The sequence below is a fragment of the Xenopus laevis genome, chromosome 2L (genome assembly GCF_017654675.1).
Source record: "Xenopus laevis strain J_2021 chromosome 2L, Xenopus_laevis_v10.1, whole genome shotgun sequence".
NCBI classification, from domain to species: domain Eukaryota; kingdom Metazoa; phylum Chordata; class Amphibia; order Anura; family Pipidae; genus Xenopus; species Xenopus laevis.
This window is the reverse complement of record NC_054373.1, coordinates 115,136,579-115,201,198: the sequence shown is the minus strand read 5'-3', so window position 1 is coordinate 115,201,198 and position 64,620 is coordinate 115,136,579. Positions and strand designations below refer to the sequence as shown.

At 37.5% G+C, this 64,620-nt stretch overlaps 2 protein-coding genes across 3 annotated transcripts; both read right to left on the bottom strand.

Annotated features, from left to right (window-relative positions):
- Window positions 1-7,589: 7,589 nt before the first annotated feature.
- Window positions 7,590-23,502, bottom strand: LOC108707728 (interleukin-18 receptor 1). Of its 2 annotated transcripts, XM_018245716.2 has the most exons (10): window positions 23,285-23,502; window positions 17,942-18,176; window positions 17,567-17,732; window positions 15,740-15,887; window positions 15,155-15,220; window positions 13,994-14,180; window positions 11,840-11,979; window positions 10,715-10,876; window positions 9,123-9,278; window positions 7,590-8,025 (listed from the first exon to the last, which is right to left on the bottom strand). In XM_018245716.2, exons 1-10 carry the CDS (start codon window positions 23,349-23,351, stop codon window positions 7,658-7,660), a joined length of 1,695 nt encoding a protein of 564 aa, XP_018101205.1. In that variant the 5' UTR covers window positions 23,352-23,502; the 3' UTR covers window positions 7,590-7,657. The 2 variants fall into 2 exon arrangements, with proteins under 2 accessions (XP_018101205.1, XP_041438304.1); XM_041582370.1 differs by lacking the exon at window positions 15,155-15,220.
- A 6,090-nt stretch (window positions 23,503-29,592) lies between these two features.
- il18r1.1.L (interleukin 18 receptor 1, gene 1 L homeolog) lies at window positions 29,593-58,223 on the bottom strand. The gene is made up of 10 exons (XM_018247077.2): window positions 56,023-58,223; window positions 53,143-53,392; window positions 47,740-47,914; window positions 45,581-45,728; window positions 38,447-38,515; window positions 37,696-37,879; window positions 35,879-36,018; window positions 35,152-35,313; window positions 34,016-34,174; window positions 29,593-30,537 (listed from the first exon to the last, which is right to left on the bottom strand). Exons 1-10 carry the CDS (start codon window positions 56,078-56,080, stop codon window positions 30,206-30,208), a joined length of 1,677 nt encoding a protein of 558 aa, XP_018102566.1. The 5' UTR covers window positions 56,081-58,223; the 3' UTR covers window positions 29,593-30,205.
- Window positions 58,224-64,620: the final 6,397 nt, after the last annotated feature.

Below are 64,620 nucleotides of genomic sequence, written 5' to 3'. Positions count from 1 at the left end.
AGCTCAGGGATCCAGGTGTAGATTCTGAACTGTTACAGTTGGGTTTTCACGCCGGTGTGATGACATCATCACGCTTGCTGCGAAATTCAAACAGTATTTAAAAGGATTTCAGTGTTAAGCAAATTGCCCGTTGTTAGGTTTTATTTGTAGTTCCTAGGTACTTTATTCTACGTGATTCCTGTTTGATCCTTTTGGTTTTGACCCTTGCCTGGTTGTTTATTCTGAACTCTCCAATCTCAGCATTGCCTGCATGTTTATTCTGACCTCTCCAAGCTGACCCTTTCCTGTCTGACTATTCTACGCTCTCCAATCCTGATTCTAGCCTGTCTGATTATTCTTAAATCTGCTTGTTCTTGCCCAGACTGTCCGTCCACACTGCATTTTCTGGTCTGTCTTCCAATCTGAGTTGTCTTCCATCCAGTATCCTTGGTGAAACGATCGTGCCCTTTTGCTCGTCCAGAACCTTTAGCTTTGCTCCTCTCTTTGTAAGACCTGGCAGCATCCGATTAGCCAAGGGCTCCTCCCGAGGTGAAAGGCGGCTGTTAAAGGCAGAAGCAAGAGCCGAGACCAGGGAGCCAAGCACTGGTTCTGGATTTAGGGTGCCGAACGTGACATTGGCTCTCTGAAAACTCGGCTTTAAACTCGCATTATCAAACAAAAACCAGTGCAAACAACAAGAAACTATTGAGAATCCTGAAGGTGAAAAACATGTTACAATTGTTAAAGTAGAAGGAAAGTTGTTTAGCACTTGGGGGTGCCAAATGTTAGGCACCCCCAAGTGAATGTATATACTTACCTGAAACCCCGGGCCGGTGCTCCTATCAGCAGAAAACTGCACTGGCCCGGGGTTATACCAGTGAGAACCAAGGAGTGATCCACTTCCGTCTTCTTCTTTCTTCAAATTTAAATAACCCATAACATTTGGCACCCCCAAGTGCTAAATGATTTTCCTTCTCCTTTAAAGAGACCATCTGCCATTGACTTCTCTGTGACCTCAAAAGGCTTTTGATTGATTTTCAGATTTGAAGTTTTAGCAGCTTTGGGGTATAATAAATCTTAAAAAATTTGAAAAAGCTACATTTCAGAGGTTCGCTGGAAATGTTTCTGCCATAGGCAATTGTAAAACTAAACAGCAACCTTTGCTTACCTTACAGTTTTGCTAAGTGTTAACCACAGTGGGGAAGATGGAGAGATTACACAGCTCTGTAAGAGTCACAACTTATGTTAGTAACAGTTTGTAGGTATGCCACAAAAAGGGGCCAGTGTGAGTTGTGAGTATTCTATTGAATGACCTAGATTTAGAGTCAAGTAAATCGCTTGGGATTATTTTTGCCAAAATGGCAGACAAGCATTAGAAAAACTACATTACAGAGACACACTTCCAGAAAGGCCATTTTTATTATACTTAATGAGATTTGTGCATATCCCTATCATATATACAAAAGTGTATGAAAATTGCAGAGAACTGCTTCAATATAGTACAGGCTTCTGCAATATAATTGGCCTACAAAGGTGTAAATACAATTATATTCATATATTTATATACAACATACTTTATATGTGATCTGGAAAATACTTGGTATAGCTGTGTACAGCTTTCCAAAAGTCATACAAAATGTATAATGAATCAGATGAAACTTAGTATAGGACTGGCCAGACAGGAATGATGTAGTACTGCATTTTGGATATTCCACAGTAAGTTAAATTTCCGCATTACTCCGCCGGCAATTCGAAAATTCGCCAGTGAAAATTTGCCAGCGTCAATTTCCGATTTTCACCATTTTTTCATGAAAACGTTTGAATTTCACTATTTTTTCGTGAAAACTTCCAAATTTCACGATTTTTTCGTGAACTTTTTTTTCAGAAATCTCTATTTTTCAAATTTTACAGCAAACCTAAACAGGAGAAATTCGCCCATCACTAGCTGCCATAAAACAATCCTTGCAGCTAGAGTATAGTCATAGTAAGTTGGTAACATAATAAGTAATAAGTAAAAAAGACACGCGTTCAATCTTTTAAGTCTGGATATAACCTTCCCTGTTAGTTGACCAGAGGAAGGCAACAAGAAACATTTGATGCCTCTACAATTTGCCTCAAAAGTTCCTTCCTGACTCCAAGATGGTAATTGGACCAATCATAGTAACATAGTAAGTTAGGTTGAGAAAAGACACACGTCCATCAAGTTCACCCTTTTAACTTTTTTTTAACCTGCCTAACTGCCAGTTCTAGAGGAAGAAAAAAAACCCCATCTGAAGCCTCTCCAATTTGCCTCAGAGGGGGAAAAAATTCCTTCCTGACTCCTAATCAACTGGTACTATGAACTATCTCCCATAACCCTGTATTCTATCACTTGCTAAAAAGCCATCCAACCCGTTCTTAAAGCTATTTAATGTATTAGGCAGTACATCTGAATCAGGAAGAGAATTCCACATCTTCACTGCTCTCACTGTAAAAAAAAACCCCTTCCGAATATTTAGCCGGAACCTCTTTTCTTCTAAACAGAATGGGTGACCTTGTGTCAGCCGGAAAGAGCTACTGGTAAATAAAGCATTAGAGAGATTATTATATGATCCCCATATATATTTATACATAGTTATCATATCACCCCTTAATCACCTCTTCTCCCCAATTTGTCTTTCATTATAGCTAAGATCTTCCATACATTTTACCAGCTTAGTCACCCCTCTTTGTACCCTCTTTAATTCAATAATGTCCACCGGAGACCCAAACTATACAGCATAGTCTAAATGGGGCCTTACCAGTGCTCTATAAAGTGGAAGAATGACCCCCTCCTCCCTTGACTCTATGCCCCTTTTAATACAGCTCAAGACTATTTGCCCTTGATGCTGCTGACTGGCATTGCTTGCTACAGCCAAGTTTATCATCTATAAGGACTCCAAGGTCCTTTCCCTTAATGGATTTGCCTAGTGAAGTCCCATTAAGGGTATAAGTGCCTTGGATATTTTTAGATCCCAGGTGCATGACTTTACATTTATCAACATTGAATCTCATTTGCCACTTAGCTGCCCAGATTGCCAGTTTGTCGAAATCCTGTTGCAAGGATGCCACATCCTGGATGGAATTAATTGGGCTGGATAGTTTTGTGTCATCTGCAAACACTGATACATTACTTACAATACCCTCCCCTAAGTCATTAATAAACAAGTTAAATAAAAGTGGACCCAATAACAAGCCCTGAGGCTTAGGCAAAATCCAAATAGATCATATCTACTGCCCCCCCCCCCACTATCCAGAATCTTACTTACCTCATCATAAAAAACAATCAAATTTGTCTGAAATGACCTATCCTTCATAAAGCCATGTTGATTGCTGCTCATAATGCCAATCACTAGGACACTGATCCCTTAACAAGCATTCAAATAATTTACCCACCATAGATGTCAAATTTACTGGCCTGTAATTGCCAGATTGAGATCGTAATCCCTTTTTAAATATTAGAATGACATCAGCTTTTCTCCAGTCCATAGGTACCGTACCAGGTGAAATCGAATCTGAGAAAATCAGTAACAGGGTCTAAAACTGAACTAAGCTCTCTTAGAACCCGGGTGTATGCCATCTGGTCCTGAAACCTTGTTTACATTAATTTTTATTAAAGCTTTATGGATCAATCCCTGGATTAGCTTGTTCTATGAGCTATCTTTCATAACCCTGTATACTCTCATTTGCTAAAAAGCCATCCAACCCCTTCTTTAAACTATCTGATTTATAAGCCTGTATGACTGATTAAGGGAGAGAATTCCACATTTTCACAGCTCTCACTGTAAAAGATCCCTTCTGAATATTTAGATGGAACTTCCTTTCTTCTAATAGGAATGGGTGACCTCTTGTCACCTGAAGGACCTACTGGTAAATAAAGCATTAGAGAGATTATTGTATGATCCCCTTTTTATTTATACATAGTTATCATATCACCCCTTAAGCACCTCTTCTCCAGCATAAACAACCCAAACTTGGCCAGTCTTTCCTCATAGCTAAGATTTTCAATACCTTTACCAGCTTAGTTGCCCTTCTCTGTACCCTCTCTAATTCAATAATGTCCCTTTTTGAGCATTGAAGAACAAAATTGCACTGCATATTCTAGATGGGGCCTTACTAGTGCTCTGTACAGTGGAAGAAAGACCCCCTCCTCCTGTAAATCTATGCCCCTTGAAGCTGCTGACTGGCATTACTTACTACAGCCAAGTTTATTATCTACAAGGACTCCAAGGTCCTTTTTCATTATGGAATTTCATAGTGCAGTCCCATTAAAGGAATTGTTCAGTGTAAAAATAAAAACTAGGTAAAATGGATACTGTACGTTGGGCAAAATAAAAAATGTTTTTAATACAGTTAGTTAGCCAAAATTGTAATTTATAAAGACTGGAGTGACTGGATGTGTAATATAATGGTCAGAACACTACTTCCTGCTTTACAGCTCTCTTGGTTTCCACTGATTGGTTACTCTGTAGTAACCAATCAGTTGAGGGGGGCCATATGTTTCCCTCAGTTGAGGGGGGGGCAGCTGCATGCTGAGCTTCAATTGCAAACTCACTGAACAGTTATGACCCATGTGGCCCCTCTTCAAATCCCTGGATAACTCAGAGCTGCAAAGCCGGAAGTTGGGTAGCTGCTATTATGTTAGACATCCAGTCACTCCAGCCTTTATACATTACATTTTTGGCTAACTAACAAATTAGAAACATTTTTTTTTATTTTGCACAGCCTATCTATTTACCCAGTTTTTATTTTCACACTGAACTGTTCCTACATCCCAGGTCCATGACTTTACATTTATAAACATTGAATCTCATCTGCCACTTAGCTGTCCCCAGATTTCCAGACTGCTTTATTTGAATAAAGCCTGTAGGCAGTTTCCTATCCATGTGCAAACGGCTTCATTAAGCCCAAAAACCCAATAGACTTAGGGGCAGATTTACTAAAGGGAGAAGTAGCCATCGCTAGTGAAAATTCACCAGAAATCTCATCTGCAGGGACATTGCCAATTTACTAACATGCAAAAATGACAATTCTCTAGCGAGAGACCGTCTCTAGCGCAGTTTGGTGTCCTATCACCAGGCGCATTTTCACTCAGGTGAATGATCGTTACTCCGTAAATTCACTAAAGTACGAATTTTACAGAACATTACCTCTTTCAACCAGAGGTCAGGTGAACTGATAAGATGAAGCTACATCCTCCTCAATCTTATAGCAGTGACATCATCTCCAGTACACCAGAAAGTCATAAAAGTTGCAAAAACTCGTTTTTTTTATTTTTTAAAGCGGGATTGTCTTCAAAAGTCCTAACTATTAAAGATTTTTCAGTTAACATTTTTTTCCCAACCATTTGAGGGGCATGCCACATTTGTTTTAGGGGGGCTCATGTCTAGGGCATTAGAGGATCTCTTTTGTTTTTATTATAACTCCTTGTAATAATAAGTGGCCACTTCAAGCAATTTCCCCAACATCTCTAATAAAGAAGTATAAATACAACCTATATGTGCCCGCCCTATTTAAATTGACCACAGCGTAAGAGTACTAACCAAGTTTCGCTCGGCAGAATTAAACTCTAGAGAAAGATCGATATGAAATGGTCGCTCTGATGAATTAACGCTAGTGAAACTTCACCAGTTCGGCTGCTGAGAAGCAACTTCACATTATTCGCCCTTTATTGAATTTGACCCTTAGTTTGATACAGTGCCACACAAACTCAAAAATGTGACTTTTTAAAAAAATAAAAAAAAAACTCGAATAGTTTCTAATTTAAGAAAAAACTCGAATTTAAAAAACTTAAATCAGTGTAGTCTGGTGAAAAACTTGAATACTCAAATTGATTGAGTTTTCGGTGGAAAAAAACTAATTTGATTGAGTTTTCAAGCAAAACCCACCTAAAAAAACCTGAATATCATGAAGGCTACAAACTTCTTCGTCATTCTTAAACTTGATGGGCTTTGTCTTTTTTCAAACCGATTTAACTATGTAACTATGTAATCCCCAACAGATTCTTTATCTTTGAAGTCTCTCAAAACCCGCAAGTATGGAAAAGGGCCTTCATTTGTTTTATGATGTAACTATGTGAGTTCATTCGAGGTTTAAAAAAGATCACAAAGCTCTAAAATTCGACTTTTGATAAATAACCCCTTAAATAAATGCAATAGGATTGTGTTGCCACCAATATGGGTTCATGCAGCCTAGTTGCCATCAAGTACAAGGTACTGTTTTATTTTTACAAAGAAAAAGGAAACCATTTAAAAAAATTAAATTATTTACTTATAATGTTCTCTATATGCTGTCCCTGTAATTCAGAGCTTTTTGGATAATGCCTTTCATGATAATGGATCCCAAACCTGTAGTTTAAACATATACACACACACATATAAATATATAAAAGTATACATTTCTGGCCAATTTTGTGTTTCTAGGAACACTTAATTATAATAATAATAATAGTGATTTTTTATTGTGCCATTCCTAGCAATAATGATCTCTTTAGGCAGGTATTTGTATTCAGTTTATTTATATTTTGAACTGTACAATGTCAGAAATCATTCTATTCTACATACAGTATTTTTATATTGAAAATATACTATCCATGAAGCTTTTTACACTAATCCAAAAGTGAGGGATTCAGGAACGAACACATATAAACAGCAAAAGGAAATTTTTCATAATGATCAGCTCAAATAAAAATGCAATGCCCCATTAATCAGTCATTAAGTGGGTTATTTACTAAACCTCAATTTTTTCTGGTCGAGGTTTTTGGGCTAAAACTAGAATTTTTACCGAAAAAAAAAATTAATTTGTACGGTTTATTATACCCCGAAGCTCCAAAGAGTCAAAATCAGAAAATCTGCTATCTCAAACCTGTTCAGGTCATGTACAGTATAAGTCAATAGCAGATGTACCTTTTGCTATTTGAAGATATTGTGACCTGCACTAGGTGTCGTCTGATAATCTAAAAAGTTTGGGGTTTTCGTCGATAACCCGAAAAATCAAACTGAAAAAATTCATATGATTCGGGTTTACACTCAATTGTATCTAGTTTTTTTCCGACCCCACTTTTGTCAAGTTATTTTATTGATAAATAAGATAAAATCATGGATGGGAGTTTGGTTGAGCTTGGTTTTTAAACCAGACCACCAAAAACAGGGCAATGTTCACCAAAACACAACCGAATTTCTGCAATTTTAACCCAATATTTTGTTTTATACCATTTGCTTCAATACTATGGCCTTTATTGGTCAAACAATGAATATTCTCCTTTACTAAATTGATTTTTGTATCTTGGTTTACAGAGGTCTAGCTACATTATACAGTGTTTTTTTTGGTCAAAAATCTCAGTTTCCGGAAATACACCAGCTATAACCTGTTGAGGTCATGTAGAAGTCAATGGCAAAAGTTCCTTGAACCCTTTGAAGATGTTAATAGCCTTAGTGATTTTTGAGTTTTTTTCAGAGTGTTTTGCCCTCTGAAAGTTTTTCAGGTTGTCTACTCAAGTTTTTTTCCATTCAACTTTTTCTTAAATTAGAAACAATTTGAGTTGTTAGTTCATTCGAGGTATACAAAAATTCTAAAATTCCAACTTTGATAAATAACCCCCTAAATGTCAAATAACAAAATATAACTTTGTTATTATTTGTAACCCACACATTTTTTTTTATCACTGTTTAATACCAAAAAGATGCATACTACTTTCATCTGTAGAAAATGAAGCCTTTAGTTTGATAGGTTTGACTGGCATTAAGTACTGGATTTTTTTCCAAAAGCTGGATTTCAAAGGATGAGACTTTTTCCCCTTCCATGTCACCCTGTTATTTGTTGTAAGAAGCTGAAGTGAGTCTAATATAACATTCAGTTTGCTGAGAGGAGTATACTCTATAAGAATCATCTTGATCTTTCTTTCCACCATGGCTTTGTGCAATCCAGTCTCAAGTTCATAAAAAGCATCGTCATGTATTTTGCTCTTTCCCAACACTAAAATCAGTCTTCTGCTTTTCTCAATAAAGTTATTCATGTCATCAACCAATGCTGTGAATAAGAAATGAAAAAAAGGCTGTTTAGCACAAATGTTGTGACTTATATCCAGGATTGCCTAAAATATAATTTCTCATATGGAGAAAAAAGCTTTGGCTAATTTTAGAGGCAGCTGTAGGGCCTGTTATCTAGAACTCTTGGGACATGGGTTTTTCCAGATAATGGATATTTCCATCATTTGGATCTCGGTACCTTAATTCTACTAGAAAACTATGTACAGTATGTAAACATTAAATAAACCCAATAGGCTTCTTTTGCATCCAATTAGAATGTATTATATCTTAAGGTGGCCATACACGGGCCGATAAAAGCTGCCGACAGACCGTGTCGGCAGCTTATTGGCCCGTGTATGGGGCCCCGCGACGGGCTTCACCGATCGAGATCTGGCCGAAAGTCGGCCAGATCTCGATCGGATGGGACAGAAAATCCCGTCGGATCGCGGCCGCATCTATTCGTTGATGCGGTCCTGCGATCCGACCGCCCTAGGGCCCACGATCGGATCAGCCCGATATTGCCCACCTCAAGGTGGGCATATCGGAGGGAGATCCGCTCGTTTGGCGACATCGCCAAACGAGCGGATCTCTCCATGTATGGCCACCTTTAGTTGAAATCAAGTATAAGGTACTGTTTTATTATTATAGAGAAAAAGGAAATAATTTATATTATTATTTGGATAAAATGGAGTCTATGGGAGATGGTCTGGCCGTAATTCGGAGCTTTCTGGATAATGAGTTTCCGGATAACAGATCTCATAGCTGAATATCAAATCATGAACTAAAAAAGCCCCTGCTTTATTTAGCTCAGGAGTGCAAACCTCTAGGTGTTTATTTGCCAGTCTGCCTTCCTGGCAATGTTCCTATGTCAATAAGCAGGACAATCCTGCTTGACTAATACCCCTGAATTTTTTTGCATTCAACTTGCTTAAATTGGTAGGGTGCTTTCAACCACAAATTCTCTCAACAAAAATTTAAAATGGTCAGATTTTATTTATAAGCATTATATGTGCTCATATTACAACAAACATGTTAAAAATCATGTTAGGGATATTTAATATACAGAACACAAATGTAGGGTACTGGTTGCAGACTTACCACCTCCTGGAATAAACTCTCGTTCAGAAAGGCATAATTTATAACCAAAGTAATTTTCCAGAATCATTGGTAGGGTCACTAATGCAAAGTGTCTATGGTCTTCATCAGTAGTTGAATGATTTAGAAAGGCTAAATAAGCATCATACTCTTTCTTATCTGAAGAAAAACCAAATCAGAACTGCAATTAATGGATTATTCTTAGCATTCCATTCTATAAATATTGTTTAGCTGTGTATTTAACTCTGGACAGTTTATAGACTTTTGATCTACTGTACTGTTCAAGTCAATGGCAGACCATGATCTACCAACCCGATTATTAGTAGACAGCAGCAACAGATTATTACTCAAATACAGCTCCAATACATCACTCTCCTGCAATGTACCTGATGACATAAGTGTCAATAAAAGTACAGTACAACATCAGTAAGGGATTAAATAATACCAGACACGCACTGATGACTGCCACTTAGGGGGTTATTTACTAAGCTCCGAATACCCGAAATTCCCAGAAATCCGAAAAATGTTGTGATTTTTTTTTTTATATAAAATCGGACTTTTAAAAAATCACAAATTTTTCAGAATTTATTAAACCCTGAGGGCTAAAAAGCCAGTATATAAAAACACGGCATCTCAAACCTGTCAAGGTTGCATAAAAGTCAATGGGATTAGTCTCAATGATCCATTGATTGTTGGTTGTGTCGGGGGTTTCGGGCAATTTCACTGTTGTTGTTGGAGCTTTCAGTGAAAACTCCGAAAAATTCGGAGATTTTGGGGAAAATTCACGAAAAAATCGTGAAAATCTGAGCTTTTCCCGCAAAGCAAATTTTCGGGAAAATGTAATAATAAATAAGCGTTAAAAACCCGAGCAGGTAAGATCGGAGTTTGTAGCAGCCGATATTGAGATAAATTCGGACCTTGATAAATAACCCCCTTAATGAAGGGACTTACTATATCATTGCTCTAATGTGTAGCTTATAAAAACAGTAACTTTGTTTCTAAGTGCTGCATTCTATACTTCTATTTGCTGGCTTTAAACTTTATGGGGCAGCAAAGACTAACTGTGTGTGCCTAATACGTAAATGGATCTTTTCATGAATGCTAGCAAAGGTATAGGATCTGTTATCTGGAATGCTTGGGACCTGGGGTTTTCTGCATAAAGGATCTTTCTGTTGTTTGGATCACCATACCTTAAGCCCAATACAAATTAATTTAAACATTAAATAAACCCAATAGGATTGTTTTGCCACCAATATGGATCAATGCATAGTTACAATCAAGTACTATGAACTGGTTTAATATTACAGCGAAAAAGGAAATCATCTTTATGAATTAGAATTATTTGCTTACAATTGACTCTATGGGAGATGTCCAACTCATAATTTAGTGCTTTCTGGATAATAGGATTCCTGGATAAGGGATCCCATACCTGTAGCACAATCTTGCATAGTGCTATAAAATAGGCCTCATGCATTATGCAAAGAAGTATAATGGTTCCTCTCAAGCATGTACTAGTGTTATTGTTGCCAAACATCATAAATGATTACTATAGTGACATGTATGGGTAATTAGAGTCTTAAGTAAGATGCTCTCACCTCCAATGGTCTCATCCTTTCCTGACAGTTTGCGAAATAGCAAAATTATGTCTATTTTGAACAAAAGGCAGACAATGACCAATATTACAATTGAAAATGAGCAGCCGATTGAAACAGCGATCGATTTTGTAAATGTGTTCTTAGAAATATCATGACTTTTCTCTGTCAAAAAAAAGAACAACAAAAGATGTCTTTAAGTTATGATTCTAATTATACTGCTGTATATTACTAAAAGCAGTACATTACACTAAATATAATTATAGTAAAAAACAGTGAAGAATAAGTTTTAGTTTAGTTCATTGTGTCCATGGGACACTTACTCTTTGCATGCTTGCATTTAAACATATGAACCAAAATTGCACCACTTGCAGTTAGCTATTAACTCTTTCTGAAATACATGGTGTTGTTTCCGGTGTTGTATATTAAGACTTTTAAAGGAGAAGGAAAGGCTTAAATTATGTAAGCTTTATCAGAAAGGTCTATATAAATACACCAGTAAACCCTCAAAGTAATGCTGCTCTAAGTCCTCTGTCAAAAGAAACACTGCATTTTCTTTCCTTCTATTGTGTACACATGGGCTTCTGTATCAGACTTCCTGTTTTCAGCATAACCTCCAGGGCAGGGTTTGAGCATGCTCAGTTTGCTCCTTTCCCCCTCCCTCCTCCCATACCTGCTGTAATCTGAGCTCAGAGCTGTAAGTGAGCAGGGAGAGACTCAGGCAGGAAGTAATGTCAAACCAAGCTTATATGGCAGTTTATATCCTAAACAAACAGAGACAGTGTCTAGAGCTGTTTACTCAGGTATGGTAAAGCATTCTGCAGAATAAAGCGTTCTAGCTTGCACTATTGTGGTTAATCTGTTGCCAATAAACTGTCTTGGAGCTTTCCTTCTCTTTTAAAGTATTTTCGTGTCAACATGCAGAGAAAGTACTGTATTTATGGGCACGCAATGAGCCATGCATATATATAAGTGCATATCCTAAGGAATAAGAAGCATGTGGTAGAAGTTTGCAACAAATCAAGCAAAAGCGGACCAAAGAAGAGAGGGGTGGAATAGGACATGGGTGATGAAAAGGAGAAGAAAAGAAAGAAACAAAATGGGAAGAAAAGAAAAAACAATTCCTACCTTTTTCTTTGAGAATAAAAAATTTGCTCTCAGTTTCATAATGATTTGACATAACGCATCTGTAAGGATTTTTTATATCCTTTTCATTTGCATTGATTATATTTAATGTAGTAGTCATGGTCACAATGTTGTCTTCTTTACTGTTTGAATACAAAATGTTTTTCATCATCAGTTGCTGATACAGGTAAGTTCCAAAACACTTTAAGGTGAGAGTTATCTCATTGCCACTATTGTTAAATTTAAGCTGTATCATATATGAAGAAAAGTAAGTTTGAATGTATATCATAGGTTGTTTAAATATAGTATATATATATATATATATATATATATATATATATATATATATATATATATATATATATAACATAATCACCACTAATTTTTAAAACCATTAGGTGGGGGTGCAATGAGGCTGTGACCACAAAATACATATAGTCAAATACAAGAGTCCTCTGCACTCAAACCATTATGAATATAGTTAAGACAGAGACATTTTGTGCATACTGCTACTGAAAAATGCCTTACCCTTTAAACAAAACAGGGATTGTTTGTCCGTATATTGCAATATATTTAAGCTGGCCAACTACGTCAAAGTCATCCCATATCTGGCCAGTCCTACGCTCAATTTTTATCTGATTCATTAAGAATTCTATTGCTTTATTATACATTTTATAAAGGGACTAAGTGCAACTTAGCATAGGACTGGCCAGATATGGGATGACTTTGACGTAGTTGGCCAGCTTAAATATATTGCAATATATGGACAAACAATCCCTGTTTTGTTTAAAGGGTAAGGCATTTTTCAGTAGCAGTATGCACAAAATGTCTCTGTCTTAAATATATTGATAATGGGTTGAGTGCAGAGGAATCTTGTATTTGTCTATATATATATATATATATATATATATATATATATATATATATATATATATATATATATATATATATATATATATATATATATATATATATATATATATATATAAGATATAACACCATTTTTGATTTTGATAAGTCCTGTGAGTGCGAGCTTCTTCACTTCTCTATATATATATATATATATATATATATATATATATATATATATATATCCTCCTACTTCTCCCTTCTCACTGTATGTTTTGTCCACTTCTCTCTCCCTCTTTATGCCATCTTATCTTACAAACCCCTTTCCACATCCTCTGTTCTATCTATAAATTTCTCAATATACCACATCCACAGGCACCCCACATGTAACCACATCATTAATTACTCTCATATTTCTCTAATTCCCTTATTTCTTTTTACTCTGCCTACCTCCTCTGCCTTCACTGTCACTCAGTCCTAAACTTTCCCTTGCTAATTAATTTGCCCTCCTCTTTTACTCATCCCACACGTTTTCTTTCTTTGAACTGCTCTACATTTCCACCAACCTACCTACTGTAATGCCTGCTGTTTTTCATCTCATTTCCACCTTCACTCACTTTCTATTCTCCTTGTTGTTTGTTACCTGCTATTTCCCAAACTACTAACACCTACCTTGCCCATTCTATCATAAACTAACTCTCCAATCCTCACCCATTCACTCCTACACCAGCCCTGTCCAAAACCAGTTCTTCTTACATTCCTAACTCACCATCCTCTCCTAATTCTGTTTACTCACTACCTCCTTTTGCTTGCCATACTTTCCCACTTCAGCTGTTCTTTCTTATCACAAACCTGTGTGTATTTCTGTGTACCTGTCACACCTGCTTCCCCAATACCTAGACTAAGAGCCAAGATTCAGGTCACAGCTCACACTTCCACCTCTAACAGTCGCCTTTAGCTTAGAGAGGAACCCTCTGCTACTCAGATGTCGCCAGGTCTTTATAATGGCAGAACCAAGGCTCAAATGCTGGGCAGGCAATGGAACCAGAGTGTAAAACAAATGAATGGGGATCAAGCAGTATGTAACCCATGACCCCTTTAAATATTTGAATTTCACACCAAGTGCGATGACATTATGATGCCATGACGAAACAAAGACCCCAGTGTGGCAGACCAGACTGTCACCAGCCCACCAGACATCGCTAGACCACCAGGTACCTTTACAGCACCTTTACTATGATGCTGCATTATTATAATCACCAATAGATTTAAAACAGTGCTGCACTGCACACTGAATTAAACACTTACTTAACTGGCCGTGTGAAGCAAGTAATACTTCTGATTTCATTGCACTCTTCCACAAAGACATCTTCATTATACGTCCCATCTCCACTTTTATTCATTTGTACCCAGTGCATTTGTACCCAGTGCTTTCGCCACTCTGCATTTCCACTGTAGCCAATAAATGCTTCACACTCCAGTGACTGATTAGAACCTATGTGTGAAAAATAGAAATATGTCTTATTATATAACACAATAACAGTGTTTTAATCCCAGGATAATAGATGCTATATCTTTATATATTTTTTTGAAGGTACACAGTCGGACAAATTAAAATTAGCAAATATGGCAAATCTGATTTCAAAAGATGGAATTATCTTTGTGGTTTTATGACATTTTTGAAACTACACTTCAGGTCTTGCAATTTACAGAATCGTATCTCCCACGTGTCATTCGGAACCAAAAAAAATATTAAATATATTAAATGTGAATGAAGAGTTTAAGCCCAATACACATATAGTAATCAAATATGGCATGAAGGGGTCCCCAAATAAACTAGTAACAACTTGGTTAACAATTAAGCTCCTGAAAATAAACCAAACTGCTTGCATTCATAAGACATAAGGAAGGTCCAATAAAACCTTTTATTTTGGAAAGTACACATTCTGATGAAGTTAAAATGGTTTAATATGTCTTTCTACTGTTCTATTATGTCTTTTTTCTTAACATCAGTTTAATGTAAGTGTGATTAGTGGTCAAAATATCTAATCCTCGGCTCATCCTGTATGTTTAGGAGGGAAACAAGACAAAATGGTAAAATAAATCTTTTTTTAGAAAAAAGTAGTTGTGTGTGTTGTGCATACATGTGTGAACCCTTGCTAGAAAATTTGAGTTTAGAATGATGGGTCTTAAATAAACTATCTTGTGTCCTGTTAGCCTAAATACAGTGTGCTCCGTGTTATGGAGAGATCCCTTATCTAAAAATCCACAGGTCCCAGGGTATTTTGAATAATAGTCCCCATACCTGTATATATAAATAATTTTGTTACATTTGCAACACTGTACTGAAGTTTAATTGAGTAACTTGCAAATTGTTTGACATAAAAAAAATAAATACAATTAAAACATGTAATGGCAATAGAAGTTTCAAACAATAATAGTGGATTTACTCATTAAAATGATACATACCTAGCTCTATATGAACTGTAATATTGCCAATTCCTTTGATGTAGGGTTTAATAGGGTTTGTTGGGTCTAGAAACAAATGTGCAATGATTAATTAACTAGATATTAATCAGATCTTTCCCCAAGCAGTTTGAATATGAGTTGAGTTGAGCATGAGTTGGTCTAACTCTAACTTAATTAAGAGGTAAAGGGCTTTTGAAGTGTCATGATAGATCTATAACACACATACACATTATATTCTACCATTGCAAGTACCATTAGCAACCAATCAGAATTTAGGGTTCACTGGTGTAATTTAGCAGCTATCTCAGTATTTTAACTCCCATATGTTTACGGCTCTACTTACATTTTAATTTACAAGCATTTTCTACCTGGCTGGTAGAATGGAAATGGAAATCTGACTGAAAACTGGACAATTTATATTGTAAGGTAGAATGAAAAAGGCCCTCTTTACCTCCTGTATCTGTCAGTATTTGTATTCTATTGAAACGTGCTGCAGAATGTTTGGTAATAACAATACTATATAATATATGCAAGTAGATGCAAAAAAAACAATGGATTCACTGCCCTCTGACTGCATAATATTACCTCTCAAAATTAAATTAGTTGACCCAGAGACGTTGAACTCTGTTCCATTATATGTAAGTGTTATCACAAACGTATAGATACCAGCATCAGAACGCTTTAAACTATCAAAATGAATAATTTTCTTATTACTTTCATAAAGTTTACAGTTCTGAAAGAAAAACAAATATTTCACACAATGCAATAAATAAACAAATGATCAGTAATAGATAATATTGCATGGCTTTCATATTACTGGGCAGCACATACAGAAGGATACATTTCTTTCATACTACAGGTATGGAACCTGTATGGAACTTGTTATTCAGAATGCTCAAGGCCTGGGTTTTTCAAGATAACGGAAAATACATTTAATACCTTTAATATAAGGCTGTTTAAAGTTAATTAGAATGGTGGAGTGTGTCTCTAAGCAGGGCACAGCAGGTAGGAGACCTGGCTGTGTGAGGAACCCGCAGAGGAGCTGGGAGTGCCGTCTGATACTGCACAAAGCAGAGGGAGCCTGTGACCTTGACAAGGTTGTGACTCTGACAGAGAGTATTGTAAGAGAGTGAGGAAGCCAAAGGGCTGAACATTATCTGAGAGTAAGTCCTGTGGTTACAGGGGTGTGCCAATATTGCTTAGTTAGCTGGTAGTCTGCAAGGGACCCAGTCTAGTCAGGGACTGCTTGACAATCGTGAAGGTAGTGCCCGGTGGGCAAGGTTTTTATTTTATGATTTGTTTGTTGACGATAATGGTCACCCCTGTGCATAATTGACTGTGTTTGTTAAAACTTCTGAAAAATAAACCTGTGTTTCCTTGAAGAGTTGCATGTCGCTGCCTGCCTACCATTGACTAATTCTCTCCAAAAGTTACATGTGCAAGCTGCCAGTTGTCACAATATATATATATTTATATATATATATATATATATATATATATATATATATATATATATATATATATATATATATATATATATATATTATAAACAAAATAACTGCACTCTTTTCTTTTTTCACCAGTATGAAAGACCTATGAGTGCGGTTATTTTGTTTATTATACATACGTGTTTCAAACCAGCACCTAGGCATTCTTTGGATGTTCGTTGTGCACCAGATTCGGACTTTATACACTCCTAATCTGCACCCCTACTGGCATTACCTTGCTAGTCTCATGGTTCAAGTGGTGTTCCTACCATTGCTGTTTTTTTTTTTAGTCCACTTTCTTAACCCACCCTACTTTTTAGAAGGCCACATTGTGACAGGACATAGACTGTGTTAGGTTACAGATCCCGCAGGTACAGGTTACATTGACAGCTGCCAGAAATGAAGCCATATATTTACAGGCATTTTGGCTTATATGTACAGTATGTAATTCTTCACAAGCCTATTTTGTATGACAAATAATTCCCATAGTTTGTTTTTATTTTAAAATAGGCTACTTTATTATAAAAAATAATTTTTAAATATGAATATATCTGGATACCATGAGAATTAATTTCTACTGTATGAATCAGTACAGCGTTTCCAGGGGGAAAATAATTCAGATATTGGTCTATAACCCAAAATAAACATGAATAACTCATGATGAAGCCATACAATGAAGCTTCTGGGGCCCTAAAGTACACTAGGATCCATAAAAATCCCTTGGAAAACCATGTCTGGCCTTTGGGTCTCTAGTTGTGGCTAGCTGTGATATTTAATCAATTTTCCCATCTTTGAGAATTTTTATTTATATCGTATAAATACAGTATACAAAATATAAGTACCTAGCATATTTTACTCAAATTGTGGGTCTTTTCTTTACATTATCGTTATTAAATTGTAGAATTTTACAATATATTATACATACCTTGTACCATACTATTGAGTAGTTTGCATGTGTATATTTTTTAGACTTGTCAGCGAGTAAATCTATTGATTTTCCTATTATCTCCTTTCTTGGTGTTAAAGAAGAATAGCATTTGTCTTGTTTTCTCTGATGGACTTTTAGAGTAGCATTAATACAGGTTTCCATTCTGTCAAAATATTTTACAATATTTTATTAGCATGGTTAAAAAAAGGTAGTTCTAACATTTGCCATATTTTCACTGGAAATGTAGAAATGCCTGTCCCTTCATTTATTTCTCATTGTCCTTTATTAATGTCTTGTGCCCCATTAAATCCTAATCCAGCCATTCTCCTTTCCCATATACTATATGAGTGAATAGAAAGTGTGCATACGTACCCTCTAACACAGCTGTAGATTCCAGAATCATTTGAAGTCACTGGCCAGAATTCAATAGATGACTGCTTTACAACAATCCTGCTATTTTTCAACGAAGAAATATTAACCACCTCTTTTGAATTTGTCATTTTGTACCAACTGGTGTTGTTTCCAGTATTGTCCAGGTTCTTTTTCCATAGGAAATTTAAAATATAATGCTCCCCCTCTAAAGCGTTGTACGTAAGCTGCTGGCTTCCTGATAAAAGAACATTGGATTATTAGCGCTTATTATCAGGAGATAGACATCATAAAATAATAGCATACAGCTAGCACATGCTTCATCACTCCCAAATAGTGATGTGTGGGTCCAGAATTTCTTGACCCACACCCAACCCTAACCCACCCCCTCCCAATCTGCACCCGGCCCACTTCTGCCCCTCTATTTATAGACCCGCGCCCGTCATCACAAGAGGAGCAGGGCCGGGGGTGGGCGCAAGTCTATAAATCTCTGCGTCAGAAGTGCTAGGTCATGCTATCCCCAAACACTCAGATTCCTTACACTTAAAGGGAAATTAAAGTCTAAAATAGAATAATGCTAGAAATGCTGTATTTTGTATAATAAACATAAACATGAACTTACTGCATCAGAAGCCTCATTAAACAAATGATTTACAGCATGTTTTCAAAGTTGGCTGCAGGGGGCTGTCATCTTGTAACTTTGTTAAACATCTTTGCGAAACCAAGACCGTGCACATGCTCAGTGTGGTCTGGGCTTCAGTTGGGAACTTGGGAGGTTAAGCTTAGGGATCTTCATAAGTTATCAAAACAGCACAAGTAAAATAATATCTGCCAGAAGCCGATACAGCAAGACTGATTAATAATCAGAATATGCAGACTGCACTGGGTCTGTAGATACAAATCTCTACACAGGTGCCGGCTGCTTAATTGGGAAACAAACAAAGCTGCTTGAGGTCCCCTCTGAAATTTGAAAGTATGATAGTTTCCCTGCAGAGCAGTTAGGGACCGTTTCCTATCCTCACCTGTCAGACCAAGTAAAACAAATGGGAATTTCACTGCATATAGTCAGGTTTATTATAAAAACAGAAGACATTTTTTAATTAAAGTATACTGGAGATAGATTTCTTTTTCATTAAGGAAACTAAAAATGGGATTATTTTTTTTCTCCTTTATATCCCCTTTAACTTCAGCGATCCCAGTATCTCAGAGGATACCCTGTATTTGGTTTCAGACAGATCCAACAGGAAAACTCCCAAGATTCTGAGGGGTTTCCTGTTCTATTAGTCTATTTAGTCTTGTATACCTACAGTATATCATGGTTATTCCCTATTTCTGTATGAGAATAAAGAGTAGGAAGGGAGGGAAGTCTGGATGACAGCATGATTACATATAAATAGACAATAAAAATACAAAGGTGTAGTCATGAGAAGGTGAAAATTAAATTGGAGCATGTGTTTGGCCTGAAGTTTTCTGGTTGGACCCTAACATCCCAGTCCACTAATACCCATACACGTCTCTGTCAACATGGTGAAGATTATTTCAACATAAAAATGCATAGAAGCAACACAATGTTAAAGGGTTCCACAGCAGATTTGTTTTATGACCCACTAAAGCCTGTTTTTTAATTTTTTTTCATCAGGCAGGACAATCTACTGTAAGTTGCCAGCCACCTGTATTCTCAAGTGCTGTACCCCCCTATTGCTAGGCTGATGTTAGGTGCCAGTAATTCACAAGTAGAAATAGTGTATAAAATATGTCTGTTGTGAAGAAGAGATGAGCATGCATTCTGACTGTACCCTGGTGATAGCATCAGAGATCTGACATGAAGAATACACGTGAGTCACTGCTATGAACTATAACCACACAATTGTACACAGGTGTCTGGAAATGTTTAAAAAATGATGAGTAATAAGTTCCACTTCTAATTAAACTTCCACAGGAGGATATTCTTACTAATATACACCATCTGATGCAGTGTTTTTTTTTAGCTCAATAACAGTGTTAGAGTAGTGTTTTTACTAATCATAGATGGTAACTAAAAACATTATACAGTAGAACCCTCTTTTTTTCTTTTATTAGGGGACAAGAAAAAAATAGTGTAAAATACAGAAAAATATAAAATCTGCAAAATGTGTTAAAGCAACTTCTTGAAGTGCGCAAAGGTCAAAACACAGGAGTAAGTCATTCTTTGACATACAATATTAGCTGTGTGGGGGGGCGTGTGCCACACATTTCTGACAGTCACATAGTTAGATAGTTAAATCAGGTTGAAAAAAGACAAAGTCCATCAATTTCAACCCCTCCAACTGAAAACCCAGCATCCATACATACACACACCCCTCCATAACTTCATATAAATTATTTATACTTGTATCTACACTAACTATAGAGTTTAATATCACAATAGCCTTTGATATTATGTCTGTCCAAGAAATCATCTAAGCCATTCTTAAAAGCATTAACTGAATCAGCCATCACAACATCACCCGGCAGTGCATTCCACAACCTCACTGTCCTGACTGTAAAGAACCACCGACGTTGCTTCAAATGAAAGTTCTATTCTTCTAGTCTGAAGCGGTGGCCTCTGGTACAGTGATCCTCTTTATGTGTAAAAAGATCCCCTGCTATTTGTCTATAATGTCCTCTAATGTACTTGTAAAGTGTAATCATGTCCCCTCGCAAGCGCCTTTTGTCCAGAGAAAACCCAACCTTCTACCATCATAATTTAAGTCTTCCGTCCCTCTAACCAATTTAGTTGCACGTCTCTGCACTCTCTCCAGCTCATTTATATCCCTCTTAAGGACTGAAGTCCAAAACTGCACTGCATAATAAAAATTAGGCCTTACCAGGGATCTATAAAGAGTCATAATTATGTTTTAATGCCCTTTTTAATGCAAGACAGAACTTCATTTGCTTTAATAGCCACATAATGACACTGCCCAGAATAAGACAACTTGCTAATTACAAAGACCCCTAGATCCTTCTCAGTTAAATAAACTCCAAACACACTGCCATTTAGTGTATAACTTGCATTTATATTATTTTTGCCAAAGTGCATAACCTTGCATTTATCAACATTGAACCTCATTTTCCAGTTTGCTGCCCAGTTTTCCAGTTTAGACAAATCACTCTGCAAAGTGGCAGCATCCTGCATGGAACCTATAGTTCTGCACAATTTAGTATCATCTGCAAAAATAGAAACAGTACTTTCAATGCCCACCTCCAGGTCATTAATAAACAAGTTGAAAAGCAAGGGACCTAGTACAGAGCCCTGCGGTACTCCACTAACAACACTGGTCCAATTAGAAAATGTTCCATTTACCACCAGTCTATCTTTTAGCCAGTTCTCTATCCAGGTACAAACACTATTTTCCATTGCTGAAATCTTGGCAAATACAGGCCTGGAGTCGTGTGCAGGCCACAAAGTCTTGGGCCTAGGGTGGCAAAGATAAGGAGACAGCATGCTGCTAAATGGCCTCATGCACCAGCAGCAGTCTTTGTGCTGTGAGCGGGTGGGAATGTGTGGGGGGTGAGTGGTGCTAGTGGTCGAAGGCAAGCAGCATAGGGGCGCTTCGTGTTGGAACCCAGCCCTGTGAAAACATGGCAACTTCAAGGCAGGGGGAACAGGATAGTTTCCACTAACTAAACTGAGGTGGTGAATTAAAAAATTAAAAAGCCACCTAGGAGTTTCATGACCTGTATTAAAGCATTTGACCTTTGCCCTTTGTACAATATTCACAAATATAAATCTTCCTGAATGGAAAATCAGCCTACTCGTTGCCTATGGAATTCCCCAATCATTTTTATCTATATAGGAACTTTCATTTCTGAATGTCACTGAAAATGCCAAAGATCACATCATAGTCAAATACAGAGAAACCTCAATTTTACATGCCCTGATTTAAAGATTTCCTGCGTTTACATTTTTTTTTTTGTCTCAAAAAAATGGGTGTTTTTTCAGATTTTACACCAAAACTGTATCCCGATATTCCGATATGTAATTTTTAGTAAAATACTAACCAGATGCATATTTTGCCATGGTTCTCTTTGTAATAAGTGAAGCCCAATTCATCTGCACCACATACAGTCATTCACAAATCACTGACTGATAGCAAATAGTCCCATAGTCACATTAATGCAGCAATGATTAACCCTTGTTTTTAACACAGTAAATATTGTATTTCATAGTAAAAACTAGTCATGTGATTATATACTTAATACTTGAAGTATAAGTTGCTTAAATACAATTCCCTGATTTTACATTTATCCAGGCTCTACAGGGACCACCATCATCTTTTCTTTCTGACACTCCAATGGGAAGATTTATTAAGGGTCGAGTAGTGTTTTCTACGAAAAATGTGAGTTTTTGAAATTATTTTTTGGTTAAAAATCGATTTTGTAAGTTTTGTCCATTCAAGTTTTTTTTTTTTAAACCCGAAAACATTCAAGTTGTGAGTTCATTCGAGGTTTAATATTTATCATATTTTTAATAATATTATCATTTATTATTGTACTTTGTATTTATTTATATTTATTATTGTAATGACCCCCTGTTTGTTCTATTAATTAATTGTGATGTACAGTGCTGCTGTAACAAATGCCTGCCCCCTGCTCTTTCTGCCGGCTGTAATCTTCTGTGTAATCTTCTGTGTAATCTTCTGCCGCTTCCAGGTTGCGAGGTGCTCGGATGAACTCGGCTTTACCTGCTTCATCGCAGAGGGCACGAAATTCAAAATATTTAAAGGGGCTTTGGGCTAGAATTCACTGCCCAACGTAAAGGCCAAAGGTGGCTGCTACAGGCAGAAGAGAGGGCTTAGCTTAGGAGTTAGTTCTGGGTTTGGGATTCCGAACGTTACAGCTGCATACATAAGTAGAGATATATAAATAAATAAATAAATAATGTCCCAAAGGTCTCCTGTTACAATGGAATATTAAATTACATTTTACTTTGTGATGAAACAAAAACACATTGAATATATACAGACAATCACCTCACTGTCCCCTAACCTGCCAAGGTAGTCGTCTGTTATTTAAAAACACTGCAAACAGAAAGGCAAGAAACCACAAAACCATGATAAAATCTGTGAAAAACAAGTCAGAATAGCAATATCACTAATGCATTACAGTGAATACTGTGTTTTGTTGACAAGGCATAGGAATCCCAGAACTGAGCAGGCATCTTGGAAAATAAAAATAAGAATAGATAATTCAATAATAATAGATTGATAATAATTCAATAAATGCTGCAAATGACAAGTCCAAGACTGATGCTGATACAGACAGCTATATCCTACCACAGTTGTACATAATACACAGCATTTATTACATGGACAAAACTTAACTTACCAGTTCTTATCTCACAAAGAAACATGAAAAACAGAAATATTTTTCCTCCTCTCAATGTTGTCTTCATGGGAACAGAAAAAGATGTTTTACTATATAGCACCAATTTTCAAGCAAACTTGCTCTAAGCTTTACAGTTACTCTTTGAGTGAAAGCCCAGACCTCATTCACTTCTTGTGACACTAAGGTTTCCTGTAAGATATGAACGTATTAACCTGAAACCTAAGAGCCCTTTAGTTACTGGTTTTGAGGAAGTGGAAAGTCAATGTTAAAAGAATAACTTCTACATCATGTGGAATACTTGTTGAGCAATGCGGTTTTTGAGCTGATGCTGAATTTATTTCCTGTATTTGCCAATTTTTTCTGGGTTATCCAGAACCACTGAGTAGAATAAATAAAATATGAGTGGATAGGGTTAGTATAATCCTGAGATTCTACAAAGTTGGATTCTTCTTCTGTGGTTTAATTAGTAGTAATGGAAAACATCTACCATGGGTGCTTAGTTTAGTGAAATAATAATAATAATAATAATTTAGTAACATCAAGTCTGTATAGACAATAGGTATGTCTATATAAAACCTGCCTAACTGCTAGTTGATCCAGATTATGGCAAAAAAAACCTCAAAAAGCCTCTCAAATCTGCCTTATAGGAACTATTTCTTCTGGACTCCAAGATGGTAAACAGACCAGTTCCTGAGTCAGCATTGTACTAAAGGCATTTTTTCAATAACCCTGTTTTTTCCAATTGCTAAGAAGCCATCCAACCCCTTACTGAATCTATATAATGTATCTGCCAGTACGAATAGAGACCAAAACTGCATGGATTTTTCTAGACGGGACTTTACAAGTGCTTTATAAAGCTGAAGAATGCACATCTTTGGAAGCTTAATTTTTTCATCTGTTTTGGGTCCAGTTGAGCATAACTAGTACAGGTATGGGACCTGTTATCCAGAATGCTCGGGACCTGGGGTTTTCCAGATAACATTAAACATTAAATAAACCCAATAGGCTGGTTTTGCTTCCAATAAGGATTAATTATATCTTAGTTGGGATCAAGTACAGGTATGGGACCTGTTATCCAGAATGCTCGGGACCTGGGGTTTTCCCGATAACGGATCTTTCTGTCATTTGGCTCTTCCTGCCTTAAGTCTACTAGAAATTCATTTAAACATTAATAAACCCAATAGGCTGGTTTGCCACCAATAAGAATTAATTATATCTTAGTTGGGATCAAGTACAAGCTACTGTTTTATTATTACAGAGAAAAAGTCAATCATTTTTAAAAATTTGGATTATTTGGATAAAATGGAGTCTATGGGAGACAGCCATTCCATAATTCGGAGCTTTCTGGATATCGGGTTTCCGGATAAGGGATCCTATACCTGTACAAGCTACTGTTTTATTATTACAGAGAAAAAAGGAAATCATTTTTAAAAATTTGGATTATTTGGATAAAATGGATTCTATGGGAGACAGCCATTCCGTAATTCAGAGCTGGATATTGGGTTTCCGGATAAGGGATCCTATACCTGTAATTGCGTGATGGTTATCTAGACTGGGCTTTCATGTCTTAGTATAATAAAATACATTATTTCTCATTTTTGGAACCCCTAACAGATCAATGCTGTAGAAATTGCTCTTGGTTTCTAGACTGTAACTGGTTTACAGCATGGAGGTTATTTACTAAAATCTGAATTTATCTCATTGTCCCAATAAAAAAGCCTCGACCAAACTCCCATGCCTGATTTTGCCTTATGTATTAATAAATGAACTCAATTTAATCGGATCGGTAAAAAATTCCAGAAAATCTGAATTGTACAATTTTTTCTGGCTTTTCTTTTGAAAAGATACATTTTGGGAAGTTTTTGCACAAAAACCCTGAAAAAGACATATTTTCAGGCTATACCCAGTGCAGACCACCATAACTTCAAATTGAAATATGTACCTCTTCCATTGACTTATACAGGACCTGGAGAGGTATGAGATGGTGGATTTTCAGATTCAAGCTTTTTGCAGCATCATGGTGTAATAAATCTCTAAAAAGTTTAGTTTTTCTTTTTTCGAAAAAAATTGAGTTTTGCTCCAAAAAGCCCAGCCATAAAAACTTTTTTTTTTTCATGATCCAATTAAATTTTGTTTTTTAATTAATAAATAATATAAAATCAGGCATATGCATTTATTTAAACTTTTTTTATTACTATTATGAGATAAAGTCAGATTTTAGTAAATAACCCCCTGAGACTACATTCGACTGTATTTTCCAGGAAGTCCTTGAGCTGTGGGAGAAGAGCAATGTTCTCACCTCGAAAGTTTATGAAACTGTTTTATATTGGATCAAAATTCCATGCAAATATGGTTCCTATTCACATTGTTGAAAAAAGAGACACAAAAATATGAGATGGATCTGTAAAAGATAACCTCAAGAGGAGAACTAAATAATTTAAACAATGTAGAAAGTGAGAATTAGCTTGGTATAAATACATGCAAAGAGTGGTGGATCACAAGCTAATACATGTATAGCATTCCATTAAATTCTGATCAATTGTATAAGCATTAATCTATATACAGTATATATCAACCTTGTATGGGGGGGTATCAACAGTTCAGCTGTAACTACATTGGCCATTTCCTCCAACTAGTAATTTAATTGATCATATTGAAGGCACGGACCAGAATAGAGCAGAGCAGAATGCAGCAGACAGATGAAGGTACAGGGCAGTTTGAAACAAAAAATGCCATGCATTTCATTCCATTATAATGCCATTACCTTCTTCCATTTATTTTACCAAAAAAGTTCCTGTATCCCAATTCCCTACTGAAGTCATTCACTTTCACTTCTATTTTTAAACAGATTTCTTGTTAGACACCACAATATGAGAACAAAGGCATCATTCTGTAATTTCTCTATTTACCATAGTTGTATGTATTGTTGATTTCATAATTAGGTTAATATAACTTGTGTCTTTGGTCATACTGGATGAACACTAGCCGTTGTGATGGCTAAGAATCCATCCAACCCCTTCTTGAATCTATCTAATGTATCTGCCGGTACGACTAGAGACCAAAACTGCATGGATTAATTATAAGCAACTTTTCAATTGACCTTCATTTCTTATTCTTTATAGTATTTGCAGAATAGAAAAATTCTAGTGAAAAAAATGATTTTTTGAGATTTTAATTAATAACCCCCTTAATGTGTAGCCTTAGAGAGCATTTTTTTAGATGGAGTCAGTGAACCCCATTTGAAAGCTGGAAAGAGTCAGAAGAACAAAGCAAATAATTAAGAGACTGTAAAATAATTAAAGCCAATTGAAAGGTTACTTAGAGAAAGGTGATTAGTTAAAAATTAAACAATGATTAAGTTTGTCTATCACAACACAGTCCCAATCTGTATTGTTATAGTGCCCACTTTGGTCCCCAATATAGTGACTTGTCTGAAAGTAATGTGTATAACTTCAGTTTGTGCTCTAAAATGGGATGATTTGCCCTCCACCCATGGAGTTTTTCCTTTAAGCAGGGCAAGAGCAAGTGCACCAAGACTCCATAATGGAATTTAAAATCACAGCTGCTCCTTAGATAACACAGTAGCTCTAGCTTTGTATTAGGGAATGACTGGTGAGAGGGCGAGAGAGATTGACAAACAATATGGATCTGCTTCATTGTGGGTGAAAGGGGCTAAATCTGTTTGTAGGGTCTCCACCTTTATTTTGGCTTCTTACTGGCCCTTAGGGTTGGGGAGCAGTGGGGAGCATATACATACATATAAACATGAGCATATACATTCTGTGATCTGGCCTCCTTTGTGTCAGCCACCCTTTTTGGAGTGAATCCCACTGTTGTTTCTGCTGATCCCGCATCTGTGGGCTCTTTATTGGGGACGCATACTTCAGTGATAAGCCTCCCTCTACTCCTCTGCAATGGAACATCTGGACCCGCTGACAGCCCAGAGTGATCCTGGCCCAGACCTGCCCCCTTCTTGCTCTCATCCCTGAAGGAACCCATGCAGCAACCTGTTTGCACTTGGTGCTCTGGCCATCAAAGTGGTGCAAGGCCTCATATGCCTCTGCTCTGCACCACCTACAGTACAAAAAGGCAAAGCAATTTTCTCAAATGTCACCAACTTTCCTTTTACAGGTGCTTTGTTTTGGAACAACCACTGTTCACATTTCCTAAACAAGCACTGAATCTACAATTTTTACACTTAGCTACTGAGACCTACCTCCACCTAAAGTTTTCCAGCATTGAACAGAAACAGAACACATGACGATTCCTCTTTTTTAAAACTAAGAAAACCGCTAAGGAGTTACAATACTGCCATGGAACACTTTAATCTGGAAGAGGAAACTGCTCCCTATTTCAACTCTGAAGTTTTGGCTGGATTATGGTAATTGCTGATTTGGAGAATCTTTAGCTATGCTGGTACTTTTGAGTACAACAATGCTGTAGGTACTGTAATGTGATAAATTCTGCCTTCTGTGTATCTGGGAAATTTAGGTGCACTATATATATATATATATATATATATATATATATATATATATATATATATATATATATATATATATATATATATATATATATATATATATATATATATATACATAGATATATAGATATAGATATATATTTCTTTCTAATTAAATGATTACAATTATGTATGGTATCTTTAAGCTAATTGTGCAGCCACAAGGGTTGGTATATAGATATGTTTTTGTGTTTAGGCACAGTTCTTCTAAGTGAGGTGGGGCATAACTGCTATTGAGACCCCCGATCCACTGTTTTCCACTGTAAATGATGATTATTTACATCCTGTACAACCTCTATTGCAAACACTGAATGTAATGAAATCTGTAGAGTTTGTTTTCATACAATGGTAAACACAAATGGTTCTGCTGTTTTTCTCCAATCTGTAATATTATGCTTACCGTATATACTCGAGTATAAGCCGACCCGAGTATAAGCCGAGGTACCTAATTTTACCTACGAAAACTGGGAAAAGTTATTGACTCAAGTATAAGCCTAGACACAACTACAGCCCTGTCTCCCAGCAGCGCACATTCCGCCAAAGCGACCCCCCCATTGATCAACCGGACTTCTTTGCAAAGTTGATGGTGACAGAGAATTGCCAAATGGATAACTGTGTGCATTGTCCCACTGTCCCACTACCATGTGCAGAGGGTGCTGTGTGATATTGCCATCACTGTTAATCTTTCATATAACCAACAAAGGGCGCTGTGTGATATTGCCATCACTGTTAATCCTTCATATAACCAACAGAGGGCGCTGTGTGATATTGCAGTCACTGTTATTCTTTCATATAACCAACAGAGGGCACACTGTTATTCTTTCATATAACCAACAGATGGCACTGTGTGATATTGCAGTCACTGTTATTCTTTAATATAACCAACAGATGGCGCTGTGTGATATTGCAGTCACTGTTATTCTTTCATATAACCAACAGAGGGCGCACTGTTATTCTTTCATATAACCAACAGAGGGCGCTGTGTGATATTGCAGTCACTGTTATTCTTTCATATAACCAACAGAGGGCGCTGTGTGATATTGCAGTCACTGTTATTCTTTCATATAACCAACAGAGGACGCACTGTTTTTCTTTCATATAACCAACAGATGGCGCTGTGTGATATTGCAGTCACTGTTATTCTTTGATATAACCAACAGAGGGCGCACTGTTATTCTTTCATATAACCAATAGATGGCGCTGTGTGATATTGCAGTCACTGTTATTCTTTCATATAACCAACAGAGGGTGCACTGTTATTCTTTCATATAACCAACAGATGGTGCTGTGTGATATTGCAGTCACTGTTATTCTTTCATATAACCAACAAAGGGCGCACTGTTATTCTTTCATATAACCAACAGATGGCGTTGTGTGATATTGCAGTCACTGCTATTCTTTCATATAACCAACAGAGGGCGCACTGTTATTCTTTCATATAACCAACTGAGGGCGCTGTGTGATATTGCAGTCTCTCCCCAAGTGAACTGTTGGTATAGGAATGATTAAAAGTGACTGCAATCTCAGCTACTGCCCGCTGACTCGAGTATAAGCCGAGGTAGACTTTTTCAGCACATTTTGGATGCTGAAAAACTCGGCTTATACTCAAGCATATACAGTACAGCTGGAATTTGCAGGCACACTGTGATACAACCATATAGCTTTCAAGTGCTGGTAACTACAGGGAAATCAGACGAGTTCCCAAGGACATGATATGGGTATTGGAACTGAACTCCCACAAACACCAAGACTATAGCATAAGGATAGAGCCTTTTTTCCCAAATTCTATAACTTTAGAACTTTTTATTAGCACATCGGTAGCACCTTTACACTTTACCTATTGAATACAGGTCACTTTTGGTTGATTTCTTTACCCCTGGCTATTTTCTTGTGAACACATGATTCTGACCATAATTTGGTATGAGCTTTATTTGTAACCACAAGCAGTAAAAGAAAAAAAAAGTATACAACTTTATCATTATCCCCAAGCAGTCAGGATACAATATGCAGTAGCTGAAAGTTAGGGTAATGTACTAATAACTCTTATGTTTTTGCCAAATCTAGTAACCCATAGTTGCCAATCAAATGCTTGTTTTAAAACCATCAGATGCTGAAGTGTTAGAAGACAAGTAGCAACCTTAAGACTATTTATTATACCACCCTTTATGTTTCACCAAACAATGGTAACCAGCCCAATAGAAACATGGCATCAGGAGGAAACGTTTTCCATGGACCTGTGGACTGTTCTTGTGAAGCAGCTAGAGTTAGAAGTACTTTTTCTGCCTCACAATACTATATATACACTGGGACAGTTTATATTAAAAGAGAACATTTAAAAAAAATCAGAGTAATAATATCATCCCTGCTGAACTGTACTAGTTATTAAGGATAGCCTTCCTTTAACCATTCAACAACATTTGATGATTAATAGGCTTTGCTGGCATCAAGTACTGAATTTTCTTCCAAAATCTAGAATTCAAAGGGCGAGACTTGTTGCCTTTCCATTTGACAGTGTTGCTTGTTTTGAGTAAGTGCAGGGACTCTGGAACAACATTCAGTTCGTGTAAAGGAGTACATTCAATTAAAATAACTTTGATCTCTCGTTCTACCATTGCCTTGTGCAGTCCAGCCTCAAGTTCGTATAAAGCATTATCAGCAATGTAGTTTCTGCTGAAGAGTATGATAAGTCTTCTGCTTTTGTCAAGAAATGAGTGTATGTCATCAACCTTAACTGCAAATAAAGAGAAAAACAAAAGCATAAAAATACAACAAACATTTCAGTGCTGGATTAGAAACAGTGGGTATGAAGATGCAGTTCCTGAGTGCAAGCCCCTAAAAGTTGTGTACAGTATATTATCATATATGAGAACTATGTAACATTATTAGCCGAAGATATAAATAAAGAATTTATAAAAAAAAAAACATTATCAGCCAAAGTTACTGGCAATTATATTTCCTGTTTAAAATAAAATAAAAAAAACACTGTTACACGTATAAACTTTTTTAGTATGGTTTCTTAGAAAGGGACACTTCCTTTAAAATAAAAATCCAAAAGTACATCAAAAGTTCAACCCCTCCAAATGAACCCCAGTGCACATGTATTACATATTTAAATATATATACATAATATCATATACATAAACATATATATAAACTTACACTATAGCCTTGGATATTATGTTTGTTCAAGAAAATCATCCAAGCCTGTCTTAAAGGCATTAATAAAATCTGCCATCACAACATCATACAGCAGTGCATTCCACAACCTCACTGTCCTCAGCATTCAAATGAAAGCTCTGTTCCTCTAGTCTCAAGGCATTGCCTCTTGTTCGCTGATCTTTTCTAAGTGAGACAAGACCCCTGCTATTTGTCTATAATACCCTCTAAAGTACTTATCATGTCTCCTCGCAAGCACCCTTTCTTCACAGAAAACAACCCCTATCTTGACAGCTTTTCCTTATAGTCTAATTCTTCCATTCCTTCTACCAGGCAAGTTGCACATTTCCTTTTTTATGCAAGACTGTACTTTATTTGCTTTAGTAGTCACTGCACACCACTGCCTAGAGATAAACAGCTTCTTATCCACAGTAATCCCCTCATCCTTGTCAATTAAATGGATTCTGTCATGATTTGTATGGTGTCGTTTTTATTTCTAAAATACATTGTTTACACTGTAAATGATTCACTCAAGTTTAAACAAAGTTTAAGTTGTAATATTGATGTGTAGGCAGCCATCTTAGGCCATTTTGCCTGATCCTATGCTTTCAGAAAGGGCCAGCACTTCATTATGGAACTGCTTTCAGTTAAAGGAGAAGGAGATGCATTTTTACTTGGGGGTGCCAAAAGTAAGGCACCCCCAAGTGATTGTATTTATTTACCTGACACCCTGGGTCGATGCACCTATCAGGAGAAAACTGCCCAGGTCCGGACGAGCACCACAGAGCAATAGTTTTCCTGCTTCTTCTTTCTTCAAATGTTCCAGAGCAGATGCATACACAGTAAAACAAAATAGTCTGCTTTTTTGTTAAAGTTTGGCTTTTCACTCTACTGCACATGTGCAACTGCAAGAAGAAAGAAGAAGCAGAAAGACGATTTTTTCAAAACACATGAGTTAATAGTGCTAATCCAGCAGAATTCTGCACTGAAATCCAAGAGCAAACTGATTTTTTTATATTCAATTTTGAAATCTGACATGGGGCTAGACATTTTGTCAATTTCCCAGCTGCCCCTGGTCATGTGACTAGTGCCTGCACCTTAGGAGAAAAATGCTTTCTGGCAGGCTGCTGTTTTTCCTTCTCAATGTAACTGAATGTGTCTCAGTGGGACATGGGTTTTTACTATTGAGTGTTGTTCTTAGATCTACCAGGCAGCTGTTATTTTGTGTTAGGGAGCTGTTATCTGGTTACCTTCCCATTGTTCTTTTGTTTGGCTGCTGGGGGGGGGGAAGGGAGGGGGTGATCACTCCAACTTGCAGTACAGCAGTAAAGAGTGATTGAAGTTTATCAGAGCACAAGTCACATGACTGGGGCAGCTGGGAAATTGACAATATGTCTAGCCCCATGTCAGATTTCAAAATTGAATATAAAAAAATCTGTTTGCTCTTTTGAGAAATGGATTTCAGTGCAGAATTCTGCTGGAGCAGCACTAGTAACTGATTCATTTTGAATAATTATTTTCGATATTCGAAGAAGAAGGATTTTACCTCAAGGGTTGAATTCGAGGGTTTATTAACCCTCGATATTCGACCCTTAGTAAATGTGCCCCTTGGTTTATAACTCAAATTTATGTTATAACTTTGTACCTATATAACCTTGTACCTATCAATACTGAATCTTGCATATGTGTGATCCATTCACAATGGGTCCAGGATTCTCATTGAGGCAGTTTTTAATATTTTCCATGTACCTGACTGAAGCTGGGTTAAGGATATCAAAGAGGCATTGTACGTTGCTGACAAGTGATGACAAGTTTGGCATAAATGGGCTTCTTCACGCCTCTTTGAAACCATCTGTCTTCTTGGTCCAAAATATGCCATTATGATTTCACATTTTGTAATTTTCAGCTAACACCCAACTGAATAAGTTCAATGGAACCACTGTGATTGCATGTCTGCGACTGTACTACCTTTAAGAGTTTAAATGCTGAGGAATTGGCTACAAATTCGCTTTGAACCAAAAGCACTCGTTTAGTGACTTAGGGGCAGATTCACTATGGGTCGAATTTCGAAGTTAAAAATACTTCGAAATTCGACCCTCGAATTGAAATCCTTCGACTTCGAATATCGAAGTCGAAGGATTTAGCGCTAATCCTTCGTTCGATCGATCGAAGGATTTTTCGTTCGATCGAACGATTAAATCCTTCGAATCGAACGATTCGAAGGATTTTAATCCAACGATCGAAGGAAAATCCTTCGATCAAAAAAAGGTTAGCAAACCTATGGGGACCTTCCCCATAGGCTAACATTGACTTCGGTAGGTTTTACCTGCCGAAGTAGGGGGTCGAAGTTTTTTTTAAAGGGCAAACGATTTTTCGTTCGATTCGTTCGATTTCGTTCGAATTCGAACTAATTTAACCAATTCGATGGTTGAAGTACCAAAAAAATACTTCGAAATTCGAAGTATTTTTCATTCGAATCCTTCACTCGAGCTTAGTGAATCTGCCCCTAAATGTTTCCAAGAAATCTCAAGTCTAGTTGCTTGATGCAGACATTTTACTAGTTAATGGAATATCATTAGTGATGGGCAAATTTCTCCCGGTTCGCTGGAAAATTCGCAAATTTCCCTGCAAAATTCGTGAAACGGTGAAAAAAATCAGGAAACGAGAATTTTGACGCCGGCGTCCAAATATTTTAGACGCCGGCGACAATTCCGATGCTGGCGACAATTCTGCCACCCATTAAAGTTAATGGGCACCTAGAATTGTCGTTGGTGTCAAAATTGTCGCTGGCGTCAAATATATTTTGACGCCAGCAAATTTTTTCAGCAATTTCACCAATGTATTCGACGGCAGCGAAATGCTGAAATTCGCCGCAAATTCAAGCCTGGCGAATACATTCGCCTATCACTAAATACCATGACCTGAATGAATGAAAATCATCACAGGCACCCATTATAACAACTTGCAGGGAACCACTTCCCCGTCCTCCTTTAGGCTGACAGAATAATTGGGAAATTGGGAGCTACCTGATAGCATTACAGCTGTAAACATACCTCCTCCAGGAATAACATCTCTTTCGAAAATGCACAATTTATAACCAAAGATATTTTCTAAAGCCGTGGGGAGAGTTTTAGTGGCAAATTCCATTTCTTCTTCATCCTCAGCAGCTGGATTGCTCATAAATGATAAGTACGCATCATACTGCTTTCCATCTACAACAAAAAAGCATCTCATAAATTGGTTATATATTATGCTTTTGGCAAATATATAGTAAAAAATACTATTTATTAGTAGCCTAGGCTAACCTGGCTAATCATGAGAAGTATTGCAAAGCAAAATACAGCATACGTTACTTTTAAGTAAATGCTTGGAAAAAAATATTTAAGAACTTTCAAAAATCAGAACACTAACTGCCTCTATGAGACCCATGTAGGGTGAGAAATGTGGATCATCCACACTGTGCCACTGCTCTAAATGTCTTTGTTTTATCCCACAAATATCATTTTTGAATATGTCATGTCATGTTTCCAAACTTAATATAAAACTGGTTCTTTATATTACTCCTTAGCTTGTGTAAAGTTATAGAGGCCCAGCCCATTGAAGCTAGTGGCAACATCAAAGTCTTAAAACATGACATATAATAATATACAAGTCTACAAAAAACACATTAAATACACAGTGACAAAAGGACTTTGCACCCCTAAAGCTACTGAACTGTGGGCATTTCTACTGCTGCTGTCATAAGGCAGATATTGGTCAAATGTCCGATCTACTTGTCACCACTAAAGAATGAAACCTGTTGAGAACACATGTAGCAGTGAACTTCTGCTTACAAATGCTAACCTGTCATTTCTAGTTAGCAAAGTTTCCTAAGGGGTCACTACCACAAGCACAGGTAGATATGCAAATTGCCATGCAGTCACTTGTACGAAAAACACATGTCCATATAGCTGCAAACTGAGGACTGCTGCACTTATTCACATCCAAACTAGGCAGTAGCTCCAGGGATCCCTGCATTACTAGATACAGTGAAGAGGAGCAAAAAGAATTAGGCACACATGTCACTCTCACACCAACCATATTGAGTTTATTGTGGGTAAAACACATGGCAATTACATCCAAAATTGCAGCCTTTCATTATAATTAAGAATATGACCATGTATCAAAATGATAGTTGCAATACACTTACCCCCATTGGTCTCATCTTTTCCTTGTAGGGTTCGCCATATTAAAACTATATCTATTCTAAACTTAACACACAAAAGAGCAAGCAAAAGAATGCAAAGTGAACTTAGAACTGCTGCAACTATAGACTTTGTAAAATCGCCCCTTGATATATCTTGAGGTTTCTCTGTTAGGAAAACAAGATGAAACAAAAACAGAAATGAAGTGAAAGTCAAACTTTTGCATTTACGATGCAAAATATATACATGACTGGTAATTTTAATATACACTGGACGTATAAAATAATGACTTTTATCTTAGTTAATTAAAGTAGAAAACATTTTATTGTACAGTGAACAACTGTTTTGCCATATGCCACTGACACGTCTATGTACAATATCTGTTACATATGCAAAGTCTCCTTTATAAAGGCCCATTTCTAGTTGCCGCTCTACACTGAAGGTGGCAGTGTTATTCATTCCAACTGTCCCACTTCCCATGTTACATCCAATTTGTGTACTCTTATTAGCCCATGGGCCCATTTGTAAACAAATCAAAATGAGCCGTGAAAACGGCCAATTGCAACTGCAGATATTAAACGTTTTTATAGTTTATTAAAGCTGTCATTTTCTTTTTCTGGTGTTTGTGTGGTTATCCTTTGAGACATTGCGTAACTCCACCTAATGAGGTAATATTTTGCATAACAGTTTATAGAAGATTTCCTTATAGCATAATTCTATCACAATTCCTACCTTTGATTCTGAGACTAAATACTCTGGATTCCCCTCCAGTTGTGGTGTCCATTTTACATTTATAGTGATTTTTAACATCATATTCATTTGCACTTATTATATGTAGCACAGTGATGACACTAAAACTTCCATCTGCATACCTATGGATCGTAAATACAGAGATATGACAGTGGTTAAACTGCAAATCAGCAAGTACAATGTACACTCATAGGTGCAACCTTTCTATTTTGCATTTTTAAGACACTTCTATATGATCTAGCCTATGTTAGATCATATATAATTGCAGTTAATTCTTCCAGGTCCTAGATGAAGATGAAGTATCCCTGTATCCCAACTGCATAAAATAATTTCAAGCATTGTATGACCGGAAGGGCAAGTAAAAGTAAAATCAGTAGGTGGGGGTGCCAAATTGTTAGGCACCCCCCAATGATTATAATCAAACAGTACCTTGATCCAAATTAATATATAATTAATCCTTACTGGAAGCAAAACCAGCCTATTGGGTTTATTTAGGGGCCAATTCATTAACTTCGAGTGAAGGATTCGAAGTAAAAAAAATGTTGAATTTCAAAGTGTTTTTTGGGCTACTTTGACCATCGAATGGGCTACTTCGACCTTCGATTTCAACTATGACTTCGAATCGAAGGATTCGAACTAAAAATCGTTTGACTATTCGACCATTCGATATATCTTTAAGAAAAAACTTCGACCCCCTAGTTCGCCACCTAAAAGCTACCGAAGTCCATGTTAGCCTATGGGGAAGGTCCCCATAGGCTTTCCAAGTTTTTTCTGATCAAAGGATAATCCTTCGATCGATGGATTAAAATCCTTCGAATCGTTCGATTCAAAGGATTTAATCGTACGATCGAACGATTATTCCTTCGATCGTTCGATCAAACTATTTGCGCTAAAATCCTTCGACTTCGATATTCGAAGTCGAAGGATTTTAATTCCTAGTCGAATATCGAGGGTTAATTAACCCTCGATATTCGACCCTTGGTGAATTTGCCCCTTAATGTTTACATGATTTGCTAGTAGACTTAGGTATGAAGATCCAAATTGCAGACAGACCCATTATCCGGAAACCCCCAGGTTCCAAGCATTTTGGATAACAGGTCCTATACCTGTACTAGATTTACCCATGATGTCCCTGAGCCCATATAAAGAGCCCATGTTCTGCATCTCCAAATACCTCAACCTCTTACCTTCCTTGTCCTTATGATCTGCCAGAATGTGGTACATCAGAGAGGCTTTACATAATTTTGGAAATTACTATTTTAAAATAGTTAGTTTTTTTGATTATTAACATTTAAATTGTGTTCAGGATCGTATCTGGCTACAATGCTATTCAGTACCATTTCTCTTTTTCAGAATACCAGCCATGAAATACGCATGTCAGTACTGTACAGGTATTGGGTTTATTATCTGTAAACCCATTGTTTTATGTTCCAAATGTAATAATGTCATTCCGATTCCAATTCCTCACAGTGTATTTACAGACTTCCACAAATACTGTATGTACAATGACTTGTAATTGATGTTAACTAACACAAAATAAATGCATGGTTATTAGAATATAATTCCAATTTTTTAAAAAAGTTTCAGTACATTTTAGGCATTGTATTCCAAAGTCCAAAAAAAATTAGAGGGATAAAAGAATCCAGCTATACTGGAACCTAAAAACAATACGTAATAAAAACTCTATGCAGAAAACCCTATGTCCCAAATGCTGTATACTACCTACATGCTATTCAGTTTCAGTATTGCCCTTAATTGCAGCAGTTTTAGTACTGGTTTCAAAAATGACAATGACTTACACTTTTTTCTGGGGAGTATAACATTTTTTGTATGTTTTATTACTGCAATATTCCAAAAAGTCATATTGTTCCTTCTGCTTACTTTCCGTTTTACTGCTGTTCAGTTGTAGCCAGAATATAGACACGTCAAAGGGCCTGTCATTGTACCCAAGAAATGCTTCACATTGCAGAGTGATATTTGTACCTATAAATTAAAAATGGCAATTAGCTGCATATAAAAAATAAAATAAATAGAACTGTATTTTATTTCTTCAGAAGCTTCTGATGAAGTGACGTATTGGACACGAAGCGCGTCAAGCTACACTCTCCCTGCCCGCTTGTACATACCATTTTATATGGATCGAATAAAGTTGAACTTTTAATTCACTTCTGGCTCAACCACTGATTATATCTATCCGGATGCTACCCCCTACTTGAAATGCAAGTTTTTCCATTGTTAAATCTCCCTTATTGAAGTGGTTAAATTTGCTGTAAATAGATTTCCTGTAAGATGCTCCAGTTGTCATATTGTACTCTCCCCTAATAGTCCCAGTAACCTCACAAGCTTTCTTCCTGCCTTCAGAATCTGATTATTGAAACTGTTACTCTTTAGTGACTGGTGAAGGATGTATTTCCGGCTCTGCTTTTTTACTCAACTGCTCCCTCCACTTCTTCAAAAACACCAAGTACCAAGCAGAGGTCAGGGCAAGCCGGTGACACATCCATTTCACATTAGCATCCTGAGTTTGGAGGGAAAATGATCAGTGCTTACCAAGTTCAATATCAGTAGTTGTTACATTCCCAATACCCTTCAAATATGGTTTTATGTTTTCTTTTGGCACTGAAAGAAACAGAGTATTTGACATATAATTACATGTCTGTCAACTTCAATTATAAACACAATTTAGAACAAATGTTTGTTTTCTTATCTTGGTAAAATCAGTGGCAAAACTACAAGGGGTGCAGTGCACCTCTTAGGGCCCTCCAGAGCCCCATACAACAATATCGTTAGTGAAGCTTAAAGGAGATCTAAAGCTTAACTAAAGAAGTAGCCAGAAATGTTGTACATTATGTTTTGGGTTTCTGTACCAGCCCAAGGTAACCACAGCCCTTTAGCAGAAAAGATCCGTGTCTCCAAAGATGCCCCAGTAGCTCCTCATCTTCTTTTCTGCTGATTCACTGCACATGCTCTGTGCTGCTGTCACTTACTGAGCTTAGGGACCGACTCACAATATACAATATAAGACTGATTAGTAATTAATACAGATAACTACTACATGGCCTGACAGAAACCAGTGCAATTAGCATCAGAATTTAATAATCAGCCCTGTACCATCAGCTTATATTATAGGCCAACCTCATTTTCTGCTTGATAATTTGCTATGACCCCTAAGCTTAGCTTCTCAACAGCTGTTCAGAGCCCACTGAGCATGTCACAGACACTTTCCAAGATGGTGACCCCCCTGTGACAAGTTTGAAGTCCTGGATCATTGTTGCTACTGAGAAGCTGAAACTTTAGGCCGGTGCAATAAGTTCATTATATAAAATATGGCATTTCTTGCCATATTCATTTTTAGGGTTTAGTTCACCTTTCAGGGGATTTTACTTGTATGTGTATCGATTGGGGTACGTGAATCTGAAGGGGGGACACAGAGGGGTCCTGGACGCACATCCTGACCAAAGCAACATAAGTTACTCCACTGACGCAATATAAGTGCAACTGAACCCTTTAATATACTTAAATTGATTGCGCAAGGTGTCTCTCCAATTTGAAATGGCCTAATTGGAGGTGTCCACATATACTTTTCAAAATTTCAACAAAACCAGATGGGACTTATCCTCCAATAGTATGGGCCCAATTATTTGCAAAATACACACATAATCGTATTAAGGAGTAAAGATAAAAGGCAATATTTATTTAACTACCATGCCACAGATACTTAAAACCATTTAAAATAAATAAAAAACAGCGCTGCGCTGGGTTCAGGGATCCCTTTAACCCCAAATAACCACTTATAAAGAGGACTCCTCTATGTAGGATTTGGTGGAAATTTGATTATGTCTAGGTGGCTCAACAGCCAGTATTCCAATCAAGCGTTAGTAGATACACATGTAAATCCAATTGTTCATGTGAGGGAACGAAAGTGCATCCTTATAATTCACATCCGCAAGATATTGCAGAGAAGAAAATCCTGGTTATATAACACTGAATAGCGTGCTGCAGCTTAGTGAAGGTTACTATCTCCCGCGGGTACAATAGTCCCCGTGATGGTTTGCGGTGCAAAGCCAGTATATCAGGTTTAATGTCTTTGCGGGTAACTGGATTTGCCAATGTCTACTGTCCCATCCATATATTTACAGCCGCCTATTGCTCTCAGTGGCCAGCTGAGAGGTTGCGGCTTCGTGATACTGCGATCACTGACAGTCACCGTATTGTGCCAGCCCAGGTGTAACAGTTATCCCGGCTATCACCAGACCCGAAAATAAAGGTATACAGACCACGTGTCTTTGAGAGTTTTTCACCCGATAATTTCCGCGTTCCATCAACTGGCAGGAGATCTTCTGTCTGCGCACTTAAGTTCCCAAAATAGGGGAGCAGGGTATCCCAAACGACTCAGTGTCAGCGCTGTGCCTCGACAGCTGTTTCGCCACTCAACGTGGCTTTGTCAAGAGACCGAAAGGGTGGATATGACGTCGTTTTATCTTTGCCATCACATGTTCAAAGTGGGTGGTCTTTTGTGTAAGCCGCTTCCCACACATAAGAAGGATATAGTAATATCAATATGAACAATTGTATCATTTTCACTTCCCATAATCGTGGTTATGTAACCCTTTGGTATTATCTCAGTAGAATATATTTAAAGGATCAACCAAATAGGTATCAAATGAGAAGAGAGGACTCGCGGCTTCACTTTTGCTGTGATGGAAACATCAATATCAACTTGTGGCATGGTTACACAATACTATATTTCAAAAATTTGTAAGATTAATCACTATTGCTTATTTTTAACTATCATCCCATTTAATCGATATATAATTATAAACTTATATCAGAATAAGAAATAAGAGAGAAAAAGAGAAAAAAATGAAAAGAAAATCAAAAGGTAGAACTACAACTCTCACCAACACAAAATTTTATTTTTTTTTTTATTTTTTTTTTTTTTTTTTTTTTTTTGAAATAGTCTAAAAAAGCGGGGCCAATCAAGGGACTATTGTTATGACCATTCCTTCATTTATTTATAAAGGCCTGAAAATTCAATTGGCCATTGAGTCCGAACTCTGACTTATAAGTATTAAGCTTAAATATCCAACTGGTCTCTAGTTGGAGCAACCTGTTATCTAGGTCACCGCCCCTTACATCACTATGCAGACGGTCAATGCCCTGAAAATAAGACCCCATATGTTTGCCATTGTGAATGCAATAAATGTGTTTGGCAATAGATGACAATAAATTGCAATTATTAATATCTCGCATATGTTCATATATGCGTCTTTTCAGCGGCCTCTTTGTTTTTCCTATGTATTTGCTCCCACAGTGGCAAGTAAACATGTAGATCACGTAAGTCGTAGTACAACATATATAATGATACATGTTGTATTTTACTCTTCCATTGCTAAAATCCCTAGATGTCCTCATATATTGACACTGTTCACAGGCCCCACACTTATAGCTACCTACTGTTTTGCAACACGCTGTTTTCGAATGTTTCTGGAAATGACTATGAGTTAGTAAATCGCCAATGCTATTGTTTCTCCTATAACAAAAAAGAGGGTGAGTGGTTACCATTTGACCTATATTGGGATCATTGGACAAAATGTGCCAATGTTTCCGAATCAATGAGCGGACTTCTTGGTCTTTATTACTGTAAGTCAAAATGAGTCTAGTCTTTTCATTACCTGGAGTGCCGCTTTGTTTGGGCTTGTATAATAAGTCCTCCCTATTCTGAGATAGGGCATTGTGGTAGGCTCTACGTAGGCAGCGAGTTTTGTATCCCCGTGCCTTAAATCTTGAGTACAGTTGGTAAGCTTCCCGTTTAAAGTCTTCCTCTGTAGAACAGATTCTCCGTAATCTAAGATACTGTCCCTTTGGTATGCCTTCGATGCATTTCAATGGATGCATCGATTCTGCATGTAAGAGGCTGTTGCCAGCCGTCTTCTTGCGAAACAGATTAGTGGACACCTGTCCACAACTGTCCTTTTTAATCTCTATATCCAAAAATTCCAATTTGGAGTCGTGGTAATTTAAGGTGAATGTTAAATTAAAATTATTTTTATTGAGTTTAGACACAAAATCCTTTAATTTCTTTCGGGGCCCTGCCAGATGATCATAATATCATCGATATATCTGTGCCACCGTAAAATGTGGCACAGATATTCGTCGTACTCTTCAGCCGAGAACACGTGGCGCTCCCACTCTCCTAGGAATAAGTTGGCGTAGCTGGGTGCGCATTTAGCGCCCATAGCTACGCCCTGGCGTTGTAGATAATAGATGCCATTAAATATAAACACATTGTGATGCAAAAATAAAATTTTGTGTTGGTGAGAGTTGTAGTTCTACCTTTTGATTTTCTTTTCATTTTTTTCTCTTTTTCTCTCTTATTTCTTATTCTGATATAAGTTTATAATTATATATCGATTAAATGGGATGATAGTTAAAAATAAGCAATAGTGATTAATCTTACAAATTTTTGAAATATAGTATTGTGTAACCATGCCACAAGTTGATATTGATGTTTCCATCACAGCAAAAGTGAAGCCGCGAGTCCTCTCTTCTCATTTGATACCTATTTGGTTGATCCTTTAAATATATTCTACTGAGATAATACCAAAGGGTTACATAACCACGATTATGGGAAGTGAAAATGATACAATTGTTCATATTGATATTACTATATCCTTCTTATGTGTGGGAAGCGGCTTACACAAAAGACCACCCACTTTGAACATGTGATGGCAAAGATAAAACGACGTCATATCCACCCTTTCGGTCTCTTGACAAAGCCACGTTGAGTGGCGAAACAGCTGTCGAGGCACAGCGCTGACACTGAGTCGTTTGGGATACCCTGCTCCCCTATTTTGGGAACTTAAGTGCGCAGACAGAAGATCTCCTGCCAGTTGATGGAACGCGGAAATTATCGGGTGAAAAACTCTCAAAGACACGTGGTCTGTATACCTTTATTTTCGGGTCTGGTGATAGCCGGGATAACTGTTACACCTGGGCTGGCACAATACGGTGACTGTCAGTGATCGCAGTATCACGAAGCCGCAACCTCTCAGCTGGCCACTGAGAGCAATAGGCGGCTGTAAATATATGGATGGGACAGTAGACATTGGCAAATCCAGTTACCCGCAAAGACATTAAACCTGATATACTGGCTTTGCACCGCAAACCATCACGGGGACTATTGTACCCGCGGGAGATAGTAACCTTCACTAAGCTGCAGCACGCTATTCAGTGTTATATAACCAGGATTTTCTTCTCTGCAATATCTTGCGGATGTGAATTATAAGGATGCACTTTCGTTCCCTCACATGAACAATTGGATTTACATGTGTATCTACTAACGCTTGATTGGAATACTGGCTGTTGAGCCACCTAGACATAATCAAATTTCCACCAAATCCTACATAGAGGAGTCCTCTTTATAAGTGGTTATTTGGGGTTAAAGGGATCCCTGAACCCAGCGCAGCGCTGTTTTTTATTTATTTTAAATGGTTTTAAGTATCTGTGGCATGGTAGTTAAATAAATATTGCCTTTTATCTTTACTCCTTAATACGATTATGTGTGTATTTTGCAAATAATTGGGCCCATACTATTGGAGGATAAGTCCCATCTGGTTTTGTTGAAATTTTGAACCCTTTAATATTTACATTAAATTAACACTTCTTTCAATTGGTGACTGGCCAATCTACTTCATACCATGAGATAAATAGTAAAAATGTTGAAAATATTGTTCTCAAAAACAGCAAACATCCTACATTGTCCCTTACACTTAGGGACAAATTCATATTCAGAATGAATCAGTTTGGCAATTTATTCCAAATCCATAATGGTGCTGTGTATCACTATCTCAACAGTAACAGTTCACCAACAAATCCGACTACCTTTGAAGTCTGCCCTCCCCAGTAATTAATTCATTTTCTTTATAGCGTTATACTTCATAGTCAGATGTTATCACTGACACTGAAGTCACTGAATAAATATTGTACTATCTGGAAACAGGACTTGATTGCAAGGACATCGCTGGGATAAAATCTGGATGGCAAGTAATGGTTGCTGACGGGATGTTTTGGCTTCTGGTTCTATCTGCTGCATAAGCAGCAGTTTCAGCTCAGTGGTGTATTATTGGCAGTGGCTGTATATATTTTTTATATATATTTGATTTCTGCAACTTTATGATCCTTTTGGCAGGGGGTTCGGTTTCATTGTGATTGGCTACATTAAACTATGTATTTATATGAAGCAAAGAGATTGACTGGTATGATTTCTTGTTCATATGATTCTATTGGAAGAAGGGTTTATATGATGCAGACATGTTTGATTGGTGTTAATCTGGTAATGTTATTGGATGGTATAATCAGCAGTCAATAAAAGTTTATGAGTTTTGAAGATGCATTCCTGGCCATAAATGTCACAGTAAAAATTGCCATAATAACCACCATAAAACAAGACTATTTTATAGCATAAATATTTGCAAACTTAATTTGTCGCCAGAAAATTCGCAACCCGCTAAAATTACCGTTACCGTAAGCTAGTTCCTTAACGTAGTAAACGCAAGTGATCGCAATGACTTCTGAGCGCAACCAGGTTTAGTAAACTTAGTCGCTGCAAATATTTTGGCGGAAAAATATTTCCAGTGAAAACATGCTGAAAGATATGGTCAAATTTTCCGCGCTTTAGTAAATGGACCCCTTTGAACAAAATGTATACAATATATACTATAGAACAACGGATGGCTCCAGCACAAGGTGCTGTGGATCCCTTTTCTGCAGTCTGGCTGCCAGTGCCATGAATAAACTATGTAACGATAGGACTTGTTTGTTTTTAATAAGTGTATTTCGTTGGGTAGAATTGACCACGTTTGTCTATTTGTGAAGTAACGAGCGGGTGACTAATTTTCTCTCTCCTTTCTTGTCACTTTTCCTATTTCTTTTCTTCACCTTCTCTTTTCCTTAATTACAACAATAATTTATACTGTATGCCATACTTGAGGCTTTATACTTATATTCCATTTGAAAATAAAACACTTCAAGTAAAAAAAGTGAAAACATTATCAATTCATTAACATTATGCTGTATTGTTCAGCAACAGACGCCCACTAAAATATATATATATATATATAATTCTGTGGCAAGGATAGATGGTGCAGCAGATGAGCCAGTATTATATATCCTTAATTCATGTAGACTGTGCTATATTTGACAGATAAAGTTTCTCAATACTGAGGTGTATAGTTCAGCACTAATACCCCACTTAAACACTGTTGTGGGAGGGAATTATAATACACCAGATATTTATGGTACATCCTGAATGCAGGATGCAAAAATGGCTGCGTTCTGCCCCTGTTATTGCACCTATCTTTGTAATACTTTTCAATATACACAGGGTCAGACTGGGGGGCCCAGGGCTTACCAGGGCTGATGTCTCAGTCGAGCCACAAATCCCCCTCTGGCCCCTGCCTCAGCCACCTCCAGCATGCCCACCCCTACACGTATATGTGTGTGCAGACGCATACCTCATTTTGCCGCGACCAGAGCCGGAGATCACGGCAGCAAAGGCAGGGAGCGGGTCTTGGCCAGCGTGGCCCACAAGAGCCAGGGCCCACCCGGCGGTCCAGTCCAACACTGAATATACAAGTTTTACATCTGTTTATAAAAGAAATTAAATGTTATTGGTTTCATTACCAGCAACGGTTAGATTTATCCTCCGAGAGATGCTGTAGGTTCTTCCGTTATGAGGAATTGTAAGAACAAATGTATAACTTGCTTCATCAGACTTCTGAACAGCATCAAATGATATTTGACTGACATTGAATGCATATAGATCACAATTCTGTAAATAAAAGAGTAAGGAAAAACTCAATTAGAAAAAAAAACCACAAAGCTAATGTAGGGGACTGGTTAAATCATACCTCCCAATATTTTGGAAATAAAAAGTGGGGCAAAAAAGTTGCTACACGTAGCGTGGTGAATTTTTTGACCACGCCCATGTTTGTGGCCACACTCCCTAAATACCATGTTAATCTTATGAAATTTGGCAGGTTATGAAAGTTTGAACATATTTCTGTGTTTTTTTTCAGTTATTACAGTTTTGCTAATGACGGTGAATTGCCCTCTGTGAGTCTAACTTCTCCCAAGGGACCTGTTATCGTATATTGTTACAATTACTTATTTGCTTATATCGAAATTGTAACAAAAGTATCTCATCTGCTGCTGTAGCTGTTCTGGGCTCTCGGCCAAAAGCGTATTAAGTTAAAAACTTTGTTTATTTTTCTGACTGTTCATGGCAGGGGAAAACGGGACTTTCCAGTACAAATGAGGGACTGCAGGTTGAGCTGTCTAAAAATGGGACAGTTGGGAGGTATGGTAAAATAGCTTCCCCTTTTACTAGATACGCCTCTGAGGTTTGGCCAGCTAAGTGGGCCTTAGTTAAATTCTAGACAGCTAAGTTGTTGGGAGATAAGTCTCCCTTCCTGTGTCAAAGTATAACCGTTACAGTTCCATAGTTGACCAGAAGGTGCCACTGTTCTATAGTACAGGTATCAGATCCCTTATCTGGAAACCTGTTATCCAGAAAGTTCCGAATTACAGAACGAACATCCCATAGACACCATTATAATCAAAAATAGTATGACCTTTTTTTCTGTAACAATAAAACAGTAGCTTGTACTTGATCCAAACTAAGATATAATTAATCCCTATTGGAAGCAAAACCAGCCTATTGGGTTTATTTAATGTTTACATGATTTTCTTGTAGATTTAAGGTATGAAGATTCTAATTACGGAAAGATCCATTACCCGGAAAATCCCAGGTCCCGAGCATTCTAAATAACAGGTCCCATACCTGTAAATAAGCTGAAGCACACTGTAGAGTGGACCAGCAACACTTGTATTGTTTATTGTGAACAAAATGTGTGTTTAGACAGCTGTTCATGCTATTTAAACACACAATGGGGCAAATTCACTAAGCGTCGAAAATGCGCTAGCGACGGCTTCGCCACACTTCGCCAGGCTTAGTTTCCAGGCTGCTCAAATTCACTAAAATTCTAAGTTGCGCCCAGGGAGGCGAAAGGTAGCGAAGTTGCACTAGCGTTAATTCGTCAAGCAAAGCGAAGTTATGCTAGCGATGCCTAAGTTGCACATAGCGCCAAGTTAAAGTACAATGGATGTATATGTAGCAGCAAATACATTATACTACACAAGCCTGGGAAAGCTTCATAAAATAAAATAGAGTTGTTATTTTGCCCTACACATGTGCCCACTGTATAGTGAAGGTGCCATATGTTAGGAAATGTAGGGGGGAAGGAGGGTACCCCCAAAAAAATTTACGATCTTTTTCAGCCTATCACCCTTAAAAAGAGAAAAGACGCCAGTGGTTTTTGGGACTTAGAAAAAATGTCAACTTTTTTTGAAGCAATCCCTATCTACTCTGCACTTCGCCTGGTCTGAGATGGTGAAGGCAAGTCTAGTGCAAGAGGTAACGTTCAGTAAAATACGCAAGTTAGTGAATTAGCATAGTTATGTCCCTTTGCCATGGCACAACTTAATCTGGCGTAAGGGTACGAAGTAGAGCTAGAGTATGTCCACTTCGCTAGCAAATTTACGCCAGGGACCGTTAGTAAATCGGCAAAGTGGCAAAATGACATCACGCTGGCGAATTTTAGCTAGCATTAGCCACTTCGCCCTTTAGTAAATGTGCCCCTTTATTTTTTACAACATACACAGTATGGCATCTTTGTATAACCATCTGCAATCCTCCTGCATCCACCGTGTGAGTAGTTCAGCTCCTCTGTGCATAAGAAATGATTTAGCACATATCAAAAAGATTTCCATTTTTTACATACCTTATATACGAAAATAGAGTAGTTAGTTCCACTATCCTTGTAGCGTTCAAATGGTAAGAAATTGACTACTACATGCCTACCCATGCTTGTTTTCTTACTGTCGCTGCAAGGAGTATTACATTGCTTTTCACTTTTCTCCACCACTTTCACTCTTATTGTTCTGGATTCTATATTTCTGTCAGATATAAGGAAAATATATAACATAGTTGGCTAGTGTTTTCAGACAAGCAATTCAAATGTTTTCTGTTCTACAGCTGGATACCTACTGGATTATTTTTACTATGTGGCACTTCTCTTTGCACTTGCATAGACATAGCAATCCAAAATGAATACCAACCCAGACTTATTTATCTATCCTTCTGGTTCACAATTATTGCCCATTTTTGTGTGCTACTGGCTGCTTGTTATATTGAATATGTTTCAAAATGTGTTGAATTGGCTTACAACGTCTTCAGCAATGATGTATACCCTTATGTCATTTCTTTTATCTGTGTTCCCCTAGTCACAACCTTCCTTCTCTAGAAGAAGTCTTCTCATCTCCTCAATCATTATTTCTTTACAATCAACCTTATGAGATGTCTCATTCTTTGGAACTAACTTTCCCTTTCCATCAAACAGTCACATGTCTCCATGCCTTCACCCCTCATACATGGCACATTTAAGTATAGACTGATATAAGGGGGTAAGAAAGGAATAAAGACAATGACAAGACACAGGTGTAAACAGATTTGGTAATTTGGAAAATGGAAGGAAAACTCCTGATTAGGTTTTGAAAGACCCAGTAGTGATGTAGGAAAAGGACAATAACCCTTTCTGAAGGATAATATTTGGAATATTTGCGTGAAGACTAAATATTGGGGAAAGTCTGAACATAGAAGATTTGGATTTATGAACATAGAAGGAATTATAAGGATTTAGTGCAGCTTTATACAAGTTCTGGTAATGGGAATAGGAAAGGTGGTGAGAATTATTTTTTAAATTTGAAAAATGTAAAAAAAAAAAAGTTAGGGTTTGTAGAGACCAGTGGGCAAATTCACTAACCTGCAGAGTTGCGCTAGCGCAGGCTTCGCCGCACTTCGCCAGGCAAAGTTTCGCCAGGGCGCCGCTAATTCACTAAAATCCGAAGTTGCGCTCAGGGAGGCGAACGGTAGCGAATTTGCGCTAGCGTTAATCTGTCAAGCAAAGCGAAGTTACGCTAGCGATGCCTAATTTGCATACGGGGCCAAGTTAAAGTACAATGGACGTATATGTAGCAGCAAATACATTACACTACACAAGCCTGGGAAAGCTTCATAAAATAAAATAGAGTTGTTATATTGCCCTATACATGTGCCCACTGTATAGTTTAGGTGCCATATGTTAGGAAATGTAGGGCGGAAGGAGGGCACCCCCAAAAAAATGTATGATCTTTTTCAGCCTATCACCCTTAAAAAAGGAAAAGACGCCAGTGTTTTTTGGGACTTAGAAAAAATTTAAACTTTTTTTGAAGCAAGCCCTATCTACTCTACTCTATTGCACTTCGCCTGGTCTGAGGTGGCGAAGGCAAGTCTGGCGCAAGAGGTAACGTTCAGTAAAATGTGCAAGTTAGTGAATTAGGGTAGTTACGTTCCATTCGCCTTAGCGCAACTTCACCTGGCGTAACGGTGCGAAGTAGCGCTACAGTAGGTCCACTTCGCTAGCGAATTTATGTCAGCGCCCGTTAGGAAATCGGCGAAATAACGAAATGACGTCACGCTGGCGAATTCGCATAGCGTTAGCCACTTTGCACTTTAGTGAATTTGCCCCCAGGGGTGAATTAAAGAATAGGCTACCTTAGGCTATAGCTGATGGGCCCATCTAGCTGTTCTTTAAAAAATTCATTTTTATTTGCGCTGCTGGACCTGGGTCCTGCAGGGTAAATGGTTGCCGAACCCCACACATTTAAGAGGACTGGGCAATAAGCCATGCACACGCTTTTCCTTGTCTGGCTAAACCTTCTCCGAGCAGGTACCGACCAAGCACCCTAACCGGACCCAGGCCCAGGCCCAGCAGCGCAGATTAAAAATAGATATTTAAACACACAAATATTTTTTAAAAAAAACCTAGATCAGGGACCCCTTGTGTCATCAGGTGCACCCGTGACTGTGAATAATTGTTGTGTATTTCTAAACTGTTGGCAGTGGAAGTAGCCTAGAAGGGAGGCCTGTGGAAAGTATAGCCTAGGGGCCTGACATTCATCCTCCCCTGTTAGAAACAGTAGGAGGCAGCATGTGTGACTGAGCAGACAGATTATGTAGATTCAGGAGATATCCAGAAACAAAACATTCACTGCTGTTTAATCAACACTGACAATTTTTGTAATTCTATACTCTAGATTTAGAAGATATGCTAAGAACCAGATAAACCTGAGGTATGTAAAAACTGTTTTTTACAAGGTCCCTGGCAGTTTACTCAGGCTACTCTGCTGACCAACTAGGCTTATATATCCCTATCTCTAAACATTTGTAAAATAGAAAGAGGGACAACAAGATTTGCTGCGGCAAAATTATTTTTAACCATGCCCATTTTATGGCCACTCCTCCTAAATACCACATAAATTTTACATAATTTGGTGGGGAGGGGGTTAGGGTCATGTTTTATGTGTTATTACAGTTTGCTAATGAAGGTGAATTGCCCTTTAAGCTGCAAATCAAAGTTTCCCCAAGAAACCTGCTTATCTTAAATTTTTACAGTTGTTTCTTTTCTTATCTTAAATTGTTACAAATGTATCTAAGTGCAGCTGCCACATATTCTGGGCTCACTGCCAAAAGTTTGCAAAGACTCTTGCGAATGTTAGCAACCATGTTTGTGCCATTTTTGACTGATTTAGACCTCAATGCAAAGTTTGCTACCAAACTGCTTTTGTAAACGTTCACAGTGTATGTAATAAAATTTCACAATCGCAAAATGTTTTTTGCCCCAAAATATAAAACCAAACTCCAAAGCAGGTGTTAAAGGTTTGCAGTGCACAATTAAAATTTGCAATGCAATAAAAGCTAACGAAAAACATTACAATGCGACAGGTAAATTTTTATTTGCAAAGTTTTGCTCTTTGCGACTTTTAATACATTTTCCCCTTTGTATCTTTTTTTGGCTGTTCAGCGCAGAAGATCAAAGAGAAAGTCGGGGCATTTCAGTAATAATCCGTGACTGCAAGTCAAAATCAGGACTGTCCTGCGGGCAGGGCCGGAACTAGGGGTAGGCAGAGTAGGCACGTGCCTAGGGCGCAAAGCTGGGGGGGGCACCAGGCACGTACCTGCTCTGTCGCCTACCCCGTGTCCCGTCTCTCCCAGACTGCCACGTGTATCTTTTCGTGTATCTTCCGCTTCTGCGCATGTGCGCACGCAATTTCGCGCATGCGTGCTGGAGCGAAGCTATGAGCATGCGCCCTGGAGCACAGTTTCACACATGCAGCGTTTCGTACGCACTGAGCCGGCGCCTGACCGGGTTGGCCCGACTCTGCCTGCGGGACAGTTGGGAGGTATGAATATTTAATCATTCATGTTCTTAGCTCACAGTCTTATAAAAAAAAAATTATTAGTAATTAAGTATAGTGTCCTTGTATGATACATTATTTTACTATAACTTTTTTTTACTGTAACTGGTTTAGTTTTAAGCCAATGCCCAATTGATGTCCTGTCTTTGCTTTCCTTTGTATTTATTTAGTTCCCCTCATTTGTCGGTGAGTAGGAGTTCTGTGTTAGTTTTTAGCTAGAAGTTGTATGTTGTGGATTACAGTGTATTTTCATTGTTCTGCAATAAAGATAATGAAATGAACCTCTCTAAAGTGTTTTTTCTTTAATTTAAAGCAACATAAAGTAAATTTACTTACTGCCATCATCTGGAGGCATTGACTTTAACCTGGCAGTGAAAGATCTGCTTTATGCTGCAACTGAATACAGTGCCATTGCACTTTTAAGAGACTTGGCTGCACAGCATAGGGGGCTACCTGAAATAAGAAAGGAAGTTTCTCTGGTCTCTGTGGATGTAGAGAAGAAGACAGTACTGTGTCTAGAGGATGACGGTGTCTGAGAAGGTGCCTGTGTCTGTGACTGAAGACATTTCATGATTCTTGTGATGAAAACGAATGCATTGTGGTATGTTCCAGTGTCTTTGAGGTAATCCCTGGGATTGTCAGAGCCCATATGATTTGTGAACTTTCACATTAAAATAGCACAGATGAAGTAAAGCAGAGTCCCTGCACACAACAAATTTCAGCACACATATTTTTGTTGGCTGGAAAGCATCCATTACTCCTGCCATTGACTTGTGTCAATGTCTTTCCCATGCAAGCCATGGGAGCTGTAGGAAACAGTCACTGGTGCTTTTTAGTCATCTGAAGAACACCATTAGAAAAGACCTGTTCCGTTGGCCTTTGAAAAGGTCAATTTCAAGTTGGTTTACAACATTACGCTTCTTGTATTATCCATTGACCATCTCAGGGTGTTGGGAGTTGTAATCGATAGAGCGATACATGTTGACTATCATCGATGACACACACACACACAAACTCTCACTCTCTCTCTCTCTCTCTCTCTCTCTCTCTCTCTCTCTCTCTCTCTCTCTCTCTCTCTCTCTCTCAAGGATTTGGTAAAATCTTTACACAAAATGAAAGCACATACTGAAATCCTTGAAAAAATACTCCTTGACTGCATAAATGGCAAATATTGCCCAATTACTACAGAAACAGGAAGAGCGTATTATGATTCAGAACTCACAAAATGCTGTTGCAGACAAATTACTATCTATGAATTGCAAGAGCTGCACAAACAATGCAAATTCAAAATAATGGGAATAAAAGGAAATGGTCAGCAAGAATATTTCTTTGAGAAATTATTTTGGTCATTTAGTATTTTTCTCACAATGTAGGAGTTTTTCCCCAGAACTCCAGCTTTTTTACAAATGCATACACAATTTTGCTCCCACCCCTATTTGCAAGCAATGAGTAAATGCAGATATGGGCTCCAAATAATTATAATTTTTAGAAATGGTTTGCTTTTTCAGCTTAATCCCAACTAGGAAACAAACCATCCTTGTTAGAGGTAAAACAATGCTATTGGGCTTATGAAATATTTAAACTATTTTTAACTAGACTTAAACTATGGAAATCCAAATTACAGAAAGATCCCTTATTTGAAAAACCCCAGGTCCTGAAGCTTTCTGGATAACAGGTCCCATATCTGTAAAGATGCAGAACTTGCACCTATTTGTAAATCCCACTCAAGCTGCATGGATTTTCAGAAGCAAAAAGCACAGATGCGAGTTGAAAGAAAGAGTGGATGCAAGAGCCTAACATTGGTCCACCAGATACAACATTGTAGTAAATTAGGTTCTTAATGCTATAATATGATAATAAAAGTAAATTGTCATGCCATGCTTACGTACTGGATTAAGCAATAATAATCTCCAGAATCATTAAGATATACTGGCCAGAACTGAAGTTTATGCCCTTTTGAAACAATCCTGGAAGTGTTGTCTGCAGTTATCTTAACATCCGTGTCTGATTGGACTCTGTGCCAGGAGATAGAGCTTTCATTATTTTTCAGCATGTTGTCAACTAATGCAGGCTTTCTCCACAGACATTGCAGGACGTAATGCTCCTCATCAACTGCACATTTTGTGGCTTGACTGTTAACTGGTGAGAGTATAGAGATGGGAAAATTAAGCATTTACAAGACAGAAAGGAAAAATGTATTATTCTTTCTGGTAAGAACTAAGCAACCATTGAATGCTGGGTTCTTGTCCTGAATGCTGACGCCACAAGGTTTATCAGGTACATGTATGTATATGTGTTTGTATAGACGGACATTCTGTGTCATTGTGAAAAGTGTGTTAAACCTTTGCCACTGTCTTCTCTCTAGTAGCGATTTTTTTTTCTCCCATGGAAACCTGCTATGTAGGCATATGGATGTGGAACACCAGTTTCCCTCTGAAGCAATGGTGTATCTTCTGCCACTGCAACATCTCCTCCCTGAATACAGTGAGATATATCCCCACTGCCTCTTTTCACTTATTTTTGTATCAGTCTGTCTTCCACTTCATTGTCAGTGTTTTATCTCCTGTCTCCTTTTTCTCCTACCAAAAAATACAACATTCATGTCAAAATCATAACTGATCTTTTGTTATTTACCACCATATTTTTGCAGCATGGCATAAATTAACATTTATTTTCCAAACACTACTTATGTGAATTTCCCAAATTGCCTTATGTTCCCTTCATATTATTTGCACTTCTCTTTTAGCACACATACTGCTTCACCTTTGTTTTCCTGCACACTGCTGTACCTCTAAAATGGGCTTATTTTTAATTATCACTATTTGGAATATCATACGTTGGATAAGATAGCCTTTAACCTATCTAACCTTTGGTACATAACTGCAGGACTGCTGAAAATGTGGTGTCATAAAGAAGGTGTAACTAAAGTAGCAAAAACCAAGTTTTGAGCAGGTTTTGCTTATGGTGCACTACTTAGAAGTATGGTTGTGGTCATATCATTGAGGGTAACAGTTAGAGCCTGATTCCCAACAATCTGTAAAGACATGTTAAACTCAAGAAGCAGTGACTACTGTCACATACTGTCTGCTGTCACATACTGTCTGCTGTCACATACTGACTGCTGTCACATACTGACTGCTGTCACATACACATACTAACCTAAACAGATTTGTAAACTAGGCTCTTAAGTGAGACCGGTCTTAAGTTTTTCAACTCAGCGCTCCTGAACCCAGGTCAAATCAAGCTCAGGATCTGCAAGGCAGAAGAGCCAACAACTGAGCCACTGTGCTGCCAACATCCTAAATACAATGCACTATGGTAGGGAAATAACCAATCATGACGTGCACAAATTACAACAAAAATCCAGTCAGAAAATGGTGCAGGATAAAGCCATACTAAATAAACAAAAATGAAAGTCAACCCTTTTGCTGTTCCCTAAAGTGTTGGGTTGCTGGTTACATTATGGTCACAAATAGTATTTCTGTAAACACCTCCTAAGCAACCTCATTCATATTATAACCAGTGATTTCAATGTATGTGAATAATAGATGGCACAGAATATTATTGACATTTTGAATGTGTCATAGGCCTCAAAATAAAATATAATATAATTTTTTTTAGGGGCACCCACTGCATTACATGGTGACATTTACCCAAAAGCCAACCCTTTCTTAAAGGGGAACTATTACGAAAATAAACATTTAATATTAGCTTCATCGTGCTGAAATAAAAAAACGTTCTAAATACAATCAATTAAAAATGATGTACCATTTCTGAAATAATCAAGTTTATCTTCACTATTCCAATCTCAGCATCTGTTTCTCCTCATTCTGTCTTCATTCAGGAGTTGGGTGTCAGATGAATGATCCAATATATCTCCTTTTGCCTAGAAGATGTATTAGAGCTCACTCTATTAAAATCAACAGTAATCCTGTCTCTCTACATGCAGGATTTGTGCAAAAGACAGTTATTTTGTTATATTTTGTTTGTACTCTAATCAGTTATTTGAGTGAGCACCAATTCATCTGCTAGGAAAGGGAGCCCCCCTATAAGATATATTGGATCATTCATCTGACACCCAACTGCTGAATGAAGACGGAATGAGAAGAAACAGATGCTGAGAGGAATAGTGAAGATAAACTTGATTATTTCAGACAATACAGAATTTTTAATTGATTGTATTTAGAAAGTTTCTCACTTAAGTATGAGGAAGTTTAGATTAAATTTTCATTTTCACAATAGTTCCCCTTTAAAGTTTCTGTGCATGATAGAAAAATGCAAACATCTCAATAACCCTGCAGGGAAAATCTGAATAAGTCTCAAAAAGGTGTCTTCTGAGTAAGACTCTGAATCTGAATACGATTCAAAATAGGGGTTTCTTTGATCAAGTGCTGTAGACGTTAGACATTGTTATCATTTTTGAGGTTTTTAGTATCCTGTCAGTCGCAGTTGAAAAAAACACTTTAGAAGACCTTTCCCATGCCTCTTCTAGATTAATTAAAGCTACATGCTGTCTGATTGGCTATTGCACAGTTGGTTGAGTTTGAACTGGAGTGCCATGAAGAACATCATGAATGAAAACTGAAAATAAATATTGTGCCATGTGTGTCGGATAAACAAAGAAGAGCAGCAGCATCAACTAAGTCCTGTATAGACCAAAATGATCAATACTTGTGCATTCTAAATAAGAACATAAGTTATGCAGTCAACTCATCATTTTCCAAATGGTGTGGTTAATAAGAGAGACTGAAATGAAGTGTATCCCTTACCTGTTCTTAAATAACAAACAATCATCAGAAAGGAAAACGTTGTTCCTCCTCGAGACATGTTGCAAATGTTGATAAAAATACAATTTTTACCCCGATGGAGCAGCAACTGTTTTGGTCAGATCACTCTTGAGGAGCTACTGTATGTTATTGACCGTGTTTAGTTCACTCTCGATCGAGTCATTCTTCAGAAATGTATCTTTTGACGAGGGTGGTTTGAGACATTTTTAAGAGATTAGAAATGTTGACACTTCCTGTACCATGAAATCCGTTTCAGGATCTCAGCTTATCACAAGAAAAGGGTTTTTCTAATTTAAGTAATGAAGATTATGTAAAAGCAGTTATTTCCTTTCCTGTGTTTGCTAACTAAAACAGACAAGCACACTATAAAGCTGGTAATGCAGTGCTTTGCATATATATTCCCACCCCATCCATTTGAATTGTCCACATTTTATACAACCTGACACAAAGTTTCATCAAACAAAAAAAAGCAGGCATTTACAGTTTTCACAAGTATTCACCCCCAGTCAAACCTTGGTAGAATTAGAATTACAGCAGCTAACTTTTTGGTACAAGTTAAGTAGCTTTTATTATAATAGTAATAATAATATTTCAGCTAGATTTGTATTTTAGGAAAACTTAATGAAATATAATGACACAGTTATTTGTTTCCAAAAAGGATAGTATTCCATCATGTTCAGCACCTCCAAATGATTCCCAGCACATACTGTATTTATACACACATAGCTCATGAGAAGTGAAGTCCAGGATATGTCAAAAAATAATCCCGCATGACATTCCACAACCACACTGCCTTCACCATGACGAACCATTTGCTCTGCTTCAAGTGAGAGTTCAGTTCCTCAAGTCTAAAGGGGTGGTATAATTTTTGCAGCTTATTATTGTTGCAATCTCGTTAATGTTAATATGAAAATGATCCACCTTCTATCTTTCTATACTGTCCTGTAATGCATTTGTAAAGAGTAATCATACCATGTTTCCTCCAGAGCAAAGAACCCTGGTTCATGAACTAGGAAAAACTAGTGCTGTCAGAATGGTGCAGATCTGACAAGAAAAGAGTGATTTTTAAAATATGTTAATGTGTGGTTTACCCCAGTTTCAGATAATCCCTGTTTATATTGCAGTGGTTGGTAGGAGTCAAACAGAACCAGGGTCGGACTTGGGGGCCCAGAGACCCCCGGGGCTGCTGTACAGGGCCCCCCTTCAGACCCGCCAGGCCACCCCTGTATTTTCTGGGCAGCCCTGGCAGGAAGGATTGTTGTTGCGTGTGTCTGGGCCGGGAAGGCCCGTAAGAACCAGGGGCCTACCGTATTTTTTCCCGGCGTCCCGCTGGGCCAGTCTGACCTACAGAACATATTGATCAATATGAATAGGGTTCATTAATACTTAATTTTTCAGGTTGCTGTCTCTCACTGTCCAAATAGGCCAGTTCATTCTCTTTCCTATATTCTGAACTCGTCCTTCAAATATTTGACAAAATTGTCATTTACATATCTGAACCTGTGACTAGATGCAGATCCCTTGAATATGTTTAAGGTTTTCCTTTCTTTGTCCTTCATGTAAAGGATAACCATAATGGGAGATACTGGCGAACCCTTGTTTTTGCCTGTAAAAGTTACACTTATGACTTGAAGTAGGTATGGGTTGAGATACATTTGTATATCTATGGTGGTATCTCTTTATAGGCTTTCCCATAGTCTCAATTACTTCTTTTATAGGAATGCATATGGATAGTGATTTCATATCATGGGACACCAATGTCTAATGTAATTTTACACATTCTATGTCGACTAACTATAGAATTCTGAATGTGATGTGAACTGTTATAAACTAAAGGGGCTAAGATGTATGTTAGGTAAGTAAAATATATAGTGATGCTATATGTCACTAAGCTGAGGCGGTCGACAACTGATCTTAGTGAGGCTTCGTCTTTGTGACACAAAAAAAACAGACCGTGGCTTTTATTTGGCTAGATGCAAAGTTTACAACTGGCAAATTAGGTCTAACTTGCAATCCTAATAAATATCTTAGTTTGTAATTCAATTTCCATTTGCCTAATCATGTGTCATTTGATTAAATTAAAATGTTTAATCATTGGGTTATTTCCAGTTACTGTGGTCTACCTCAGTGTGGTCTACTGTCATGGGAAAACAAGTTTTTTTTCAAAATGCATCAGTTAATAGTGTTGCTTCAGCAGACTTCTTCACTGAAATCCATTTATCTAAAAAAATTATATTTAATTTTGAAATCGGACATGGGCTAGACATATTGTCAGTTTCCCAGGAACCCCCAGTCATGTGACTAACAACAGAACAATGGGAAGGTAACCAGACAGCAGCTCCCTAACACAAGATAACAGCTCCCTGGTAGATAGGTGAATAGCATTCAATAGTAAAAATCCAGGTCCCACTGAGACACCTTCAGTTACATTGAGTAGGAGAAACCTGTCAGAAAGCAGTTCCAAACTAAAGTGCTGGCTCTTTCTGAAAGTACATGACCAGTCAAAATTACCTGAGATGGCTGCCTACATACCAATATTACTAACTAAAAAAATACACTTATTGGTTCAGGAATGAAATTTTATAAGGTATGATTTGCAGTGTAAACAGTTTAATTTAGAAAACTACACCATAAAAATCATAAAGAATCCTTTTAAAGGAGAAGGAAAGTATGTTAGCACTTGTCGGTGCCAAATGTTAGGCACTCCCAAGTGATTGTATTTACTTACCTAAAACCCCGGGCCGGTGCTCCTATGAGCAGAAAACTGCTCTGGTCTGGGTTTTTCTAGTGAGCATACGTATAGAAACGGATCCGCACACACTCTAGTTAATGCAGTCGGGGAGTATCCCCTTTTATTAAGCCACCAAACATTCAATGTTTCAGGGGGGAACACCCTCCCTTCATCAGGATCAGGATTTGCAGGACTGGTGAACTACAGGTGTACGGTAGGAAAAATTACATTGTTTTTCTAGTGAGCACCACGAAGAGATTTTCTTCCGGCTTCTTCTTTCTTCAAATTTCCCTGGAAAACTCATGCACAGTAGAAAGAAATAGCCATATTTTTTGTAAATTCTACTGTGCATGTGCAACCGCACGAAGAAAGAGAAAGCAGGAAGAAGATCGCTCCGTGTTGCTTACTGGTATAAGTAGCTCAAAAGATGAAAAGGCGGCACTCCGGTTAGATAAAAAGGTGATTTATTCCAACAGGTCACTGACCAACATCACCTGACGCATTTCAGGAGTAACTCCCTTAATCATAGACTTACTGGTATAGCCCCGGCCTGGTGCAGTTTTCTGCTGATAGGAGCACCAGCCTGGGGTTTAAGGTAACTCAATACAATCACTTGGGGGTGCCTAATATTGGTGCTAACAGACTTTCCTTCTCCTTTAAACAGAATGATTACCTTTAGTGCCTTAGATAGGGCCCATTCAGTTCATTCATCAATATCCAAAAAATATGAAAGCCTACACATTTGAGATGAACCCCATACTGACCAATGTAACTCTGTGAAATTTGATCTAACCTCACATGGTGCACAGATTTCAAGGTAATCATGGGTGCATGCTAAATTGGATCGGCCACAATTTTTACACAACATGCTAATATGACTGCAAATTAGCATCAGTTTGATGCATATTTCTCCCTGTATTTGCGGTTGAATGGTGCCACTTCAGGCAAACAGCATTGACAGCTTTGGGGCAAGGCAGTGAATCCACTAAAAATTATCATCGGGTTCAGATTGTCAGTAATCCCAGGGTTCCTTTTGTGCATGCACTTGCTTGTAATTCATCAGAGCAGGATAAAGTGGCACATTCGCTCAAGATGAAATTTGCAAAGGAGCATGTATGGAGGCAAGTTCTTCTCTTCTCTGAATTGCATCAATGAATGCTCAGGGGTGAGTCCATTTTACAGTCTGTAAATTAGCCATTAAAAATACAAACAGGGTAAAGATTTTAAGTTTTAGTATTAATTTTTAGTAAGTAATTATTTTTGCAAAAAATACATATACACTATACTAAATATTGAGAGCTATGAGGTGAGAGACACATGAGGTTATAATCTGTATACAATAAATCAGGGGTCCCCAACTTTTTATACCTTTGAGCCCCATGAAAAGTTGAGGAGCAACACAAGCAAGAAATTTCCCAAGGATACCAAATAAGGGCTGTAATTGATTATTTAGTAGCCTCTATGTGGACTGGTAGCCTACAGGAGGCTCTGCATAAGATTACAAAATATGTTACATGAATCATGGGAAAATACAAAGAAAAGTATGTGTTAGAAAGGGTCAAGAGGAAATCAGATAGAGAATAATTTCAGAGAAACAGAGGACATGAACCAAATGAGATAAGAAGTAGAAATGGAGGAAGAGGCACAGATATTCAAAACTGTGAAAATCTGAGCGCTGGTAAAATGAGAGAAAATAAGCTGAGATGTGCAAAATGGCAGAGATACATAATCAGACAAAAAGAAATGAAGACTGCAGAGGAACATGCACAGGGTAGGAGAGTGCAAGGAAACACGTTCTAAGCAGGTTAGAGTATAGGTCATGTAATAAGAGGTGTATTGTTTGGCAAGGTGACCAGCATGACCTGCTAAAGGAGTGGTTAGAAGGAGGCACTGGTTTAAGGCCCCCAACTGTAATGAAGTTCTTCTTGCCTATTACATATACTTTGTAAAAGTACAGCATATGTACTGCACAGGATCCGTTATCCGGAAACCCTTTATCCAGAAAGCTCCAAATCACAGGAAAGCCATTCAGTGCATTTTAATCAGATCATTTTTAAAAAGTATTTCCTTATCTGTGTAGAAATAAAACAGTGCTGTGTACTTGATCCTAATGAAGATATAATAAATCCTTATTGGAGGCAAAACAATCCTGTTGTTTGTATGTGTAAATGTTTTTTTAATAAATATAGATATAGAGATCCAAATTACAGAAAGATTACTTATCTGGAAACCCCCAGGTCTCTGGCATACTGGATAACAGGTCCCGTAACTGTTTTCTCCCCAACCTCCTTAATAATGAACCTTTCCTTAATGTGGCCAGGCTTATAAAAGCTGCAAACACTGCCTCTCCAGAGCTTATTGTTAGCTAAAACAAAGTAGTGGGTCCTAAAAATCTTAGCAAATTGTTTTGTTTGATCACATGGTGGTGGTGGATTTGGGCAGTCAATGCAAACTCCCCCATGTCCGAGACAGCAGGAAAGATGATCATTCTCTTTTTTTCATGGTTTCCTGGTTTCCAGGATTAAGGTCTTTTTACTTCACATTCACTTCAGGGACATTTGCTGGTTCATAAATACCTAAAAAGCATGGGATTAAATTAAATATTGTACAGAGGGCAAAGCAAATTATTGACAGCATTTTACTGTCAGCTACTCCTGTGGGTATCAGAAATATGGTATGCCTATTGGATAGGTCACTCTATCTACTAGTGAGATTACTTTGTGACTTAAGCTCCTGTGGTTCTTGGGTTCCAGGAAGTTACTAAAACCATCATTTTACATCTGTAGATAATTATCAATAAAATACATTTAGATCCATAGGCAGTTTTAAAGGGCTAAAACACCCAACTTTTTGACAAATAGGTCATTCAATCGAGTTTACATAAAATGTGTGTAAACCAACTGAATGAGATTCTGTAAAACGGCATAGCATGTGCTGTGGTGTCTGAGGTCATTTATAAAATAAGCACCTGAGCAGTAATCGAATGGAACCATTTAAATTGTTACTTTTATTTTTCTACCTGCAACTGACTGAGAAAAGCAAAACACTGACTGGTTGCACCCAATGTTTATAAATCAGCCCAAGAGAGAGAAAAGTGCATTTTATGTGTACTACGTTATAGGAGTACAGAACAGTACTTGCAAATTGCATTGAAGTACATTTTAAAGCAATATAGTGCTCCTCGATTGTACAAGTACAACATTGTAGTAGTGGTACATAACATGCCCATCAGGTTCGACTTTATTTCTATTCCATTTTTTGACTAATGTGTTACATATAAGATAATTAGCCCATTACACAGAAACGTTGTACACTTTACGCGACATATGTTGTCAGCACAATATCTGCATGTTTGTCCCTGTATCCACATCCTTTACTACTTTAATATAGAGGTTTCTTGTCCAGTGTGTGTCTTTTTTTCTCATATATTGATAAACAAATTTGTTGTTTTGGGTAAAATAAGCCCCACAATAGAATCATTATTGTGTATATATGTTAGACACAAATATCTGGAGTTTAGATTCTGCATAGTTAATCTGTTACGTCTTAGATTGCATTATAGAAAACTACAAACCCAATCTGTTCAATAGGGAACTTTGTAGCCCAAGCATTTCTACACATATTACTTGATACAGTACTCTGGGCTCACACAAGAAACATTACCAGTTGTAGTGCATAGCTGTACGTAGTCCACTGGTTTTTTTTTTCTTTTTAAATGTGCATTTTTGTTTTCATGAGCAGACAATACAAATAACTGAAAAGGATCATCCTTCTAAAAGTTGCAAAGCTTAATATATCAGCCATAACAAAAAAAGGAACAAAAACACAAAGAATGATGTTTTCTTTACATGCCCTGGAGAGAAAAGAAAAACAAGATATTGTAATAAATATCATCATGAATAGTTGTGTGTTCACATTTATTTTAAGATATGGCAGACTGGACCAAATTGTCCATTAAGAACTGTCAACACATTTGCTGGAGTTTTCTCCAGTTCATCTCTTTAAATCGTGGAGGAATGAGACCTAAAAAGGCAGCAATGATTGAACCGCATTCATTTCACCTGCAATTACTATCTGAAAATACTAATCTAATACTATCTAATGACAAAACAAAGCCTAGAGCAGTGGTCCCCAACCAGTAGCTCGCGAGCAACATGTTGCTCCCCAACCCCTTGGATGTTGCTCTCAGTGGCCTCAAAGCAGGTGCTTATTTTTTAATTCCTGGCTTGGAAGCAAGTTTTGGTTGCAAGAAAACCAGATGTACTGCCAACCAGAACCTCCTTTAGGCTGCCAGTCCACATAGGGGCTACCAATAGCCAATCGTAGCCCTTATTTGGCACCACCCAGGAACATTTTTCATGTTTGTGTTGCTCCCCAACACTTTTTACATCTGAATGTTGCTCACTAGTGAAAAAGGTTGGGGACCCCTGGCCTAGAGGTTCAGCACTGAGTAAGTTGAGCAAAGGAGCTTGCCATCTTGCATTTTCTTATCAATGTCAGTAACACTGCACATGCTCAGTGTGCTCTGGGAACCTGGTGAGGAGTTAGGTGAGGGGTTATCACAAATCATCAAGCAGAAAGTGTGGTTCAGAGCAGCACAGAGCATTCTCATGAGAATTGTCACTGTGTCATTACATGGAGCATGTTACTTCATCATTAGTGGTGTGCTGTGTCATTACGTTTATGTAATTACACCAAACGTTATTTCACACTGTATCATGGGAATCAGAAGCTACAAAAAAAAATGCCTGGACAAATTCAACTTGAATCTGCTTGTGTTTATGCACTGGCGCTGAGGGGATTTTTAAATTGCCCCGTGTGTGGCATTAACCTTTTATGCCACTGGTATTACTGGTGCAACTTTGCCCCTTCCTGCTTGCTCTCATTTTACCAACACTCTATATCACCTTACAAAATTCATATTGCTTGCAATCACTGAGTCATACCTGAAGATATAAGATATACAGTTGACGTATCACCTCCACTTGTACATGAGACAACACATGTTATAGGAATATTATAATTTTCCGGCTGAACTTCAAGAATGTGAAGGACTGAATGTAAGTAGAGTAATTCCCCTCTGGTTGTGTTTCTAGGAAAATAATTGGGAAACTATTAGAACCAGACAGGAAAGTAAAAAAGTATCTAATTTGTTGGAAGGATGATCTTATAGTCCATTAAGTATACCACTCCTGTCTACAATATCTTATATAAAGGGTAAGGCAGAGTTTGACAAGGTTTAAATCCCAAAATAAAATGCACAAGTTATCCTTAACTAAAGAGACATTCAATCACATCATTAGCTTACTGCAAAAACAAGGAAATGTATTGGCCTGCCCTTATCTTTTTATTGTATTGGAAATGATAATGTAATATGAAAAATATTCACACATTTGGATCTCATGAATAATTGAATCTTAGAAGACTCACGTCATGTTCCCTTCCCGGATATTCTCATAGTTGTATGTAAAGTTTCTGTCGATTAGCCAGTACATTTCCACAATGTCTTTGGATATCATCCGAATTGTAGCGCTGCATTGCAGGTCAATTGCTGCCTCTGTGCATTGTTAAAGGATACAGTGCCAAACATTATATATATATATATATATATATATATATATATATATATATATATATATATATATTTATAGATATATTCAAATAAATGTGCAAACTCACAATAAATGCATGGCTAAGCCGATAGACCTAAATGCGTCTCAACATCTAACATTGTTTCCAAGTATATCAAATTACTAACAATAGCCTGGGTGACATAGACCTATATTAGTGTCAATGTCAGGCAAAAAAGGTCAACCCTTATACTATAATATTTTTTTGTTTTTATGATC

Excerpts from the sequence above, each read along its gene's own strand:
- LOC108707728 (XM_018245716.2), bottom strand. The coding sequence starts at position 23,351 with ATGAAGACAACATTGAGAGGAGGAAAAATATTTCTGTTTTTCATGTTT. Across the intron at positions 10,877-11,839 it reads TTTTATTCTCAAAGAAAAAG|AGAAAAGTCATGATATTTCT; the intron begins GTAGGAATTGTT and ends TTTTTTTGACAG. Across the intron at positions 8,026-9,122 it reads AGAGTTTATTCCAGGAGGTG|CATTGGTTGATGACATGAAT; the intron begins GTAAGTCTGCAA and ends TCTTATTCACAG.
- il18r1.1.L (XM_018247077.2), bottom strand. The coding sequence starts at position 56,080 with ATGTCTCGAGGAGGAACAACGTTTTCCTTTCTGATGATTGTTTGTTAT. Across the intron at positions 37,880-38,446 it reads AACTACTGATATTGAACTTG|GTACAAATATCACTCTGCAA; the intron begins GTAAGCACTGAT and ends TTTAATTTATAG. Across the intron at positions 34,175-35,151 it reads AAAAGATGAGACCAATGGGG|ATGGAAAGCAGTATGATGCG; the intron begins GTAAGTGTATTG and ends TTTTTGTTGTAG.